General features: G+C 42.4%; 1 protein-coding gene across 1 annotated transcript; it reads left to right on the forward strand.

Annotated features, from left to right (window-relative positions):
- The first annotated feature begins 15,707 nt into the window (after window positions 1-15,707).
- LOC311140182 (myoD family inhibitor domain-containing protein-like) lies at window positions 15,708-44,748 on the forward strand. Its single transcript, XM_084175128.1, has 5 exons — window positions 15,708-15,963; window positions 16,247-16,409; window positions 18,332-18,460; window positions 37,854-38,159; window positions 42,711-44,748. Exons 2-5 carry the CDS (start codon window positions 16,316-16,318, stop codon window positions 42,959-42,961), a joined length of 780 nt encoding a protein of 259 aa, XP_084031254.1. The 5' UTR covers window positions 15,708-15,963; window positions 16,247-16,315; the 3' UTR covers window positions 42,962-44,748.
- Window positions 44,749-72,089: the final 27,341 nt, after the last annotated feature.

Genomic DNA, 72,089 nt, shown 5'->3' on the forward strand with positions numbered 1-72,089 from the left:
GACAACATTTCAAACCCCTCGCTTTGTAATGCTAATCTCACTGATTCAATAGGAAAATACGGACACATGCTAAATGGATACCTGATGGATGGTTGAAGTCTTAAACATTGATGGTTGGACTCCACGTTCGTGAAGGATAGTAATATTAACTGGTTGTGATGGAAGTGTTTTTAGGGTTTCACTGGTTCCTCTCGCCGCCCGGACCCAGGGGTCATTGTTGGGGCTGGATCACAGGCTCCATGTGCCTCCCTCCGTGTGCCCCAGACCTGCAGCTCACATCTGGCTGCAGCGCAGCTCCTGCTCCACTAAATGCGGCCAGGTGTTTGCCCACAGCGATGCTCACGTCTTCAGGCTTGCAGACGCTGATGTAATTGCTCTTTTCATTGAACTGTGAAAAATGAAAAGGGAGAAAATGCTTAAAGTCAGATAGGCACAGAAGTGTGCATGTGTGTGTGTGTGTCTGCATCTGTGTGATTCTGTGTCTGTTATTTGTGTGCGTCTGTCTCTATGTGTCATGTGAGTCCTCTCCCCAGAGAACCAAGGTGGCGTTGCACCATAGACGAGAAGCCTGCTTGCTTTTAGAGATGATGTGAGGGCAATATCAAGTAATGTATTCATGATATTTATATATTTAAATATATTTATAAGGGAGTAACCCATAGGGGGTGGTGGCCTCCCATCTTCCTAATGATATGCAAATGTAGTGTAATACTTAATGTTTTGTTCTGTCTCAAGCTCATCCCAGTGTGTTCAATGGGGTTGTGAGTGACACAGTAGACAGCAGACAGAAGATGACTAGATGACTGGTCTATCCAATAATGCCTCGAACACTTGATAAAATGGGCAGTTAGGAATCGCAAAGGAGCTTCACCAAAGCTAATAGCAAAACAACCATTTCTAATGCAAAGCCATAGTAAGGAAGATATTGAATTATAATTAGTGAGTTAAATGTGTTTTCATGTTGACTGTAATTAGATCTCTTATCGATAGGTGGTCTTATCTCCTCCTCTAATATATTACAGCGTCATAACACACACACACATACACACACAATCACACACACATAATCACGCACACACACACACACACACACAGCCTCATCAGGATGCTGAACTGAACCCTTCCAGGTTAGCCACATAGGGAGATATAATTAATCGGATCTAATCTTCATTTAACTGGAAACCACAGGGGGTCTCAGACAGGTAATGCTGCATTCATCGCCTGGTGAATTAAGTTGTTGTTTTAAGATGTAAGGTTCTCAAATCCAAATTTCATAAGGGGTTATAAACTGTAAACATTTAATAGGTATTAGTTTGTGGGACACAAATTTCCTCTGTTCTGTTTTAAAATGTGATCAATCTGCTGACGTTGATGAATGTTCTCTTGGTGAGTCTACCTGTCTATTCTGTGTGTTGAGGCTGAGCTGTTGTAGTGTTAGTGTACAGTACATTAGCTATGTGACAAGGTGAGAACAGGTCACCATGTTGGCTCCCCAGCCTGGTCCTAGATCTGTTTGTGCTGTCTTACCAACAAATGGCCATAAGAGTTGGCAAGACAGCACAAACAGATCTGGAACCAGATTATATTACTGGAGCACAGGTTAGCCACATCTACATTCCTCTGTAGCCATGACGCTGGCAGGAGATAAACCCCAAACAGAAACAGAGCTGGAACAGACTCTGTTCTCTGTGGCTATGTCCAGAATGGCACCCTATTCCCTACATAGTGCACTACTTTTGAAAAGTAGTGCACTATATAGGGCAGGGATGGGCAACTCCAGTCTTCGGGGGCCTAATTGGTGTCCCTTTTTCTCCAGCCCCAGCTAATACACCTGACTCCAATAATCAACTAATCGTGATATTCAGTTTAGAAGGCAATTAGTTTAATGAGCTGTGTTTGCTATGGATGGGGAAAAAGTGTGACACCACTCTGGCCCCCGAGGACTGGAGTTGCCCATCCCTGGATGCCATTTCAGACACAACCTAGAACAGACTCTGCTCTCTGATCTGTGTGAATGGCTGCAGCCCTGCAGATAGCATCAGCCAGCAGCAGGGTTGTCATTTGTAATGTCAATGTGGTCATTGAGGATGTTTTCCAAAGAACCCCCTCTGCCTTCTGACGTCTGATAAGATTTTTCCAAAGCGTTTTTCAGTCCTGTTCTGTTTAACGTCCTTCCATTTCTAGGAACACATGAACAAAGATACTATAACCAACAAAGACCATATTTTTGCTGAATCAGCCGAGGATAATATTTATTTTATTGAGTTGTTCCTTTAATATTAATTCATTTTTCAGTTTGCGGTCAATATGTATGTATGATTAAGTAGATTTTTAAATGATGGTTAATATCATATGTATTGATTTGGCAAGCTGATTGGTGATTTATCGTTTACCTTCTCAAATCCTAATCCTCTTTAGTAATGCTGACATTTGGAGAATTCTTGATTTACATAATTAGACATCTTTGATCTGAGATTTGTGAAATCCCCTCTTTCTCCCGTTTCACCACCTTCACATTAATACTGTGAGTCCTTGGCTTAGATTTGACATTTGAAAAGGCATGTTTGACTGTATGAAAAGAGAAAATAGTATCATCACATTCTGAATGGATACAGGCCAACTCAGGCTTGTATTTACGTGAGGTGGCACAGGCACACACTCAAGCACACACACACACACACACACACACACACACACACACACACACACACACACACATGAAACAAACACACCTACACACAAGCACACATAAACTAGACACTCACAAATACACGTATAATCACAATATTGGGCCTGACTGCTTTGAATAGTATAAAGATGCCAGTGGACTTATTTCCGCTCTAACTGAGTTATCAGTCTGTGTTGGGAGCAGGGGCCTCTATGAAGGAGACCCACAGAGAGCTCCAGTGCTTTATTGATTTTTAGCTGCACTCCTCTTATTCTTCCCAGAGGGTGCTGAGTGGTGCTCATCGGACACATACCTTGGACTGTGATCCCATGTCAGTGAGACCAATGCCTTCTCAGTGGCGACTCAGTGGCGACATTGGTCTCAGTGAGACCAATGCCTTCTCCAAGCTCCTGAGTGGCGCAGTGGTCTAAGGCACTGCATCGCAGTGCTAACTGTGCTACTAGAGATCCTGGTTCGTATCCAGGCTCTGTCGCAGCCGGCCGCGACCGGGAGACTCATGGGCGGCGCACAATTGGCCCAGCGTCGTCCAGGGTAGGGGAGGGAATGGCCGGCAGGGATGTAGCTCAGTTGATAGAGCATGGCGTTTGCAACGCCAGGGTTGTGGGTTCGTTTCCCATGGGGGGCCAGTATAAAAATAAAAAATAAATGTATTCACTAACTGTAAGTCGCTCTGGATAAGAGCGTCTGCTAAATGACTAAAATGTAAATGTAAAATGTTCTCAACAGGCCACTCCTTACTATACTAACAACACCCATTCTACCTGTTTGTCAATAACATACAGCACCGTGCATAATAATATAATAATATAATATGCCATTTAGCAGACGCTTTTATCCAAAGCGACTTACAGTCATGTGTGCATACATTTTTACATATGGGTGGTCCCGGGGATTGAACCCACTACCCTGGCGTTACAAGCGCCATGCTCTACCAATTGACCTACAGAGGACCACATCAAAGTCAATGGATATTTTTCATTGATACACTACAGCAAGGTGTAATTTATTGGCATGCATAGTAATTGCAGATAATGAGTTGAGAAGGAAGACATGGTTGGGGAATTTGGATGAACCTAGGTGCTTAAAGGTTTATTTGGGATTTTACATCTCACTTGGCCTGTGGAATTGCTTGATCTGATTCTACAAACAAGGTGAACAGCTATCCGGACACTTAGAATGTCTCGTCAGAACACATCAAACATTCTAAACAGGAAATAGCTAACTAAAATTCAACCTCAATGCTCCCACAGTATCAACTAGCTAATACTGTTGCACTGTCCACTATTGTGCCAGCTATTCGTACCAAGCCATCTGGATGTTATATCATTTCAACATTGATGTCATTGCGTCTCACCTTTAGCTTGGTTTGTCTTTAATTATTGTCAGAGCAGCACAGAGAGCCAGACCTCATCAACTGGATAAATATTTGACTGCTGTTCCATACAAATTGCGTTGGGTTTATTTTATATATGCACATCCAGCCAAACCTAGACACTGTGGATTGGCTTCTTTGCAGGTGACCACATTCCATCTCCACATGAGGTAAATTAAAACCCACATTTGTAAAAAATGTGATATTCCTTCACTTCCAGATTTGCCTTACTTAATTATAATATATGTCAAAGTCTAATCTGAGGTTTAGGCAGGGCCATTCAATTAATCAAAAATAGTTTTGTGGAATATTATGGTGGCTTCACAGCATTGTGTATGTGTGTGTGTGCGTGCACGCATGTGTGTGTGTGTGTGTGATGATATGCCTCTAGTCTTGCCCTGCTGCACCCAGGGGGGTACACTAACAGGACTCTGGGGTATGTGTTTGGCACCGTGTGAGACGGCTCAAAGCTGGACACACAGGCTATGTGGCGTCACGCCTTCACAAATAAGTAACCTACTGTGATTTTTTAGCCAGTGTCTCCACTGTATATCTTTGGCTTAGGTTTATGCTAATGATACGTCTCTGATGAATCAGAAAGACCCAAAAAGTGTGGTGGTGTTCAGCTTTGAAAACAAAGAATCAGATCCAGCCAAGAACAAGAAATGCTCAAAAAAAATGCTCAAAACTTTAAAGGGGCAATCTGTGATTAATTTTTTGACTTTTTTATATAAACCCATTGATTCTTGTTTTACTCCATTGTTTGTAAATAATATAATTGTAAACGTATAGCCTCAAAACATGGTTAAAACCATAATTATGATATCATGGATGGTCAATCCTTGCATCCATAGCTCTGTCAAATTAATTTGAAAGTGGTTACATCACCGCAGCCCCATCCCTCATCCCTTTACCAAAACAGTGGTGAGGTGTTCGCTTTGTTATTGTTTGAACTGCAGATTGCCCCTTTAAGTTAACAAATCGTATATTTTATATTATTAAAGCAGAGAAGAGTTTTACATATCTTTGGTTTGCATCGTAACACAGTCATACTGAACATAGACTACATGTACCTTCATCATGTACCACACCAGCTGTGACACATTGTCCACATCAACATGCAATCTGTAGCTTATCAAAGAATGTTAACACTAAGGAAATTAGCTTCATACAAAGGGGTCGACTATCATGTTACACCGCTATGTGTTGATGCCCACAACACAACCACTCACATGTCAAACTTTCTGTAACCTAGAATGACATGTATTTAGCATGTAGTCACACATTCTGCTCTTACTGGGGTGTCATTTGACATGTTGTTGGTCTCACGTACTATAACTCTGCTGCAGCTGTGAAAGTGGAGAAACTGACATTAGAGCTACAGGCTGGTGGTGGTAGGGGTTAGGGGGGTTGGTTGAGTGTCTGTGTGTGTGTGTGCATGTGTGTGCTTGTTAGTGTGTGTGAATGTACATGTGCGTGCGTATGTGTGTGTGTGTGTGCGTACGTGCGTTTGGGGGTGCTGATGAGTGTTGCAATGATCCCCTCCTCAAGTCAGGGCCAGGGGGTCCAGTTCCACATTTGGAACTAACTAATACTGACTCAGATTAACTCCTTTTTCACTCATACGCTCTGCTCATTAGTATCAACAGCAGAAAATTAGTGCAGGACTGCGATGGATTGGATGATTTGACACATGTATCTGTGGCTTGGGGTAGAATGTCAACAAGGTTAAATTAGCAGCACATTGACCTCAACTTTGATCTTTGGATCCCATCATCAGGAGCTGTCAGCCATATTGTTATAGCCTAACTGTCACGTTGTCCTGCTATGAGTCGTCTGGCCTTAGTTATCATCATGAAAACCTGCCGAGCGGGTTTAGTTTTCCATCAACTTCTCTTTTACTCAGACCAAGGGACATTCTTTCGTTTTTTAATGGAGAGAGGGATACATATTCATGAACTCATGACTAGTCTGCCCCAGTGTGAACATTTGCTACTGATTACGTGCATTCTTCACTCATTCCAAAGTTTGAGTCCAGATGTGTACAAGGCAAGCGGAGGAGGAATATTACTCAGCTGCTCACTTCTTCTTCTTCTTCTTCTTCTTCTTCTTCTTCTTCTTCTTCTTCTTCTTCTTCTTCTTCTTCTTCTTCTTCTTCTTCTTCTTCTTCTTCTTCTTCTTCTTCTTCTTCTTCTTCTTCTCTTCCTTCCCTTGAGGGAGCTGGTGTTTGTTTGCATTTGAATCACCAATCAGTTATAGTAATTACCCAACAGTGCTGATCGCCAGGAAACGTGTTTTTTAATGAGTCACATATCTATTCATGTCATATTAGTTTCAAGCAGACAGCTCCAGACTAGGCTTGCTCTGTGAAAACCAAGTCTGTCTCAGTATCTGACAGTGAGACCAATAAAAGTGTGCAGTGTTGATCAGAGAGTATTTCAAACGGCGTCAGAAATGACCATAATGCTGTTAATCACGCAGGGCGTCAAGGGTCACCCAATGCCACGGTTAGCTTGGTCTGTGGACGGCTGGCGTTTTTTCCTCTGTTAGCTTCAAAGCTCGACTTATTAAGTTCCTCTCATTCTAGCCATCGACTTCCTTGTGAGTTTCTTTGAAGGTTTGATCAGTTACGGGTGTGCATTGTGGCTGTGCCGTGGTGTTGTGGTTCAAAGTGACACCTTCTCATTTCACTCGGCCATTAAAGTCAAGACGAGGACCCGGCTCCGTCGGTAAGTTTCACATTTCTATTCTAACCACAGCGCAGAAGAATAAGCTCATTAGGCATAATTACAGGTTTCCAGTTCCACTGCTTTTCTTTTACGCCGTTTGGGGTGAAACTTTAATTCCATAACAAAAACCAAATGCGTCCACCACAGGCCGCTGGTGAGAGCGATGCATAAGGACCATGGTGTACCTCTTATTTAACTATAAGTACATCTGCAGGTCCTAGTTTAGGGCTATTCAATTCTGGGCCTTGAAGTTCTCCACAGCACTGCAGGGTTTCCTTTCTTTCCCTCTAATCAGGGACTGATTCATAGCTGGGAATGAGTGGACTTTCTCGCCAATCAATGACATTAATCCATTAATCAACCAATCATGAACTACCAGGAAGAGAAGAAAAAAACAGCATGAGGCCCAGATCTGAATACCACTGACCTATTTCCATCCCCTAGCGTTGAACAGTTTGTTCTTACCTAGGAGCACCCACATAGCCTACTGTAATTAAGTGACACTTTTCTCATTTGGCTTGCATAGTCATTGATTATCAGTTAGGAACACGCTGCAAAGCACGTGCCTTGACTCTGGGAGAGAGTGGGCCTCCAATTTCTGTGGCAAATACAATGTATATATCGTTCTATATCAGGACTCTATAACTTTCTCTAAACAGTGGGCCTGGGCTGCACAGTTTGTATGTTGCGATGTTTACAACAGCGAATGGCCTTTTATCACTAGAGTAGTGGTGGTGGTGACAGATAGTTTTGCTGCATTTTTTGCACTGTGAAGTAATGCGTTTTGGACAGTGGACTCAGATTACTGACTGGCTTTTGTCTGGCTCCTTTCTACTCCAGCAATCAGGCAGGCTGCCAAACAAACAGATGAAGTCAATAGAGACATTTCCTGTGTCTTCAGAGATGTGACTGCAACAGATGCACAATGCTGACACGGTGCTGACACGACACTGACACAATGTGACAACCTGCTGTGATGTAGTGTGTACACAGAGGATTCCACCTCGCCTTATTTAGGCGCAGATACTGCACATGATCACACACAAGATAGTGTTTGTCAGTGTGTGTCGCTATATAAAAAAGTAATAGATTTCGCAATGTAGTCTGAATGCATGAAAAATCACTGTTTCAAAGAGGAAGCTTGACTTGCGCAAGAAGATATACATCTGAGATACAGTATTTGAGTTATTTGCGGTGCACAGCATTCAATCTTTGACTTGTACAATATAAATTCCATCAAGGTCAGGGGCCTATTACTTTAATGCAATTTTAGCCATATCCGTTCCCAGTTACCATCCATTGAAACACCCCAAACAGACACAGGCAATAGCTTGGAAGCACAGCAACTGTGGTTTGCCAAGATTTTACCTTTAGCAGGGAGTCAGGGAGTATCTGTATCCAGGTAATTACCATCTGTGGGGCACAGAGGCCCACTGTGATTACAGATGAGCCCAGTAATAGATTCAACACTTAGAAACGGGGAATACTGCATTCCTCCAGTCCGACTGCAAGGTGTGTAGGTATCTGCAAGATGGATTATGTGGGGTTTGTGAGTTCAACATTGACACAGTTTCATCGTAAATCATTATGCCAGAGACCCGGAGTGATTTCTGCATTAGGAGCAGAAAATGGAGTTCACCCAGTCAATGAGGAGGGCATATTTCACCCCACTCTCATGTCACCCCACTCTCATGTTATTTTTCACTTCTGTTACCAAAAGGGTTCATGGTATATAATAGCAATCAGCAAGATACTGCACTAACAATAGGCCCTATACGGATCCTGCACAGGGGCCACTGCATGGGGTGCGATCTTTCTTTTAAAGCAAAGACAAAGTTCAAAACTAATGTTTAACTAAATAAATGCATGTCTAATGTAAAATCTTTAATAGATGGTTTAGAAAATAGCATTTTTGCATTTGGCACAGAGCTGTGAGGACAGTTCCCACTAAGCACGGACCGAGGCCAGCGTCTTTTGGACGTCTTTTTTGGGGGGTCTTTTTTTGGTGCGGTCCGGACAGTCCTTGATTTCAATGTCCACGGACGTTACTTTTTGGTCTGGTCCGGACCAAATCCTAACCAATCTTAGACGTCTATGTTTGGTTCAGATGTGGTCCGGACGGGCCTTGATTTCAACATACATAGACCGGACCAGCCTACATTTGGCCCAAACATAGACGTCTATAATTGATTTAGATTTAGACATCTATGCTTCACAAGTTTGGACAGCACAGTACAGTACAGTAGAGCACAGCAGAGTACAGTTCATTACAGTACACTATAGTACAGTACAGTTACGAAAAGTAGAGTATAGTACAGTACAGTACAGTACAATACAGTACAGTATATTACTAAACTGTACTGTAATCTACTCTACTGAATTAAACTAGTCTGTACTGTACCAGGCTTTCCTCTAGGATTTTGCCTGTGCTTAGCTCTATTCCATTTATTTTTATCCTATACAACTCCCTAGTCCTTGCCGACGACAAGCATACCCATAACATGATGCAGCTACCACCACGCTTGAAAATATCAATAGTTTACTCAGTGATGTGTTGTGTTGGATTTGGCCCAAACATAACGCTTTGTATTCAGGACAAAAAGTTAATCTATTTGCCAAATTTTTTGCAGTGCCTTGTTGCAAACAGGAGCATGTTTTTGATTCTTTTTTATTCTGTACAAGCTTCCTTTTTTTCACTCAGTCATTTAGGTTAGTATTGTGAATTAAGTACAATGCTGTTGATACATCCTCAGTTTTCTCCTATCACAGCCATGAAACTCAGTAACTGTTTTAACGTCACCATTGGCCTCATGGTGAAATCCCTGAGCGTTTTATTTTTTTTATTTTTTTTATTTTACCCTTATTTTAGCAGGTAAGTTGACTGAGAACACATTCTCATTTACAGGAACGACCAAGGGAATAGTTTCAGGGAAGGGGAGGGGGGATGAATGAGCAAATTGAAGCTGGGGATGATTAGGTGGCCATGATGGTATGAGGGCCAGATTGGGAATTTAGCCAGGGCACCGGGATTAACATCCTTACTCAAATCAAATCAAATCAAATTTTATTGGTCACATGCGCCGAATACAACAGGTGCAGACATTACAGTGAAATGCTTACTTACAGCCCTTAACCAACAGTGCATTTATTTTAAACAAAAAAAGTAAGAATAAAACAACAACAAAAAAGTGTTGAGAAAAAAAGAGCAGAAGTAAAATAAAGTGACAGTAGGGAGGCTATATATACAGTAAAATAAAGTGACAGTAGGGAGGCTATATATACAGGGGGGTACCGTTGCATAGTCAATGTGCGGGGGCACCGGCTAGTTGAGGTAGTTGAGGTAATATGTACATGTGGGTAGAGTTAAAGTGACTATGCATAAATACTTAACAGAGTAGCAGCAGCGTAAAAAGGATGGGGTGGGGGGGCAGTGCAAATATTCCGGGTAGCCATGATTAGCTGTTCAGGAGTCTTATGGCTTGGGGGTAGAAGCTGTTGAGAAGTCTTTTGGACCTAGACTTGGCACTCCGGTACCGCTTGCCGTGCGGTAGCAGAGAGAACAGTCTATGACTAGGGTGGCTGGAGTCTTTGACAATTTTGAGGGCCTTCCTCTGACACCGCCTGGTATAGAGGTCCTGGATGGCAGGGAGCTTTGCCCCAGTGATGTACTGGGCCGTACGCACTACCCTCTGTAGTGCCTTGCGGTCAGAGGCCAAGCAGTTGCCATACCAGGCGGTGATGCAACCAGTCAGGATGCTCTCGATGGTGCAGCTGTAGAATTTTTTGAGGATCTGAGGACCCATGCCAAATCTTTTTAGTCTCCTGAGGGGGAATAGGCTTTGTCGTGCCCTCTTCACGACTGTCTTGGTGTGTTTGGACCATGATAGTTCGTTGGTGATGTGGACACCAAGGAACTTGAAGCTCTCAACCTGTTCCACTACAGCCCCGTCGATGAGAATGGGGGCGTGCTCAGTCCTCTTTTTTTTCCTGTAGTCCACAATCATCTCCTTTGTCTTGGTCACGTTGAGGGAGAGGTTGTTGTCCTGGCACCACACGGCCAGATCTCTGACCTCCTCCCTATAGGCTGTCTCATCGTTGTCGGTGATCAGGCCTACCACTGTTGTGTCGTCGGCAAACTTAATGATGGTGTTGGAGTCGTGCCTGGCCATGCAGTCATGGGTGAACAGAGAGTACAGGAGGGGACTGAGCACGCACCCCTGAGGGGCCCCCGTGTTGAGGATCAGTGTGGCAGATGTGTTGTTACCTACCCTTACCACCTGGGGGCGGCCCGTCAGGAAGTCCAGGATCCAGTTGCAGAGGGAGGTGTTTAGTCCCAGGATCCTTAGCTTAGTGATGAGCTTAGAGGGCACTATGGTGTTGAATGCTGAGCTGTAGTCAATGAATAGCATTCTCACGTAGGTGTTCCTCTTGTCCAGGTGGGAAAGGGCAGTGTGGAGTGCGATAGAGATTGCATCATCTGTGGATCTGTTGGGGCGGTATGCAAATTGGAGTGGGTCTAGGGTTTCTGGGATTATGCTGTTGATGTGAGCCATGACCAGTCTTTCAAAGCACTTCATGGCTACAGACGTCAGTGCTACGGGTCGGTAGTCATTTAGGCAGGTTATCTTAGAGTTCTTGGGCACGGGGACTATGGTGGTCTGCTTGAAACATGTTGGTATTACAGACTCAGTCAGGGACATGTTGAAAATGTCAGTGAAGACACTTGCCAGTTGGTCAGCACATGCTCGGAGTACACGTCCTGGTAATCCGTCTGGCCCTGCGGCCTTGTGAATGTTGACCTGCTTAAAAGTCTTACTCACATCGGCTACGGAGAGCGTGATCACATAGTCGTCCGGAGCAGCTGGTGCTCTCATGCATGCTTCAGTGTTGCTTGCCTCGAAGCGAGCATAGAAGTGGTTTAGCTCGTCTGGTAGGCTTGTGTCACTGGGCAGCTCGCGGCTGTGCTTCCCTTTGTAGTCTGTAATAGTTTTCAAGCCCTGCCACATCCGCCGAGCGTCAGAGCCAGTGTAGTATGATTCAATCTTAGACCTGTATTGACTCTTTGCCTGTTTGATGGTTCGTCGGAGGTCATAGCGGGATTTCTTATAAGCGTCCGGGTTAGAGTCCCGTTCCTTGAAAGCGGCAGCTCTACCCTTTAGCTCAGTGCGGATGTTTCCTGTAATCCATGGCTTCTGGTTGGGGTATGTACGTACGGTCACTGTGGGGACGACATCATCGATGCACTTATTGATGAAGCCAGTGACTGATGTGGTGTACTCCTCAATGCTGTCTGAAGAATCCCGGAACATGTTCCAGTCTGTGCTAGCAAAACAGTCCTGTAGCTTAGCATCTGCGTCATCTGACCACTTTTTTATTAACCGAATCACTGGTGCTTCCTGCTTCAGTTTTTGCTTATAAGCAGGAATCAGGAGGATAGAGTTATGGTCAGATTTGCCAAATGGAGGGCGAGGGAGAGCTTTGTATGCGTCTCTGTGTGTGGAGTAAAGGTGGTCTAGAGTTTTTTCCCCTCTGGTTGCACATTTAACATGCTGGTAGAAATTAGGTAGAACGGATTTAAGTTTCCCTGCATTAAAGTCCCCGGCTACTAGGAGCGCTGCATCTGGATGAGCGTTTTCCTGTTGATTAATGGCCTTGTACAACTCATTCAGTGCAATCTTAATGCCAGCATTGGTTTGTGGTGGTAAATAGACAGCTATGAAAAATATAGATGAAAACTCTCTTGGTAAATAGTGTGGTCTACAGCTTATCATAAGATACTCTACCTCAGGCGAGCAAAACCTCGAGACTTCCTTAGTATTTGATTTTGTGCACCAGCTGTTGTTTACAAATATACACAGACCGCCGCCCCTTGTCTTACCAGAGTCAGACGTTCTGTCCTGCCGATGTAGCGTATAGCCTGCTAGCTGAATGTTGTCATTGTTGTCGTTCAGCCACGACTCCGTGAAACATAAGATATTACAGTTTTTAATGTCCCGTTGGTAGGATAACCGTAATCTTAAATCGTCAATTTTATTCTCAAAAGATTGAACGTTGGCTAATAGGATTGATGGGGGAGGCAGTTTACTCGCACGCCGTCGGATCCTTACAAGGCACCCGGATCTGCGTCCACGATATCTCCGTCTCTTCCTCACGCGAATGACGGGGATCTGGGCCTTGTTGGGTGTCTGTAGAATATCCTTCGCGAACGCCTCGTTGAAGAAAAAGTATTCGTCCAATGCGAGGTGAGTAATCGCTGTCCTGATATCCAGAAGCTCTCTTTGGTTATAAGAGACGATGGCAGAAACATTATGTACAAAATAAATTACAAATAACGCGGAAAAACACACATAATAGTACAATTGGTAAGAGGGCTGTAAAACGGCAGCCATCTTCTTCCGGCGCTGTATCAGGCTCCACAGGAGGTTGGTGGCACCTTAATTGAGGAGAACGGGCTTGTGGTAATGACTTTGATGCAATTCCATTTTCTCAGTTCCGGTCATTATTATCCCCTCAGCAGCCTCCTATGCCCTACTATGTCCTACTCTTACGATAAGTGCCATGGGATCTTTAGTGACCACAGAGAGTCAGGACACTCGTTTAACGTCCCATCCGAAAGACGGTTTCCTTCCTCTCCGGCAACTGAGTTAGGAAGGACGCCTTTTCCATAGTAGTGACTGGGTGTATTGATACACCATCCTAAGTGTAATTAATAACTTCATCATGCTCAAAGGGTTATTCAATGTCTGCTTTTTTTTACCCATCTACCAATAGGTGCCCTTCTTTACGAGGCACTGGAAAACCTCCCTGGTCTTTCTGGTTGAATCTGCATTGGAAATTCACTGCTTGACTGAGGGACCTTACATATAATTGTATGTGTGGGTTACAGAGATGAGGTAGTAATTCAAAAATCATCTTAAACACTATTATTGCACACAGTGCAATAATGCAACTTATTTTGTGACTTGTTGAGCAAGTTTTTACTCCTGAACTTATTTAGGCTTGCCATAACAAAGGGGTTGAATACTTTTTGACTCAAGACATTTCAGCGTTTCATTTTTAATAACTAAAAACATAATTCCACTTTGACATTATGGGGTATTGTGTGTAGGCCAGTGACACACAATCTCAATTTAATCCATTTAAAATGCAGGCTGTAACACAACAAAATGTGTGAATACTTTCTGAAGGCAAATAAAAGATAACTGGTCATTGGTCAGAATAACCAGATCAGATTGTGATGTCATGCTGTGGGACAAAATCTCCAACCCGCTTGAACAGGCTGAAATTCCAGCCATTTATTTTTTAAACACTAAAAGGGCATTATAATTTTCACAATATCAGAGTGTTATTTCGACCTCAGTGTGGAAATATCATAAATAAATTGGGAAATCATATTTTTGACTGCACTGCCCCTTTAACGCTTTTGAAAAAGCTAACATAAGTGCATGTGACAGATGGGAGCAAGGATAAATATTATATGTTGTGATCTTCAGTTGGCTTCTCTTTCCTATATGAAATGGATGGGAGTGGTCTGAGAGAGGATGAGCCTAATGGGAGGAGCCTAATGGTAGGGATGTGTAAACTGAAAATTAGCTGAGGGCAAATTCTCTTTGTTATTGGTCTATGAACTTATATGGTCCAAAAAACCCACTGAAATTTCAGGTGGCATTTTCAAACAGCACAAATCACAAATTTCACAATTTCACAGTATTATCCCAACCTCATAGTGTGGAAATATATACTGAACAAAAATATAAACATAACATGTAAAGTGTTGGTCCCATGTTTCATGAGCTGAAATAAAAGATCCCAGACATTTTCCATACGCACAAAAAGCTTATTTCTCTCAAATTGTGTGCACAAATTTGATTACATCCCTGTTAGTGAGTGTTTATCCTTTGCCAAGATAATCCATCTACCTGACAGGTGTGGCATATCAAGAAGCTGATTAAACAGCATGATCATTACACAGGTGCACCTTGTGCTGGGGACAATAAAAGGCTACTCTAAAATGTACAGTTTTGTCACACAACACAATGCCACAGATTTCTCAAAATTTGTGGGAGAGCGTTCAATTGGTATGCTGACTGCAGGAATGTCCACCAGAGCTGTTGCCAGAGAAATTAATTTAAATGTCTCTACCATAAGCCGAGGCTTTAGAGAATTTGGCAGTACGTCCAACCAGCCTCAAAACCGCAGACCACGTGTAACCACGCCAGCCCAGGACCTCCACATCCGGCTTCTTCACTTGTGGGATCTTCTGAGGAGAAGGGGTGCTACTGAGAAGTATTTATGTCTGTAATAAAGCCCTTTTGTGGGGAAAACCTCCCCAGTGGGTGGGCCTATGCCCTCCCAGGCCCTTGCCCAGTCATTTGAAATCCATAGATTAGGTCTTAATAAATGTATTTCAATTGACTGATTTCCTTCTAATGAACTGTAACTCAGTAACATCTTTGAAATTGTTGCATGTTGCATTTATATTTTTGTCCAGTATATACAAAACACAGGAAAATGACGTTTTTGTCTGCACTACCCCTTTAATAAGATGCATTACTAAATTGTATTATGCAAGTTTTAAAAGTACTTTAGTACTCAGTAGTGATAAGCCTAATAGTTAGATAAAAAACAATTTGAGTCATGTCATGACTTGGGAGGATGATCTGCTACAATATTGGACAAGGTGCATCGATGCATATCAAGATAATGATAGGTGACAAGCAGATAATAATCTTCAGAGCAAATAAGCAGCAGCTATACTTTGAGGACACTTTGTTTAGGATACAGTCAAGTGGCAATAGTTTACACTTCAAAGTTTACTTCTCCAAGATTTTCCCATGGTCCTCTAGACACACTGCACACGAGCGTTCTAATTTCTGGAGCTGGCGGAGCGTGCGCGAGTGGCTTTCGGAATCCGGATATGATGAAAATGTTTTAGATCAAACTTTCTTCAAGCGAACCAGCAGAACGTCGAGGACATTAGGAGTAATATTACAACCTTTCCCGCACGAATAGCGTGATAAACGGAATAAAGCGAATCATTGTAAACGTATTGATAACTTTGGATAAATTGTATTTTACAACTAGCGCGGAATTTTCCAACGAGAAGGCGTTTCATTATGGAGGAGGGATGAAAATAAGTCAAACTTGAGGGAGGGAGTTGTCATGTTTGTAAGGTACTTATCAACAAACTTATTATGCATGTTCACATAGTGTAGGCCTATGTGATTTATTCGATAATAAATAGCCATATGTATAAATGTAAACGACTTAGTTGCAGGTATCATTGCAGTTTCTATAGTTACTGTAAAGGCGGAAAATTCCACTAACTTTTAACGACATATTGTGGGTTGACGTCACTCATACTCTCCTCTCTATGATGAGCGAGAACCAGCAACTTGCTCATTGTCGTTAATTTGAGTGGTAGTGTGTTACTCAAGTCTACATTCAATTTCCCAGGGTTGAGGGCTAAGGAGGAAAAGGAGGGTCTTCTTTATCTGTCGTGTATCTATTCAAGAGGACTGTCTCATGTCCACGAAGACAGTCTTACCTCCGGAAGGGCCTGCTGGGCCAGGGAAGAACCTTCAACAGGAGACAAGTCCTCTTCTCCCAAACTCTCATGGTATGACAATCTACTGCTTATAAGGGCTGACAACATGACTGTTATGCAATTGTTGTTTATTTGTTTGGTGAAGGTGTTGTACTTGTGCTCTATGTCTCTTCCACTTTCAATGAACACTGGTGTCAATTTACCATTTGAAGGAATATTCTATCAATAATAACTTGGTCAAGATTAAAAATTAGTCATAATTGAAATCATGATCTTGTTTTTCTTGCATGTCAAAATCCATCAGTACACTCAGAACAATAATAACAACCAACATGCACCCATTCCCTCAAATTATATTCCTGTCATTTTGCCAGACATCAGTATCTATACACCAGCATTAGGCATGATAATGTTTTCATTATTTCCCAATAAAGATTGAAGGAACGCCTTGGTGACTATTAGCAGGAACCACAGCCAATTATAGTTTTTAATTAACTTTGTACTTGCCCGTAAGATTATCACATGTAAAATAAGCTTGGCCCCATTTTTTTTTCTTCTTCTTTCAAACAGCCACTGAACCGTTACCCATCGTATTTATACCAAGCATCATTACAGCACTGTCAAAAATAGCAAAGTAGGACAGAGTAAGCAATCACAGGGACGGGTGGCAAATGGATTTTCGCTGGACCTTCAAAGCCTTTCTCAGTTAAGACTGGATTTCCCCTCTCTCAGGAGGCTGTAGATGTTCTGAGAATAGGCTAATTTATTTCTAACTGTAATCACTAAATACAGCGATGAATCACACTGCTACTGTAAGTGTGCATCGATCTGAGAGGGAGGGAGTCACACCAAGACTAAAGACTTGCCATCTATCAGCCCATGCCTCTGGCTAAGATTGGGCCATATCTATCTAGAGCCACTGTGGCTCATTCATCCCTCTCCTTCATCTATCTGCCATTGCTTACTAAACAGAGCGGCAGCATTACAGGTCTGCAACAAATGCATAATCCGGCTAAGGAAAATAACATTTGCCATGTTGTGCTGAGCCATTCGTCACCTTCTTTTCCAGAACCAAACAACATGAAAAGGGCTATGGTTACAACCAATATCACAAAACAAAACAACCCAAAACAGGAACTGTCTGAAGCAAACGGGAAGTCATTTTTTCAACTATGTCATAAAGACATTGTAGATGTTTTTGATGATTGGCTAAACATAGCAGGAATGGAGATGGCATTTTTGCAAGGATCCTTGTAATGTATGGTATTTGACGGGGGAATCACATAGTACTAATAGTCACTCAGAGAGATGGGCTGTCCTTTTTCATAGTTATCGGAGCAGGTTTTTGCCTACATATGTTTTTCAATGTAGATTAATACATTTACATTTTAGTCATTTAGCAGACGCTCTTATCCAGAGCGACTTACATGAGCAATTAGGGTTAAGTGCCTTGCTTAAGGGCACATCGACAGATTTTTCACCTAGTCGGCTCAGGGATTAGAACCAGCGACCTTTCGGTTACTGGCACAACGCTCTTACCCACTAAGCTACCTGCTACCTGCTCTTACCCACTAAGCTACCTGCCGCCCGTCTTTATGGTTGTAAAAACCTTGGCAGGTAGTGCACACCCGGGAGCAGAGTAGAGAAAATGAGATCCAGAAATCTGGCATTGAGTTTTACTTGAACCGCCCTGCTCCCGACTCTGTTGTGTAACCTTTCGCCAAAGGACAATGTTTTCTCCTGGCAAAAATAAGGCAGCCCTGGCTTGGCTTGTTCTTTTGTCCCTGATATTAGTATTACGTCCACCGAAGTTGACCTTATCACTGTTTTACATATTTTTCTGAGTAGAAGTACATAATGCACCTTTATTTTGACCTGTTGAGCTGTTTAATGGGAGGACATGCAAACAATCTCTCTCTGTCAGTCTCTCTCTCACCCCTTCTTTTTAAGCTAAACAGTTGTTCATTTTCTTATGTTGTGTGCTTTGATCCTAGATGCTTGTGACAGTAACAAATCATCTGAAACTACAAACCCATCCAGAACATCGTGTCCCAGAGGCACGTCCGCTGAAGGACAAAGTCACGTGATGGGGGAAAACCCTACCTATTGTGACCCTGTTCGAAGTAAGTGTTACAATGAGGGGCACCTCAGGAAATCCTGTTATTACGTGTTTGCCCAGATTCCCATCTGTTACTTTACTGGGATCCACACAAAAAACAATACCTAACAATTGTACTGTACACATTGACAGAAACAATGACATAGTGACAGAAACACTCTAAACATGTATAGCCTTGTGCAGTAGCCAAGCCCACCTATCTTACCTGAGTAATGTTTTTGTCATGACTTGTCATAAGCTGTTAGGCCCTGTGGCAGAGTGATGTATGCCCATTGACAGATGGTCCCTCTGAAAACTTACCCTCCCAGTTTCAGAGAGAAATGGCAAGATGGTATTGAAGTTTAATACAATGATCTTGTGGGATTAAATAACAATAACATGGGATGAAGTAACATGCGTGTTCTCTCATTCTGCTATTATGACCAATAGTTGGCATGTTTCCTTCTGGTTGCTCTTCCAACCCTTCAGCTTTCTGTAGTGTGAGTGAGGAAATCCTGTTGTGGTTTGGCCTTGATTGTCTAGGCCCACTTGTTTCAGCTTTCAGTGCACTTTAATCTTTTTAGAAGGCATGTATAGTGTTTTAGTGTGTCTGCACTGTAGCCATGTTTAGAGTGAAGCAGATAACATGCTTAGTTGTCCTTATTTGTGAGAAAAAAAATCTCCCTTACTAGCGCTGATTTTGCTGATAGCTACTTTATTGAGGGAAAATGTACTATGACTGTGATATGTGGTTGTCCCACCTAGCTATCTTATGATTAATGCACTAACTGTAAGTCGCTCTGGATAAGAGCGTCTGCTAAATCAGGGTTTCCCAAACTCTGTCGTGGGGCCCCCTAGGTGCACTTTTTGGGTTTTGCCGTAGCACTACACATCTAATTCAAATAATCCAAGCTTGATGATTAGTTGGTTATTTGAATCAGCTGTGTAGTGCTAGGGGAAAACCAAAACGGGGGGGCGCAGGACCAAGTTTGGGAAACCTTGTGTTAAGTGACTAAAATGTAAATATGCTACCCGGCTGAAATATTCAGTTACTAATGAAAAGAGAGCAGGGACCATAGCAACAGCAAAGCAATCTGTGGTTAGCAATCTGTGGTTGTTTCTTAACCCTTTACACTCATACCAGTATACGGGTTGAACATTTGGGCACTAATAAGTGTCTTAATTGGAACGTAGTGGCTGTACAGTAACATGCTATACGCTTCACAGCTCTGTATGGGTTTTGACTGACAGCCGTTCTGAACTTGAGCACCGCACGCAACAAGAAGTTGCCCCCATCCCTCCTGCTAATTGGGCAACTTTTTGAGAAAAAAATTGTCTGAGTGAGGGAAATGCTATAATCAAACATGACTGTGGTTAAATTCAAATATACTAATTCATCCAAAAAACAATGTTTTGATAAGAAAAATATATATATAATCTTCGTGAATGATATCATAGGTAGGACTGGTGGAGTTATGTCACACACGTAGCTAACAAAAACATATGGAAATGTCTGCTCTAGTCAAAATTACAACCAAATAATTGCAGCATTACCGCAAAAATGGAAGAGGAAAGCGGAAGGGGGAAAAGTAAGGAACTTGTCTATCGGCCCTGAATTAAAGACCATAATTGGTTAAAGAAAATTGTGATAAATAAAAAAGTATACCAGTTTCATTTAACGACCAAAGTATTGACAGCCATCCCATATGCAGTTGAAGTCGGAAGTTTACATACACTTAGGTTGGAGTCATTAAAACTCGTTTTTCAACCACTCCACACATTTCTTGTTAACAAACTATAGTTTTGGCAAGTCGTTTAGGACATCTACTTTGTGCTTGACACAAGTAATTTTTCCAACAATTGTTTACAGACAGATTATTTCACTTATAATTCACTGTATCACAATTCCAGCGGGTCAGAAGTTTACATACACTAAGTTGACTGTGCCTTTAAACAGCTTGGAAAATTCCAGAAAATGATGTCATGGCTTTAGAAGCTTCTGATAGGCTAATTGACATCATTTGAGTCAATTGGAGGTGTACCTGTGGATGTAGACCTCCACAAGTCTGGTTCATCCGTGGGAGCAATTTCCAAACGCCTGAAGGTACCACGTTCATCTGTACAAACAATAGTACGCAAGTATAAACACCATGGGACCACGCAGCCGTCATACCGCTCAGGAAGGAGATGCGTTCTGTCTCCTAGAGATGAACATACTTTGGTGCGAAAAGTGCAAATCAATCCCAGAACAACAGCAAAGGACCTTGTGAAGATGCTGGAGGAAACAGGTACAAAAGTATCTACAGTAAAACAAGTCCTATATTGACATAACCTGAAAGGCCGCTCAGCAAGGAAGAAGCCACTGCTCCAAAACCGCCATAAAAAAGCGAGACTACGGTTTGCAACTGCACATGGGGACAAAGATCGTACTTTTTGGAGAAATTTCCTCTGGTCTGATGAAACAAAAATATAACTGTTTGGCCATAATGACCATCGTTATGTTTGGAGGAAAAAGGGGGGAGGGGCTTGCAAGCCGAAGAACACCATCCCAACTGTGAAGCACGGGGGTGGCAGCATCATGCTGTGGGGTGCTTTGCTGCAGGAGGGACTGGTGCACTTCACAAAATAGATGGCATCATGAGGAAGGAAAATGATGTGGATATATTGAAGCAACATCTCAAGACATCAGTCAGGAAGTTGATGCTTGGTCGTAAATGAGTCTTCCAAATGGACAATGACCCCAAGCATACTTCCAATGTTGTGGCAAAATGGCTTAAGGACAACAAAGTCAAGGTATTGGAGTGGCCATCACAAAGCCCTGACCTCAATCCTATAGAAAATGTGTGGGCAGAACTGAAAAGGCGTGTGCATGCAAACCTGACTCAGTTACACCAGCTCTGTCAGGAGGAATGGGCCAAAATTCACCCAACCTATTGTGGGAAGCTTGTGGAAGGCTACCCGAAACGTTTGACCCAAGTTAAACAATTGAAAGGCAATGCTACCAAATACCAATTGAGTGTATGTAAAGTTCTGACCCACTGGGAATGTGATGCAAGAAATAAAATCTGAAATCAATCAATCTATTATTCTGACATTTTACATTCTTATAATAAAGTGATCCTAACTGACCTAAGACAGGGAATTGTTACTAGATTTAAATGTCAGGAATTGAGAAACTGAGTTTAAATGTATTTGGCTAAGGTGTATGTAAACTTCCGACTTCAACTGTATATACACATACACACTACCGTTCAAAAGTTTGGGGTCACTTAGAAATGTCCTTGTTTTTGAAAGAAAAGCAATTTTTTTGTCTATTAAAATAACATAAAATTGATCAGAAATACAGTGTAGACATATTGTTAATGTTGTAAATGGCTATTGTAGCTCGAAACGGCTGATTTGTAATGGAATATCTACGTAGGCGTACAGAGGCCCATTGTCAGCAACCATCAGTCCTGTGTTCCAATGACACGTTGTGTTTGCTAATCCAAGTTTATCATTTTAAAAGGCTAATTGATCATTAGAAAACCCTTTTGCAATTATGTTAGCACAGCTGAAAACTGTTGTGCTAATTTTAAAGAAGCAATAAAACTGGCCTTCTTGAGACTAGTTGAGTATCTGGAGCATCAGCAATTGTGGGTTCGATTACAGGCTCAAAATGGCCAGAAAAAATAACTTTCTTCTGAAACTCGTCAGTCTATTCTTGTTCTGAGAAATGAAGGCTATTCCATGCGAGAAATTGCCAAGAAACTGAAGATCTTGTACAACGCTGTGTACTACTCCCTTCACAGAACAGCGCAAACTGGCTCTAACCAGAATAGAAAGAGGAGTGTGAGGCCCCGGTGCACAACTGAGCAAGAGGACAAATACATTAGTGTCTAGTTTGAGAAATAGACGCCTCACAGGTCCTCAACTGGCAGCTTCATTAAATAGTACCCGCAAAACCCCAGTCTCAACGTCAACAGTGAAGAGGTGACTCCGGGATGCTGACCTTTTTACATTACATTTTCGTCAGTTAGCAGACGCTCTTATCCAGAGCGACTTAGTTAGTGCATTTTTTATTTATTTTTTCATACTTTCCCCCTGTGGGAATCGAACCCACAACCCTGGCGTTGCAAGCACCATGCTCTACCAACTGAGCTACACGGGGCCCCCTGCCTTCTAGGCAGAGTTGCAAAGAAAAAGCCATATCTCAGACTGGCCAATAAAAAGAAAAGATTAAGATGGGCAAAAGAACACAGACACTGGACAGAGGAAAAGTGGTGTGGACAGATTCATGTAAGTTTGAGGTGTTCGGATCACAAAGAAGAACATTTGTGAGACGCAGACCAAATGAAAAGATGCTGGAGGAGTGCTTGATGCCATCTGTCAAGCATGGTGGAGGCAATGTGATTGTCTGGGTGTGCATTGGTGGTGGTAAAGTGGGAGATTTGTACAGGGTAAAAGGGATCTTGAAGAAGGAAGGCTATCACTCCATTTTGCAACGCCATGCCATTCCCTGTGGATGGCGCTTGATTGGAGCCAATTTCCTCCTACAACAGGACAATGACCCAAAGCACAGCTCCAAACTATGCAATAACTATTTATGAACTATCTAAAAAATATATATGGGGGATTGGAAGTGACGCAGACAATTACATAGATGGAAGTTACAATTATCTGCAGTATTGAAGCTGATCTACCCCCTGAAAAAAAAGAAAGTAGAAAAAAAAGAAAGATGACTCAATGTATTTTGAAAGATGAGAAGTTGAGGAGTATAATAAATACAGCTTTGGATGACATCCAAGCAAGCCAAACAGCCATGAGTCCAAATGTGCACTTTACATCTCCAAACTCATGTAATGTACAGTGTCAATGTTTTGATCACTATGTTTTACTGTACAGTTACAAGATGACATGTCGTCATACCCTGGTTTGTTCTGAACAGAATGAGTCTATGTTTGTTTTACCTGAATGTACTCATGACTCCTTTCTGTGCGCATCAAAATTACGATTGGTTTCACTGAATTGCCTTGTAAAAGCCTAACACTGTAAGATTGTATTGAATAACTTAGCTAGTCATGTTAGCAATAGAACAAGCTTTCAAAAATCATGCCCACCAGACCCAGATTGCGATTTATAATGGATAGTTTTTGGATTGCGTAAACAACAGTAATTGTGTAATGGCGGTGATGCAGGGTTGTGTTCCAAACAAAACAACTATAAGTGTCCTTGATCTAGTTCCTCAACGGCACAGCTAGGAGAGCTAAAGAAAGTACCTTTATAGTTGAAGACTGTTCTTTTGATTTATAAAAGTGCATTGAACTTGCTTAGGAACTGTGCATACTTTGGAGAGGTGTGTGGCTGCTTGGAGACACCAGTTAGTCCTCAACCAAACCCCTGTCATTTTTTTGTCTTATGATGCCCCCACCCCACATTTTCCAGGAATAGTGTTATCATGTTACTGAATGTCTCCAGAGTGTTTTCAGACTTCGTTATCAACAAATGCGGCAAAATGTACAGTAAATGTAAAATGCACATAAAATCAACAGTGTAATGGTTGGATTCAGTCTTGTCAGGTGAACTGTTGTGTCCTCACCTTTTTAGTGTAATAATTGTCCCATTATCTCCAAACTGTTCCCTTTCAACTGCTACCATGGTTATGCAGATGATTTTCATATTTCTTCTGTAAAACATTTAAATTCCCACAAGTGTAAAGGGTTAAGCAATGTACAGGGATGTAGCTCAGTTGGTAGAGCATCGTGTTTGCAATGCCAGGGTTGTGGGTTCGATTCCCACGGGGGGTATGGAAGAATACAAAAAGAATGTATGCACTCAGTAACTGAAAGTCGCTCTGGATAAGAGCGTCTGCTAAATGACTAAAATGTAAATGTAAACACTTCCTCATGCATCATTTTGCCCTTTTGTTCAGCAGAAATAATAGGGGAAATGAAAATAAATTTATTGGAAAGTTCTCACCATTTGTTTTTGAATGGAAAGTACATGTCACTCCCTATTTCCAACTCGGCGTACCACTGAGTTAGAACTGTGATAATAGAAACATCCTGTTCTGTTCTATCCAGAATGTTCTGCCAATTCACTACCAACCCATCTTTTGTCTTCAAGTGTCACTATTAACCCACTCACAATGCCTCTTGCTGCTCGTCATTTAACCTGCGAAGTTTGCCAAAGCAATATTTTACACCTAAATCACACTGCTTTAGCCTCTTGGCAAAAGAAAATCTCATTACCTCAAGATGTACTGTTGTTTGAAACAGACATGAGTATCCACATTCCAGGTCAGAATAGTACAGCAGTACAAACAGAAAAAGCAGCAACTCGAACTCCTCTAAACCCCTCTTGTGTTTCCCACTCCATAGGGAGAGAGTGGTGTCAGGCAACGCTAATAGCAACAACAACCTGATTGCTTCCATCCATGTAGTTGTTGCAAGAGGATTGTTTACATTCTGACACAGCAACTCTTTGTTTCTAGGCTGTTAAACTTTTCCAGGGTGCCTTTTCGGTCTTACGCTAATTACTTGCCATTGGTTTGTTTACCGGAGCAACTTCGAACAGGGATTTTGAAGCAAGAACTTGTCAAACCAAGGTCTCTACTGTAGCTAGCAGGTGTAGGTAGAGTTGTGATGGTCATGGAATTTTGGATGATGGTAATTGGCCAGCCAAATGACCGCTCCTGACAAAAACATACATTCCATTGCATGAGCCACATCCGTTAACATAATTTGAATTAACATTTTACATTACCATGACAATTCTTGCAGCCATTGCGAGTGTACCCATGAGTTTACCAGTCAAATTGCCACACAAATTCCTGGCCGTCCTGTCTTCAGTCAGCTGTTCGTTCCACACCCAAATCAAAAAATATATATACATATTTTTTTTAATTGTTATGACGGTTATTTTATTTTTATCAAGGTCTTCATCCATAACCTTCAGTTCCATGGTTATACGGTTATTGTGCCAGCACTAGGTGTAGACTATGCAGTGTACTGTATGGTGTGCTGCACTACTGGCAAGTGAAATGCATCACTTTCATCTAAAAATATAGAAGTCTGTGACAACAGTTTGAATGTAGTAATTGTAGTCACCCCCACAGACTGTGTGTTTGGGGAATATGAAAGTGAGGAATGACAAATCTCCTTTTGAGCTAAAGGTGCAGGAACATGTTTTAGTCACTTCAAATAATAATAAAAAACAAATCTGTGTATAGAGGGCCTGTTTAGCAAATTGAATGTGAATAGAAATCTTTTGAATATACAGTAAGCTTACAGAATGCATTGCTAGATATCCAGGCTGAGGAACAGACTTGAGCACTGAACTGGTCTGGTTGATTCTAATGAAGCCCTGGTTTACTGAAACAGGAAATCAATAGGAAATCATCTGACTGACCACATAGTGGCAGTTTATTCCGTTTTCTTTCCTCCCTCTGTCCGATTTCCAACTTGTTGGGTGCCCTATGCTGCATGTGATCTGTCTGGGTCTGTTGTTTTTATTAGCCTGAATCAAAACAGAAAAGCTGCCGCTTGTTATTTGAACGTGTTGTCTATTTCTGTCTTAAAGGGTATCTTCCAACCCCAATTTCAGCCTTTGCCCAACCCCTTAAAATGCATTCAGGTGAGAAGTTGTGGGTGGGTGGGTGGGGGGGGGGGGGGGGGGGGGATGGATGCTCATAAATATTCATTTTGCGGGTGGGAAAACTTAGTTGTACCTGATCCCAACACTTTCTCACTAAAGCATAGTTACAGAAGTCCACTGGCACACTCTGATAATAATTCTGTGCATTGCGAATATATTAGGCTCTGGACAGTTGGCTCACAGTGGTAAGGCGCTGAGTTCTTTATCTATTGCCACCTGCGGTGTAAGTTCAAATCCCCCATGGGGTACAAAAAATATATAATGAAATGTGGACTCACATTTATTGCGTTATTGCTTTGGGAAGAAAAGTTCAATCATCACCTTCAAAATGAAAATTAGGGGCTCAATTCAATCCAACCCGCATTGCAGTATTAATGCAGTAGCTCTTTTTCCAATGGTCAAATTAACTCTCAGATTGGTCTTGGGTACTGTATAAAAACCTACAACTACTACCAGGGCGACCCCTCTCACAGGTATGGTTTCAGTTTTCAGAATTAAGTGTATGGGCGCAGGAAAAATATCTGCCCCTTGTGGGATTAGAACTCACAACCAGTGAACTATGAGCCAACTGTTTTAGCAGACTGTGCCAGTCATAGCTATTGGGAAAAATAGTTGGCATGACCACCATTGTCATCTGTCTTTTGACGATGGATGTAGCTACGAATATAAATCTATAATCCTCATAGCCTACATGTTTTCTTTTCTTTGTAAAAGCACATAGATGTGTATGAAACGGTAAGCAAAAATGTTGAATTTGGTCATATGTGGAAATGTGCCATACTGCCTTTTGAATTTTGTGTAACGTCAGTAGTCAAGGAAGCATCATGCAAAATATATTGGCACACTCCACTTACCAAGACCATTGCCAAATAAGGTGCGCTGTCATCTGCTTTTATAGTAAGCCTTGAGGTGGTACCACCAAGCAAATCTAGAAAATAGTGTAATTCATACCGAACCCCTCCCTTCAGATGACATAGAGGCACCTTCTCAAGGGGCAAAAAGAGAGAGATTTACTACTAAAAGACCAAAATATATAACTTTTGCAATGAACTGTTAAAATGAAGACCATAATTGACGTGTTTCACTACAACTTAGCCTAAAACATCTGGTTTTCGATGAAAAAAAAGTTTTCATTAAAGTTACTCTTTAACAGTTAAACTTGTGTTATTTAGCTCAAGTTATTTCTGACCTTTTAATATGCAAAACGTGAAGGTCATTTTATGTTCAGGTCACTGTTTCTTGTCAGAGCCCTTCAACTATAAGGCCCCAGTATGTGGCAGCTAGCAGGGTCTTGTGTGGCTCGGCCCCTAGGGGAATACACTCAGCTGATATCTCCTCCAAACAAGGCTTTGGCTCTGCAGGCCCGGGCCTTAAATAAATTGCCATGACCTAACGCCAGTTTTAGGTGTTTAATCGCCACATTATTCACTGTGATTGTCAAATAGTTGAAGTGCTCTCGCCGAAGAATGAAGGATGAAGAAGAACTCTGGGTGCTGAACAGATTTTTTTTTTTATCTTGAGGGAAATTCTGAAGTGAAGTCGTGAGGTCAAATAACATGGCTGTCGCCTTGAAAAGAAAGACATTAGTGTGGCCTTTGTGTGAATCCCTGATTGTGCTTTTACTCTGGAAGCTTCAAGGTTATTACCCGGGTGCAGAAATGACCTTTAGGAAGTTAATCTTTGACACTTCCAATGGTAGATGTATGCCAATGAATTGTTGCTTCGCTGGTGGATGTCGCAGAAGAGCTTTCTTCTTGCTTATTGATGCATCAATATAGCGTCAATGAAATTAATGCAGAATAGTGGGATATCCAGGAATCGTCATTGTTTTGTTTTGTGTAGTGTAAAGATGAGTTAGACCCACATACAAAATGTAACACCCTAGTATACAGGGTAAGATCCTGTAAACTTCAGAAACGTTCATATATCATCAATATTCAAAAAATGTGTCTCCGTTTTTTTGTGTGCTAGTATTTCTGCCGAAAAGAACAGCATGGTTGTTGTTACCCAAGAGCTAAATCTTTATTGTAATCCAGTAGACCCCCGTCTCTACTGAAAAAAATTGTCTAAAACAAGAGCCCATTAAAACCAGAGCTGTAATTTTCAAGTGATTACTTACGAGTGGGTCATGGAATCAAAAACAGTATAAATAGGGTGAAATGGTAGCACAGGGGTTGATTAAAATGGCCATTGTAATTCTACCTCTGGTAATTATTTCCTCATTGTCTTGCTGTAGATGGATTTCATATGGGATATTTCAAGCATTTGAATTAGCATTTCCAGAAGTGTTGAAGCCTATTCATTGTGGATGTTTTAAACAAAAAAAGAGAGATTGAAAATACTTAAGTGAAATGATTAGATGCAGTGCCTTCGGAAAGTATTCAGACCCCTTGGCTTTTCCCACACTTTGTTATGTTACAGCCTTATTCTAAAATTGATTAGTTTCCCCCCCCCTCATCAATCTACACACAATACCCCATAATGACAAAGCAAAAACAGGTTTTTATAAATGTTTGTTAATTTACTAAAAATAGAAAACTGATACACATTTACATAAGTATTCAGACCCTTTACTCAGTACTTTTGTTGAAGCACCTTTGGCAGCGATTACAACCTTGAGTCTTCTTGGGTATGACGCTACAAGCTTGGCACACCTGTATTTGGGGAGTTTCTCCCATTCTTCTCTGCAGATCTTCTCAAGTTCTGTCAGGTTGGATGGGGAGTGTCACTGCACAGCTATTTTCAGGTCTCTCCAGAGATGTTCGATCAGGTTCAAGTCCGGGCTCTGGCTGGGCCACTCAAGGACATTCAGAAACTTGTCCCGAAGCCACTCCTGCGTTGTCTTGGCTGTGTGCTTAGGGTCATTGTCCTGTTGAAAGGTGAACCTTCGCCCCAGTCTGAGGTCCTGAGCGATCTGGAGCAGGTTTTCATCAAGGATCTCTCTGTACTTTGCTCCGATCATCTTTGCCTCGATCCTGACTAGTCTCCCAGTCCCTGCCGCTGAAAAACATCCCCACAGCATGATGCTGCCTCCACCACGCTTCACCATAAGGATGGTGCCAGGTTTCCTCTATACGTGATGCTTGGCATTCAGTTCAATCTTGGTTTCATCAGAACAGAGAATCTTGTTTCTCATGGTCTGAGAGTCTTTAGGTGCCTTTTGGCAAACTCCAAGTGGGCTGTCGTACCTTTTACGGAGGAGTGGCTTCCATCTGGCCATTCTACCATAAAGGCCTGATTGGTGGAGTACTGCAGAGATGGTTGTCCTTCTGGAAGGTTCTCCCATCTCCACAGAGGAGCTCTGTCAGAGTGACCATCGGGTTCTTGGTCACCTCCCCCAATTGCTCAGTTTGGCCAGGCGGCCAGCTCTAGGACGAGTCTTGGTGGTTCCAAACTTCTTCCATTTAAGAATGGAGGCCACTATGTTCTTGGGGACCTTCAATGCTGCAGAAATGTTTTGTTACCCTTTTTGCTCTGACATGCACTGTCAACTGTGGGACCTTATATAGACAGGTGTGTGACTTTCCAAATCATGTCCAGTCAATTTACTTTACCACAGGTGGACTCCAATCAAGTTGTAGAAACATCTCAAGTATGATCAATGTAAACAGGATGCACCTGAGCTCAATTTCGAGTCTCATAGCAAAGAGTCTGAATACATATGTAAATAAGGTATTTCTGATTTTCTTCTTTGTCATTATGTGGTATTGTGTGTGTGTAGATTGCTGAGGATTTTTATTTAATCCATTTTAGAATAAGGCTGTAATGTAAAAAGTGGAAAAAGTCAAGGGGTCTGTATGCCACCTTTCCAACAAGTCAGTTTGTGTACCATCCATTTATGTACTGAAATCTCATACACAAGTATTTCTAATGTGTGGATATCAGAAATTACCGTCATAATTCAAACACAAGGTTATTGGCTATGGAGAACGAAAGAAACAAAGACTATGGAGAACGAAATATTGATTGTTTTGCAGTGTTGGAGGAAGGATTTGAATACTGAAACACATTCAAATTATTGTCAGTTTTCTAATAATAAGAAAACACACAGGCCTAGATCTCATTCCCAAGTTTAACTGTCTTCTTGGAGCAGGTGTGCACAGAGCTCCACTATATCAACTCTACTACAAAGGCTCTGCTGCATTCCCTGAACAGCAATGCCCTAGTGCAGCTCCACTCTGTTGGCTCCCTTACCAACCCCACAACACAGCACAGGGGTAGTGCCTTGGAGAAGAGCGAAGGAAAGCTCTCTCACACACACACACACACACACACACACACGGGGGCCCACTTCAAATGAGAGTGGTGCAGGGGGGATTACTTGGCCTCTAACAGGGTTTTGGCTCCAACATTAAGGTTAAAACCCTTTTCTATTACAGAGATCTCTAGTGATGTTGCCCCTTCTGTGCCCCCATCGTGTTTGCAGGTTCACCACCTCTCTGGTAGGTCATTCTGTCAGGGCTCTGATCACTGGACTGTGACTGGGGACCCGGCTGGGCTGGCTCCATTCAGACACAGTGCAGACGGCGCTCCCCGGCTAGAGCTGAAATCAATACGGCCGTCTCCGTTAAAAACCCACTCAGAGGCAGACTAGCACCTCTGTCTCCTAGTCTGATCACACAGCTTAAGGCCCTGATTGGCACCTCTGAAGACAAAGACCATTGACCCACAGCTGTCCCATTAGCTTTGGTTAATGCTCAGATTGATACTGATCAAATAAAGGTACCATGTCAATAGATATTTTTTATAGACTGACTGCCCCATACAGACCCTATACTGGCTGGCTGTTATGGACTGCTCAGTTTTGCCTAGTTTCTTTTGTCGTTTTTTGTTGTTGCTGTGTGTTGATTTGAAATGCATCTGTCCTCCCTCCAGATGCATTGTGCCCCGTTTGAATTTCAAACAAGTCAGTTTCCTGTGGAACTTGTAGCTAACTTCATCATAGAGATTTAGAAATTGGTGGAATCTGTGAGTCATCGATTGAACTGAAACTAAAAATACTCCCTGTTCTCCTCATCCCTGCCCCCCCTCCCTCTCTTCACTCCACTTCTCTGTTGCTTAGTTTTGGTTTTGAGTCGTCAGAGAGAGGGTGGAGCACTCGGCGAGTATGGAGTCTAACCCCTAGGCCTGCTGAGTCATGTCATAATTGATCTTTCTAGAAAATGTGGTAGCTGCCTGTGTAAAGCCTAAATCTGTGCAAGATGTGCACTTTTTCAAACTTGTGAAGAGATTTTTACATTAGATTTGACTACATTCCTCTTGCTCTCAGATGTAAACAGATTGGGGAAAAATTGGGATTTGATGAAGCTTAAGACAGAAAAAAAGACCTGTGCTGTGTTTTATATCTTAGTTAAAATGGAGGGAGAAAAGACTGCATTTAGTGTCATTCAGCAGCGCTCAGGCTTTAAGGCTGTGATGGATGTCCTTGATCTGTTCTGTTATGCTACATTAGCACTACTCAAATTAGCAGCACACCAAATTCCACACAACACAAGAGGGGAAAAGAGAAGAACTTCAATGCCTGTGCGCTTTTGCCGTTTGTGCAATGTGAATGAATTTCCTCTCTGTGATTAATTTAAGAGAAAATGGCATCTCATTGGGTGTTTTAATGATTTAGATTGCAGTCAGACATTCATCTCGCCAAATGTTCCGTTTTGAAATCGAAGGATAATTGATGATAGCCTCCACCTTCCCCAAGAGCGCCTGAAAGGTTCAGGTCGTCGAATCAAGCTCTTGTCTTTCAAGTTGCCTTCTCCACTGTAAAATGTAATTAAGCAGAACAAGGTCCGAAGGGGTTATTTTTTCCCTCAATCAGCGGCGAAATTACCAAATTTGAAATGAGGAAATCCCAGACGCCCTGCTTTCCTTGTCATTGTTATCAAGAGAGCGCGAGAGGGGCAGTCTAAAAGAGGGAAGGAAAGAGACTGGGAAAAAAGGAAGCGAGGATGGCTCAGAATATTAAAACACTCAAGTGTCAGATCACTACAGCAGGTTACATTTGAATAACCAAATTTGAATGATTATTTGTCACAAAGAATTAAGTGTGCCACGGTGAAAAACAGCTGAGTAATAGTGACTTTCCTCATTCAAAACGGCAGGAAAATAAGACATGAGCGTAGATATGGTTTTTTCTCCAGGAATGAGATGCTATATTATACAATACCGTCAGAATAGAGGATAGGTGGTCTAATAGAGTTACAACAGTTCTGTCACATAACATGTCACATCCTGCTGAAAGAGTATCCTATCAGAGAAGGTAATTTAGTTCCCTCAACAGGCACAGATGGCCAATCATCACTAGGCTAAGATAAATAGAGCTCTGTGTGATCAGTTGGAAGGTTACTTTTTTAGTATAGGAGTGATCTGACTTTACCACGACAACCACCACCGAGTCATCCTGAGATTGTCACATGTTTTATTCTATTGAAGCAAGATTCATTTTCCTGTTACGCTGCATGTGTTGAATGTCTTCCTTCTATACTAAATGTTATGGTGAATGCTAGTCTGTCTCCATTAATTACAGTTAGACTAGGCTAGTTGGACTAGCTTATTCAGGCTATTCTAAGTTACAGCACCCTAACACTCATCAACATTTTCACGCTAGATTTTCTATTTAATCAATTTGAATGCAATTAAAATGCAATTTTTACGCCTGATACTCGCATATACTATGATCACAGCCTGGGTTGTGTTGAGTTGGAATAGTTGAAAGGACAATTCATGATGATTCTGACATTGCGTGTCCATTCCAACAACCTGTCCTCCGACACAATAAAGAAAGTCCTTGTCACGGAGTTAGAAGGTCAAACTGTAAATGAGCATTGATATGCCGAAGGAAAATTTAAATCAGAGCCTTTGTAATAACATTCATGGTGCTATTTTTTCCCCCTTCTCTACATATAATTCCCCTGGTTTTGCGTCTATAAATATGGGAATGGGAGATGTATAATTTCTAATGAGAAAATATATCCCTTTGGATTGAGCAGCCCAGCCAGACAGACATTACAGGGGTGTTTGTTAGGAGGGGAAACGCCACCCCAGGCTGTTTAGGGGATGATGAGACCACTGCTAGGTCATTGGCACATTCACAAATTAGCATTTTGATCAACCAGGTATACGGCCAGAACATGTACATTGAGGGAAAAAAGTATTTGATCCCCTGCTGATTTTGTACGTTTGCCCACTGACAAAGAAATGATCAGTCTATAATTTTAATGGTAGGTTTATTTGAACAGTGAGAGACAGAATAACAACAAAAAAATCCAGAAAAATGCATGTCAAAAATGTTAAATTGATTTGCATTTTAATGAGGGAAATAGGTATTTGACTCCTCTGCAAAACATGACTTAGGAACTTGGTGGCAAAACCCTTGTTGGCAATCACAGAGGTCAGACGTTTCTTGTAGTTGGCCACCAGGTTTGCACACATCTCAGGAGGGATTTTGTCCCACTCCTCTTTGCAGATCTTCTCCAAGTCATTAAGGTTTCGAGGCTGACGTTTGGCAACTCGAACCTTCAGCTCCCTCCACAGATTTTCTATGGGATTAAGGTCTGGAGACTGGCTAGATCACTCCAGGACCTTAATGTGCTTCTTCTTGAGCCACTCCTTTGTTGCCTTAGCCGTGTGTTTTGGGTCATTGTCATGCTGGAATACCCATCCACGACCCATTTTAAATACCCTGGCTGAGGGAAGGAGGTTCTCACCCAAGATTTGACGGTACATGGCCCCGTCCATCGTCCCTTTGATGCGGTGAAGTTGTCCTGTCCCCTTAGCAGAAAATCAAATATGTTTTTCCCTCACCGTACATATGTAATGGATACGAAGATAAACAAACAAGTTACTAGAATAATTACAATTTTAAGTGTCTTTCAGTGATTTTGAAAGAAATGCTGCTGTTAGATTAGTTTACATGTTGTTTATCATATTTGTCAGTTTTTTTCCTGTGAGTATTCCACTTTCTACAGTGCATTTTGACTCACAAACCACAAGCATGGTGTATCTGGCTAGCTATTAGGAGATGGGGCTGGATGGATCTGTTTAGCCTGCTGACATGTGACATTTGAATAACTAACTGTATGCTCCTTGTGATAGGCATCCTAATAGGTCTCTGCAAACAGAACTCTCTCTCTCTCTCTCTCTCTCTCTCTCTCTCTCTCCATTAATATTAAAAAGGCTTGAGCCATAGAAACACAGCACTCTAGTTTTCACTCCAGTCCAGCTCCTGCCTTACGTATGACTTACAGTGTAGTAATGTGCAAATTAGAATTTCCAAGCTGCCCTGTTTTGACCTCTTAGTTATATTTCCGGTACCTGTACTATTTTAGAATTCTTGTTTATACAGCACATTTGAGTTGATGTTCATACATATTCCTGTGTCTTCCTGGTGGGTCCGTGTGATATACTCCTTGTGTCTTTTGGGTGCAATTTTGAATTCTTCCTATAGGACCTATTTTCTGCCCCACAAAAAAAACATAGGTGTTTATACACAGTTTTACATACAGAGCGATCCCGCACACAGACAGTAGTGCTCTCTAGGCGCATTGGCGCTGCGGTCCCCATGGCGTGGGGTACTACTAGCTGAAGACTTGGTGACAAATGGCAATTATATTTGTGTGTTCTTCATGAATCCATCAAACACTGGCCTTTTAAAAATGCTCCCAAGATATTTGAGCCTGTCGGATACAAGGGACCAAATTGGGATGCTGCTTAGACAGTCAAGAACCACTCACCCCCAGGTCCCTCTGATATGTTTGACAGCCTGTGTAGAGGAATACGCCATGTATTATTCAACTACAAATGTACACTCAACAGTTGTTGATGTGTTACATATAGGGTGGTTAGAAGTCCAATTTGAAGTGTTTTTTCCTCTCCTAAACATGGTGTTTTAATGCGATCTGTCAGGTTGTGTACTTCCACCAGCTCCAAACAAGTTTTTGTGGTAAACCACACAACTGTTTAATTTTAATCGCTTATGATTATTTAAACTTGTGGGAGTTGTTAATTTTTTATGGGGGATATGTTTTCTTGTCCGGATAGGAACACTGACTTTGCAGTGCATTTATATGACATAGGCATTGATATTGTATACCCGATCTATAGAGTATACAGTTGTTATCCAAGTTAATATTGTCTGTTGCTGCTTGTTCTATGTCTCTATTATTACCAGAAGGAGTTATACCGTATATTCTACTTGGTACAGTGTGGTTACATGGTTCATCATGTCATCTTTGGCAGGATCATCATTACCGTGATCAATGATTATGAATATTACCCTGTTCCTGTTCATTCATCTTAGTCTCCCATTGCCTTCTCTGGATAAAAATAAAACTCTGTTTGCCAGAGAGACTGGGAACCTGTACCTCGAAATGTGTCTTCACAGGCTCGCACTTGAACCACTTTCTAGGCTTTCTAGTGTGTCGGAAACCCGAACCACTGCTTTTTTTATGCGGTGGTTTCCTAATAACTATTTATACTTTGTAAATTGAAAGCTTGACTTTCTCCAAAGGGAAAGGTAATTATGCTGGCTGAGGCAGAGAATAGACAGACTGTGGTGTGGGTTGGTAGTTTGTGGATGCCTCCATGACCTCTGTATGAGAAAAGAGACTGCTTTATTACATCAGCTGCTATGGGTGATTTATTTCATAGACAAGTGTCGTCTTTTAGGCCAGAATGTGGCGTCACATAGGCCTGCCTACATACTTCAGTAAAGGCTATTGAGTTTAAGATAACTTAAGAAAAACGTTTACCCCTTTTTCTCCCCAATTTCGTGGTATCCAATTGGTCGTTAGTCTTGTCTCATCGCTGCAACTCCCCTACGGACTCGGGAAAGGCGAAGGTCGAGAGCCATGCGTCCTCCGAAACACAACCCTGCCAAGCCGCACTGCTTCTTGACACACTACCCGCTTAACCCGGAAGCCAGCCGCACCAATGTGTCGGAGGAAACACCGTCCAACTGACGACCGGAGTCAGCTTGCAGGCGCCCGGCCCGCCACAAGGAGTTGTTAGAGCACGATGAGACAAGGAAATCCTGGCCAGCCAAACCCTCACCTAACCCGGACGACGCTTGGCCAATTGTGCGCCGCCTCATGGGTCTCCCGGTCATGGCCGACTGTGACACAGCCTGGGATCGAACGCCTCAGCGATGCAGTGCCTTAGACCGCTGCGCCACTCGGGAGGCCAGTTTAAGATAACTTTTGTACTGGTTATAGTATGGTGTGTTCGCTGCCGATTCTGAATTCCACCGTTACAAAATGTGCCTTATTACAGAATAGATTGTTGATGTTCACTATGTAAGAACAAAGTTGATATTTCACAAGTTACATGTGGATATGGAGAAAGAAAACAACAAGCAATTGTTGAATCTCCTTGTTAGCCATTCGTAGTTTATTAACAATGTCACACAAAAAGCTGTCAAATCCATCATCCTGGGTTTAAATCGGAGCATAATAAATTCTCCTTTGTGCCAGCCAGTTGTCTAATTCAAATTGCGTAGAAACCTGATCCCAAAAGTCTATATTTGTTTATAGAGGCAGCATGCGGACCACTGTACGAGGAGACAAAGCAGTGTCTGTTTTTAATTGCATTGTTTTACATCTACATTCTCGTCAGATAGGTCTCCCTGGGTGCTGAGAGTGTGTTGTAAAAAAGAGGTGGGCTAGAACTCGATTTTCCTTTCTCTTGTTAACAATAATTGCACTAGTTGGTGAGCACACAGGAAAGAAAGAACGGAAGAACTTGCATATTCAGATCGCTGTTTGGTGCATCCACTTTGACTTGGAGAAGTTCAGGTACAGTAGTAGCACTCTACAAATCAACACTAGATCGTGTGGCTGTCGCCAACAAAAAGTTCCCATGTGATTGTTGTATTGCCGTACGGGCCGCCACTTGTACAATACAGCACTCGCACCCTAAAATGCAGAGTTTGTAAGAAAAACGAAAAAAAGAACGGGGTAGAAACCCTAAAAAAGAGATGAATAATTCAACGGAGATCAATAAGTCACCATGCTGCTACTTTTCTCTGCTTTCCTTTCTGGTGCAGATGGAAGGCAATGCAGGAGCTAGCTCCCTGTAGAGCTGAATGTGCAGGAGTCGCTTCCCCTTCTTCCACTGGAAATGTCACCGCTCCCTTTATTTTATCAGATGGCCCGACGTTCATTCTTCGGTGGTTGACTCTTCATGGCTGGCTGCTGCCTGTCACACGTGGCGCGACTGTAAGAGTGTAAAGAGCCAGAGCTATGAGAAAGGGGAAGCTAAATCACTACTCTACTGTAGCAGAGGCAGGAATGCAGGATCAGTCTCTCTCTCTCTCCATCTTTCTCTTAACTCACCTGGGTGCTGCTCCAAGAAAACGCTTGTTCCCTCACTGTTCACCTACAGGGATACTGTACTGTGTGATCATGTGGCTGTGTGAGGGTTGTATCCTCTTCTGTGCTTCTTTATTTGTAAAGGCTCCATAATGGCTGTACAAAAAAGGAGAGTTATTTAAGGTTTAGCCTCGGGATTCCCGTATCTGTTCTGATGGTATGAAAAGATCAAAATGAGAAATCTTGAGGGTTACAAAAAAGTTACCTTAAGTGACTTATTTGATACTTGTCACCCAACATAACAAAGACAGTCAGTACCTTGAACGTTCTAAACATCCTCCTCATACCCAGAATCTAGCTATAAAACCTTAGTAGAGAATAAATGCGATGCTCTCAGTCAAACATGCTGCATGCTGAAAGCACAGTAAGTGCTCTCTAACTGAAAAGTGTGACATTTAAAAAATAACTTCTCCCATCCAGCTCAACCTCAGCCGCTGCCCCAGCCAACCACGTCTGCGCAGGGAGAGCCCGACGAGGGAGGAGAAGATGCTGCTTCTGCCAAGAGTCAAAATGGCCACCAATCCTCCACCGGCCTGAGTAACGGCGATGGAATCCGCCGGAAATGTTCCTGTGGGGCGGAGCAGCACAGGAAGCAACACCCGTCGCCCGGCATCTCCCAGAAGATGCAGAGCCAGCTTCGTTCCAGCCTGTCGGTCAACAGCGACAGCAGCAGACGGAGTAAGGGAAGCTCCACCGGATCCCAGAAGCCTGGGATGCTACCAGAGGGTGAGTTATTAGTACTGGACGCCGACTGTACACGCAAATACTCTGTCTTATATAGAACACACACACACTCTCACCAGGAGGTAAGTACTGTGCTCCAACTTCAGGTCATTAGAGTCACTCACACACTAATAATCACACAATGAACACACACTTCCCTCATCTGCTTGGCTTGACTGTCCCCTAACACTTCATCAACACCTTTAGTGCAGGTCTTCCCCTATTAACATGCCATTTGTCAAGGGGACAGAATAGACGGTCAAAAGTTGACAGATTATCTCGGTTCTCTTATTTTAATGATGAAATTGGTCAAGGCCTGCCTAATATGGCTTTATTTTCCTCAACAACAACCGAAAGGATGTATTTTAGAATTCAGGGGGAACCATCATTTTCTCAGGTGTTGTGCGGAGGTGAGTGCAGTAATGAAGGTGATTGGTGTTCTGAATGACTAATGGTCAGCAAGGTGTGACCTTCTAATGAGGCTGAGCCGCCCAGGGTGCCTGCGAAGTGCCATCCCTCCTTCCACACCTCCTTCCCTCTGCATGGGTCTGTCCTCCAGTCTCCAGCCCGACTGTGGCTCCTCATTAACAGTGGCTCTGTCCATCTGGGAATCACACACACATCCTCTTTTTACCTTGTAACGGCTGTCTGCTATCTGTTATCTGCTATCCATTATCTAACCTGCCTGCTGCTCCCTGCTTATCATCGCCTCGTCTCTCAGTCCGCTCGCTTTGTCTTTTACTTTGTCTTATAGAGGAAGAAGGAGAAAAAATAAGATGGATGATAAGTGTGAAATATGTGATACAGTGAGCTCTAAAGTATTGGGAAAGTGACACATTTTTTGTTATGTTGGCTCTGTAGTCTAGCACTTTGGATTTGAAATGATACAATGAGGTTAAAGTACTGACTGCCAGCTTTAATTTGAGGGTATTTTTGTCCATATCGGGTGAACCGTTTAGAAATTACAGCACTTTTTGTACATAGTCCCCCCATTTTTAGGGGACCAAAACTATTGGGACAAAATTCACTTATGTGTATTAAAGAAGTCAAAAGTTTAGTATTTGGTCCCATATTCATAGCACGCAATGATTACATCAAGCTTGTGACTCCTACAAACTTGTTGGAGGCATTTGCTGTTTGTTTTGGTTGTGTTTCAGATTATTTTGTGCCCAATAGAAATGAATGGTAAATAATGTATTGTGTCACTTTGGAGTCACTTTTATTGTAAATAAGAACAGAATGTTTCTAAACACTTCTTTATTCATGTGGATGCTAGTCCTGAATGATACCCTCAAATTAAAACTGACAGTCTGCACTTTAACCTCATAGTCATTGTATAATTTCAAATCCAATGTTCTGGAGGACAGAGCCAAAACAACAAAATACTTTTGGAGCTCACTGTAAATGCGTTTTTATATGGATTGGGGAATTTGAGATTGTTTGTCTTCACCAAGGTTAAGCTATTTGATATATGCAGCATATTGATGGTAGGGCTAAGGCTGACAAGTGATATAGAGTTCCCTATAAATAAAAGGTATGATACAAGTTAAATATTCACCAATGATGTATTCCACAGAGGTCATGTTTTTCTTCCACATCTTAATTGGCAAAGAAAAATAGCAACAGTTCAATAAGTCTGTCTCATTACAGCTTTTGTGTTGGTTATTTTTCGACTTGTGTTTTCTAAATCAATATGTTCACACTCAAGTATTTATTTCCCAGCGGAAAACAGCAAGCTGTTGTGTTTTAATGTTTACATGGATTACCATAATCTGTTTGCCTGTGAAATTAGCTACTAAACAGCCCCTATGAACACTATAATAATAAAGCTCCACTAGAAGGGAACCTAGCTCAGGGGATTCTAGAGCAGAGCATTCTTGGCACATTTTCTCTGGCACAGAAGTAAAGCTGTGATAACAGCTCTGTAGACGCTACTGACTTAAGAGTCGTTTACCGCTTGTCATTTATTCAGGCTGGGGGTCGGTTGGGGCCTTTTGTGGTTTTTATTTGTTGTATAATCAATTATGATTTTTGAGCTCCTTTTAAGTCGCATTCAATACCTTTTAAGGCCTTTGTGGTGACTGATTTGGAATACTTTCTTTGCGCCAACTTCACCCCTTGGTTTGTGTGTATTTTCCTCGTAGCCACAAGGTTGACCCTCATTCATGCATTATGGACTTGCACTCTAAAGACTACTGCATGGGGTGGGTCTCTCCTCTCAATTGTTATCTCTCACCCTCCCTCTCTCCCTCCCTGTGCCGGGCAGGCAGCTAGGCAGTATCCTGGCCCTCCACCCAACAGTCTCTCTTCATTTGAATGTTTTCGCTTGGCTCGATGGTGTGCACCCATTCCAGCTTGTTTTATGTCATGCTGTTCCTCTTTTTGATGTGAGCCTTTGGAGTTTTTTTCCAGATGTCTCAAACCATTTCCTCTGAGGCGCTCGCTGCTGTTTTTGGCCCTCCAGAATCTGGGCATCTTCGCCGCGGCCTGACATTAAACATGAACTCTCTCTCACTGAGGCGGTGTCAATTTGCGCCTTATTTTTCTTTGTGGTAGGAGAGATGTCTGGCGTTCTTGTGTACATGACCCAGCCCCCCTCGCCACCTTCCTCGCTCCCTTCTGTACGGCTCTCACTAATCGCTGCTGTTGAATTATACATCCAAGTGAATAGCTAACTAAGATGCCCCAACTGCTTGATGCTACGGACTGTATTTAGATCATTTTGTATCAGAACATAGTGTACTGTGCTGGTACTAGTTTAATTATTGTAAGAGGTCTTTCAAGGTTTTAGATGCTTTGAGATTTCATCATTTGACATTGGCAAAGTTCTACTCATTTCACTTTCTCTAGTAGTACACAATCACTTTAAGCGCTAGAATACGGTGCACAATATGTATAGGCACAGTATCATGAATGAATGTTTTTTTAAATAACTTAATGTCATCGTTTCAAATACTGAAATATGAAGCATTTCTTCTAAAGAGTCTCCGTTGTAGTTGCCTTTTGATAATCAGCGTTCACCTTGGGGAACACAATTGTATCGTTTCATGTTGGCATTCTCTGGTTTGTATCCGATACAGCGCTACTGGTCAAGCTCTGCGGCCTGCCTGTGTGAGGGAACAGGAAAAAAAAACGACTTTGATTAAACAAACATGAGCATTCAGCGTTCCTCAGCCCGTCCCATCCTCTTCTTTTCCTTCTCCTTCGCTCTCTTCCTCAAACCCTGTCTTTCTGACAGGCTGAGATGGTCTGATAAAAGTTATGCAAATGCACTCTGTTTGTACTGGCATTTTTCTGCATCCATATCATGTCTTGCAGCTCCAAAGCTCTGCTGGGCCTTGTGTAGAGGTGCATGTTCTGGCCGGAGGGTGTGGTGGGGAGAGCCTTCTCAGCTCCTTGCATGGTACAGAAAAAAGCATGGCAGAGGAGATCCGTGACTTAGTACCCAGGACTTAGTACAAAGATGATCTATTCATTTCAACTAACATTGTTTAAAATGCTTGCATGTGCTTTGATTATTTTAATGCTACCTGTTCTTTACTTATTGTTTTGCTTAAATCTGTTGTCCGTCCGACAATGTTTTGTTTTTACTGTGTACCACCTGACTTTCATGTAAAGGATGTTAGTGCACGACATCACTTACTTTCTGTAAAATATTTAACACCACTGAACAAAAAACGGAATAATAAATTCCATTAAATAAAACAACAGAGAGGAGTGTTCTCCATCCGTTCATTGGAAAACAACAGTGATTTGGTGTCATGCTCCCCAGCCACGTAAAAGGTCTAAAAAGAGGTTCAATGTTAATCAGTGATGAGGAAGACGGCAGCATTAGCACAACAATTTGCCAGGGAGAAGAATTCGGACTTTGCTAATCAGCTTTACGTAATCAAGTCTGTGCATTTGCATGATAATGCCCCAATTATTCAGAAAGCTGCTAATCAAAACCCCAAAGTGGAATTGAGTCCCTTTGGAATTCTTCCTGATTCCCTTTGGCTCTCCTTCCTCCTCCCTGCTTAGTCTGCTCCTTCTACGCAACTTACACTCTCTCTTATGCACCTGAATGCACACACACAGGTGCATGCCCACACAATACACACACATACACAGTCATGGACACAGTTTCATCCATAGAGATACAATATTCTACTATTGAATATAATACTGTTGTTCCATTTTCATTCTGTGGTGTCATCTGTTTTGTTTTGTCAATTATTTTGTCATTTAATAGTGATAGTCTGTTATATTGACCTATTTAATGTAAGGACATTATCATACTGTACGTGTCGGTGTAATTGGTCAGTCTGATTTGTGACTGTATAACTGCCTGAGCCCTGCTCAAGGCTTCTGATTTACAAAGGACCAGGGATTAACACGCTCTGTTCCAGGCAGGGGTTTCAATCAGATTTTTTCCCACTGGCTTTTTAATAGGCTTTTGTTCTTGTTTTCTGTTTGTTTTCTTTGTATTTGATCATGCTTTGTGTGGTTTTCTGTGTTTTTATTCATCCTTCATCCTCCATCCATCTCTATGGACATGGTGTGTGTTGGACCCAGACTGCTGTGTCCACTGCATCCTGGCCTGTCTGTTCTGTGAGTTCCTGACCCTGTGCAACATGGTGGTGGCCCAGGCTAGCTGTGGCACTTGTACCTCGGAGGCCTGCTGCTGCTGCTGTGCTGAGGACATGGGAGACGACTGCAACTGCCCCTGCGACGACATGGACTGTGGCATCATGGACGCCTGCTGCGAGTCCTCCGACTGCCTGGAGATCTGCATGGAGTGCTGCGGCATCTGCTTCCCCACATAGGAAGGACCATGATGGGGGATGGGATTGAGAATTATGGCCGTAGTGCTACTGCTACCTGTACTTTACACTCCAGCAGAGAGGGAGGGAGAGAGGAAGTGTGTGTGGGCTAATGGGGTGTGTGTGTTCGCATGTGTGTGTGTGTGTGTGTGTGTGTGTACAAGTGCTTGTGTGTGCCTTCGATATAAGCCCACACAGAGAGATGTATTCATCTACACTGGGCCTCTCTGCCAAGCAGGGGCCAAAAATAGTTTATAAATGCTTTTGTTACGTACCACAAGTATAAACATGTAACATGAACATTTAATTTACCTAAGTGTGTGTTTAATGTTGACAAATATGTTAATCAGCGCTTTAAAAAGTATTACCTTAGATGCCTTATTGAATAGGAAGATCATCTCTATCACTTCAGGAATACTGTCCGACTGACATCTTTGCCTTGAAAGTTTTCTTCTTTTTCACTACCAAAATGTCAATTCCTGACACTAAACCAAAGGAATACATGTTTTACCTTCATATTTAGCAGCCTTTTAGTGGTTTTAGTCAGTACTGACACTGTAATAACTTTATGTGATGTTTCTGGGATGTGTTTTTCCTATTCATATTAATACACTTTAAATTAGAGGCCTACAAGACACACATTCATGAACAATGTGCAACAACAGATCAGAACAGCCGTAGTTATAGTCCATATCTACTGTAGTTTGCAAAATGATACGTATTGAAAAGCTTAATGTAAAGAAAGATTGAAGATCAGCACTAAATCAGGTAGATTAGTGAATACCTTTTCTGTTAACAATGTATTTAATCCAGATATCAGTTTTTGTTCTGTACCATTTTAAATTGTGTAAATAATGTACGTGCTTTGTAGGACACATTTTAGTTGTCTTTTGGATTCAAGTGTGCTTGAGTTACTTACAAAACTGCACAAATGGAGCTCCATTACATATAACCAATGCTAATCTCGTACACCCAGAACTAAAGTCTCTGTTGCTTGTTAGTTGTCGCATCCCAGAGTTTTTTGACAGATGTTACGATACCATTTATGCTACGTAGTCTGTCCACGAGAGATTAAACTTCTGCTAATACCAAAATATCTACCTGTATCAACAAATCTCTTTGAGAAGGGTTGATGGATGACAGGCATGGTTAACTATAGGGTTAACATGGAGTTAAAGAACATGTGAGTTGTCAGGCTTTGGAGTATGCTGCCATTGCTGTTATTAGATCAGAGGAGATTTTGAGTTAGGCCTTCCGTCAGCAGTTCACTCCAGATATGAGTAGTATTATTCTTGTCAGATTGTTCCTGATTTTTGGCCTGATATAACTAATGATTAATGAACATTTGAGTTATACTGTAGCGTGCGCCCTCACGCAATGTTAAAGCCATGTTGTTGGAAATAATGGTTTTAGTCTATCCTAAAGACTCACCATGGTTTTCACCTGTCAGTCTTTCAAGCCCTGAATTTACTGGATATACATTGGAAATACTGGCTTCCTGGAATATACAAGGGATAAGAAATGTGTCCGACTGGTGAATTGCACAACATTTTCTCATTGTAGAAAACAAAATGTTATGACAATCATGTTTTTATATTGTTGACAATCAATTATTTTCTCAGTCTTACACTCACTTTGATTACATACTGTACGGTACGACTGTTACTTCTGTGATGTTATTTAGCATGTATTTGGGATACTGCCTCAGTATTACTTGTTGAAATGCACTCTTTAGAAACAGAAAGTGATAAGGAATTAAAACATGGCTGACCCTGTTTGCCATAAGCGGCTTTTGGATTACAAGTGAATGACTCGCAACACAATAAGGAAATATTCTGGGCTGTCAGATTCAGAGGAGAAGAGAATCGTAAACTAAGGCACAACATTTTTTTCAGCAGATTATTTTTTTCTCTTCTTAATTCTGTGTATCAAGTTGAGTTTGTGGTGAATCATTTTCTCAGTCTCGAAGAAGAGATTTGCTTTGATGTTGTTTTAGTGATACTTAACACAGGGACTCATTAGTGTGTTGCTTTTCTAAATGGGAATGTTCCTTCACTTCACACCATCAAAGATAATGCGCTGTCAAATCTTAGGCCTACTTCTCTAATGGTCTATTGTTATTATGTTTAAAGGAGTTGGAAGGACTCCTCCGCAGACCTAAGCTGCAGACCTCTTTTAACATTTGTATGATTAACTAACACGCTCTTTCTCTGGATATTTTATTCTGGATATACAGTCCTATTAACAGGAACAACACTAGATAATGTGAAGACTTCTTCTCCAAGCATAGTATTTACATGTTTATCTTTTTTCTCAAACTGTAGTATGTTTTTATATTCTGTCCACTACTTGATCTGTATATGATATACTGTACCGTCTTCACCTTTTCCATCTTCTATAACATTTTACATTTTATATTTTAGTCAGTTAGCAGACGCTCTTATCTAGAGCAACTTTCACTGCTATAAGACCTCTTTTCACTGCATTTAGCATACAACACACTTTGTAGGTTGTTATACATTAATTCAGAATCATGTTTGAAATAATAAAAAAAGATTACAATAAGTATGAATGTTGTTAATGTACTTATCTCTTGTCTTCAGATTTGCTATGAGCCATTGTGTAACAATTCCTGGCATGGAAGCAGATCTGTTGGCGCTTTAGCCAACTGTTTTGTCACTCCTTGTCATGCCATACATAGTATTGGCATGAGATGAACATATGGCTAAAGCACAAACCGATCTGCTTGTAGGCTACCAGTATGTTATAGATATGTCATATGTACTGTACATCCTTATTTGGTGGGCAGCAGTCAATGTGTGGTGGTCTCCAAGTCAAGTCTGTGTGCTCTCTTCTTTGACCAACTCTATTAGCTGGTATACTGTAATTGTACTGTCTGCTTTCCAAAATACATATGAATTGGCAGTTAGTTACTATAATCCCTCAAATTGCGTAATATTACATTTTTTATCAATCTATAGTGTAACATTAAATGACACCGGTGTGTCATGTGGGGGTCAGTAGTATGACTACAACACCGACCAGAGAACCTATGATACTCTACCTGTTACGCTACCGTCCTTTTTCATCTTCCCCACCATTCATCACTCAGAGACAATAGGTAGTCTGTAGTAAGGCTCAGTGTGGCTCCCCTCCACTCTGCTCTTTATTAGAGAGCCTCTCACGTAGACGCAGCGGAGGAACACGGAAACACGGCCACCAACACTCGGCGAGGTCAGCAGGGACCATGGAGACCACGGGCCCCCTGCTGGGTAGAGCACAGCCCTGACCTTTGACTGACATAACCTCCTGTTAACCTCTCAATTAACCCCCGTGCCCAGCCCACCTGGCGATGGGGTGATGATGGCAGGCGAACCACCTGCAAGCTAACAGAGACAGGGAGGATCCTTCCCTTTTGTCATTTTCTGCCCGGATACACACTGCCCAGGAAATTACCATCTTATTTCACTAATGCATTGTAAAATATCGGCCCCGGCCCCCGAAAAGCCTTTCCTTTCTGTATAATCACATAGGAGTACTTTCTTTCACTCTTTTTTTCGTTCTCTTTTTATGAGCGGAAAATACGTGAAAACCCCAGGTGTGTAAGTGTGCAATGACCTTTTCACAAAGTCACCCACCTTTCCCGTCCTTTTAATCATTCCCCCTCTGTTCCTGGCTGTGCGAGTGCCTGTAATGTCACAATTAAGACGCATCCATTGCTTCTGTTTTCGGTCTTGAAATTTGGCGCTTCTTGGACCTGGGGTCATCTCTCTTACAATATTAAATAAGTCAGAGTGCCTTGCCACCCTCATTCTCTTTCTCGCTCTTTCTCCTTTCTCTCTTCTTTCTGGGTGGGATGGAATTGTCACTCAGAAAATGAATGTCTGCTGCCCTTAGCCATGAGAACAAATTTATACCGTCACTTTTTATTACATAAAGGGACGGGGCTTTAATGGTGTTTTTAGTTGCATCATTTTCATTTTAGAGGTAGACTTCAGTCACATATTGATAAGATTAACCATACTGGTAATTTAATCTAATACAAGTAATTTGATAGGAACAAGAGGGTGGGTGCATTACATGGTCCTCTGTAGCTCAGCTGGTAGAGCACGGCGCTTGTAACGCCAAGGTAGTGGGTTCGATCCCCGGGACCACCCATACACAAAAAATAAATAAATGTATGCACGCATGACTGTAAGTCGCTTTGGATAAAAGCGTCTGCTAAATGGCATATTATATTATATGGCAATTTGCTGCATAGGACCGTGTCTCCCAAATGGCTCCAGCTATAGTACTCTTCATTTTGTTTAGCATAACAATGTATTTGTCTGTGCTTTTGTACTTCTGTCCTTTCAGCCCATGCAAATTAAACCTCATTACCTTGTAATTAGAACAGAGATGCAGTATGTTTGGTAATAAGAGACATCTCATGTTCCATTTCACTGATGAAGCTGGGGTATTATTTTATTCTCTGCCAAGGCTAGGAACACCATGCAGCCCGGTGATGCACCTGCTCCGAACATAACATGTGATGATGTATAATGCAAGCAACGTCCTTTCTTCTCACAGCCCGTGTCAAAGTTTGAAGGACTCCCGCTATTTAGGCTTGTAGCGCGTTATAAAAATAATATGAGGCAAATCTTTAAGAGGGGGTAAGCAAGAAAGAGGAAAAAAAGAAATGGAGTTCAAGCCATGTCACTCTCAATTAATCTCCTCAGGTAGTGGCCCCATTAGGGTTCACACACTCGGGCCTGGTTTACTATGCAAATGGTTCATTACCTGGAGAAGTTAATTGACTGACACAGGGCCAGAATGGTGAAACCACGTGATGTTTATTTGCTTGTTATGAAAATGCTTGAGAATATAGCACACATGAAAATCATATTGATGGAAAAAGATGAAAAGATAGTGGGGAAGTCACGTCAAAGGGATGTTTTGAGATAAGAAAGTTTGCCAGTTTTTATCATTTTGATGGATGATTATTTATAGAAATGGCTAGATATCTGAGCCTTTGTAGATGTATTTTTAACGTAGTAGTGATTTGATGAATGTGCATTTAATGATGGATGAACGCTTTTATATTTAACATGAAATATTCCACCATCACCTCACACAGGGTATCACTGTCATACAAACAAATGTATTATCTTGTAAAAAAATTATGACATTTTTCTAAAGCACAGTTACCTACAAATCAGACATACAGGATTTATATGTGAATGATTTCCAGGTTAGAAGATTTGTATTCTCTTTTTCTTTTGCGCAGCAACGTGTCATTCTACTCATACCTTAAATATTTAAAGACCCCCTTCACTAAAGCTTTGCTGCTGTACGAGGGCATCTCACTGTGCTTAATCTCTCTGTTACCTGGAGGCGCTGCCAACAACATGTAAAGACAGCAAGCGCCAGGCGCTTACAAAGATCACGAGCTGAGCCCAAAACCTGCCAGATGAATGGGGTGCAGAGGTTCAACGTTTCTGCCTCTTGACTCTGTGAAGTGGGGACTGACAACACCTGCCTGATAGAATGAAACAAAGAAAGAAAGGGAAGAAATTAAGGAAAGAAAGAAAAAGGAAGGAGGGATGGATGGAAGGAAGGAAATAGGGTAGACACATTGAGATGTTTTCAAATCATTTCCCCTCGATAGCACAAAGTGCCCCCCACCCGTTACAGCCTTCTACCCCCCCACCCCACCCTCTGTGTGTTGTATCTGTAAGTAAGCGTGCATGTAAATGGACCATTTGTGTCAAGGCCTGTCAGCTTATTTCCTTTGTTTGGAGGGGAGGGGGGGGGGGTGTTGTTTAAGACTGGTGGGCTGCGGGCTCAGGCCTCTGCACTGCAAGTGAGACATCAGACTAAAGTTGTGCACTTTCAACTTTTTTTCCCTTCCAAAGGCAATGGACCGTGGGAGAGGCAAATTGAGAAGGACGTGTGGAACAGAAATGCCTGTTTGTTTGCTTGTACACGGTCCTTGAACTATAAATTAGATGTCACTATTGTTACCCGTCATTTGCTGATGTGTTGTATTTTCTCCCCGGGTCGCTGGTTTGATTGTTTGCTCTTAACATCACTTAAAAGAATGGCTTGGAGGCCAAGTCATCTCGTTGGGATTGACAGTTTGTTTGGAACGCTGAGTGCTTCCTTCATTATACTCAGGGTATTTACAACCATGTAATGCTGCCATTCTTGTCAAAGGTACGTAACTAACTAATGCAGAAACTAATATCAGATATGTACAGTGCGGTATCCCTCAGGGCATATGCCTTGGGCCTTTACTCTTCTCTATTTTTACAAATGACTACTGTAAAACATAAATTAAACGCAGTCTCAAATAGCCGCCTGTCCCTTTCTAATAGCCAGGTATTGGCCCACATTTGCGCTAATAAATGCCTGTTTTAAATAAACGCCGGGTTTAAGTGAATTGTTTACGATGTTACCATGAATTGGTTACGAGGTTTGTTTGATTTGTTACATTAAATAATTCAGTAATGAAGTCAATAATCTGTTTTTATCACCAGTGAGAAACTGCTAGCCATTGGCAGCTAACAGCTGAGAACTGCTAGTTAACTAGCAAGCACAAAAACAGTCAACAACTTCAAGAGTTCAGACCGAAAGTAAGAACTGTTGAAAATGCACAGTCAAAGACGTCAGGTCAGTATCATACCACCCTGCATCCCACTGCTGGCTTTCCAACGAAGCTAAGCAGGGTTGGTCCTGGTCGGTACTATTTCAGCCACACCCATTGCTGACAGGTGTATAAAATCGAGCACACAGCCATGCAATCTCCATAGACAAACATTGGCAGTAGAATAGCCTTACTGAAGAGCTCCGTGACTTTCAGCGTGGCACCGTCATAGTACAGTGCATTCGGAAAGTATTCAGACCCCTTTACTTTTTCCACATTTTGTTATCTTATTCTAAAATTGATTACCGTAATTTTCGGACTATAAGCCGCGCCTTTTTTCCCATTTTTCGACCCTGCGGCTTATATAACGGTGTGGCTAATCTATGGATTTTTACAGCTAACGGCCACTAGAAGACCTCCTAAATCTATGGATTTTACAGGTTACAGTCCACCAACTTTAACTCTATGGGCTCTATGACCGGTCCGCGCCCCCCACCTTTAAGCGGCGGGCTCCAGCAGGAAAAGGTGGAGGCCGGAAAAGAGTGAGACAGGTAGCGCGCAAAAGTAAAAGTGGAACCGAGAGTGGTACGAGAGACAGAACGAGAGACAGAACGAGAGCAAGACAGACAGACATTACGAGAGCGAGACAGTTTGTCTCTTTCCCGACAATCCCCTCTGTGCACGAACCCTTACATATGGTAATTAAACATTAAACCTGCGGCTTATATATGTACACATCATTCAATATCATTCAATTTAGCTGCTGCGGCTTATACTCCGGTGCGCCTTATAGTGCGGAAAATACGGTAAATTGTTTTTTTGCCTCATCTACACACAATACCCCATAGTGAAAAAGCAAAAACAGGTTTTTTGAATAAAGAATAAAACAAAAACAGAAATATCACATTTACGTAAGTATTCAGAATACTCAGTACTTTGTTGAAGCACCTTTGGCAGTGATTACAGCCTCGAGTCTTCTTTGGTATGACGCTACAAACTTGGCACACCTGTATTTGGGGAGTTTCTCTCATTCCTCTCTGCAGATCCTCTCAAGCTCTGTCAGGTTGGATGGGGAGCGTTGCTGCACAGCTATTTTCAGGTCTTTCCAGAGATGTTCGACCTGGTTCAAGTCCGGCCTCTGGCTGGGCCACTCAAGGACATTCAGAGACTTGTCCCGAAGCCACTCCTGCGTTGTCCTGGCTGTGTGCTTAGGGTTGTTGTCCTGTTGGAAGGTGAACCATTGACCCCAGTCTGAGGTCCTGAGTGCTCTGGAGCAGGTTTTCATCAAGGATACTCTCTGTACTTTGCGGCATTCATCTTTCCTCGATCCTGACTTGTCTCCCAGTCCCTGCCGCTGAAAAACATCCCCACAGCATGATGCTGCCACCACCATGCTTCACCGTAAGGATGGTGCCAGGTTTCCTCCAGACGTGATGCTTGGCATTTGGGCCAAAGAGTTCAATCTTGGCAGAGAATCAGACCAGAGAATCTTGTTTCTCATGGTCTGAGAGTCTTTAGGTGCCTTTTGGCAAACTCCAAGCGGGCTGTCATGTGCCTTTTGCTGAGGAGTGGCTTCCATCTGGCCACTCTACCATAAAGGCCTGATTGGTGGAGTGCTGCAGAGATGGTTGTCCTTCTGGAAGTTTCTCCCATCTCCACAGAGGAACTCTGGCAGAGTGACCATCGGGTTCTTGGTCACCTCCCTGACCAAGATCCTTATCCCCTGATTGCTCAGTTTGGCCTTGCGGCCAGCTCTAGGAAGAGTCTTGGTGGTTCCAAACTTCTTCAATTTAAGAATGATGGAGGCCATTGTGTTCTTGGGGACCTTCAATGCTGCATTTTTTGGTACCCTTCCCCAAATCTGTGCCTCGACACAATCCTGTCTCGGAGCTCTACGGACAATTCCTTTGTCCTCATGGCTTGGTTTTTGCTCTGACAGGCACTGTCAACTGTGGGACCTTATATAGACAGGTGTGTGCCTTTCCAAATCATGTCCAATCAATTGAATTTACCACCAATCATGTTGTAGGAACATCTCAAGGATGATCAATGGAAACAGGATCCACCTGAGCTCAATTTCGAATGTCATAGCAAAGGGTCTGAATACTTATGTAAATGAGGTATTTCTGGTTTCACTTTGTCATTATGGGGTATGCTGAGGATTTTTAGTTAGTTTCTTAGTTCCAGTGAAGGGAAATCTAAACGCTAATGCATACAATGACATTCTAGACGATTCTGTGCTTCCAACTTTGTGGCAACAGTTTGGGGAAGGCCCTTTCCTGTTTCAGCATGACTTGCACAAAGCGAGGTCCATCCAAGTATGGTATGTCAAGAGAGGTGTGGAAGAACTTGACTGGCCTGCACAGAGCCCTGACTTCAACCCCATCAAACACCTTTGGGATGAATTGGAACACCGACTGCAAGCCAGGCCTAATCGCCCAACATCAGTGCCCGACCTCACTAATGCTCTTGTGGCTGAATGGAAGCAAGTCCCCGCAGCAATGTTCCAACATCTAATGGAAGGAAAGCCTTCCCAGAAGAGTGGAGGCTGTTATAGCAGCAAAGCGGGGACCAACTCCATATTAATGATTTTGGCATGAGATGTTCAACAAGCAGGTGTCCACATACTTTTGGTCTTGTAGTGTATGCATAGTGTGTAAAAAGTGTGTGTTTCTCTTGGTGTCTTTCCAATGTATAACTCATATTTTTTTTCAATTTAATGTAATATCTTATGATGTTCTTATCTATAACTGTTCTGTACTTTGTCATGTATTTGTACATTTTATGTGGACCCCAGGAAGAGTAGCTGCTCCATGTGCAGTAGCTAATGGGGATCCTAATAATCTAAACTAAACACAGACAATGGCTTCTTCGTAAGATTTTATTTTTAAGAACAATCTTTGCTTTTATTAAGTAGCCTATTTTCAGATCAATCATTACTTTGCTCCCATTTTTATTCAATAGTAAATAGGCAGAATGTAGAAATAATTAGCATAATTATTATTCATTTTACTATGTAGATTCTTCATTGTAGAATGTCTTCTCCCATATAAAACTATCACTATGCAACAATGCAATCAGGCTTGTTGCTCACAGTTTTTTCATTTTGAGGCTCTTAGAATCCTGACAGGAGATGGAACATGTAATAACAAACACTTTTGTGTGTTCGTGCGTAGATACACACCAGGCTGGCGTTACCCCCCCCCATCCCGAATAAGCCCAGTGGAGCGACTATACACAGGCTGGTCGTTAAGAGAGCGTAGTTTACGTCCTTCCATGCAGAAAAAAACATGGGCGGATGGATAGAAGGTCTTAATACTACCAGCCCTGTGCCGCTATAGGACTCAAATTTCCGCTTGGAGCAGCCCTCTTCACATTGAGTTAACATGACTGACAAGTGAAGTCTCCTACACAGAGGCACAAACACACACACACAGCAATGTGGCTGCACATTCAGAAAGGCAGTACAGAAATTAATAAATGCCTACTATGGTTTTAGTTGAGATCAATTGTAATAATTGATCAATCGCCGTATACTTATTGAGTCGTTTCATATAGCACTTTTAACAATGCATTTTTAGTCTTTCAATCTCACTGTAACAGAGACACCACCTACTGTAGGCACACAGGTAGCATCTACACCTGAGACTCTTCTCAACTCACAGATGCATCGCCTTGATGTGTTTGTTTCCTTGTCAACCTCTTAATTGTCTCATCCAAAGTCAACAAACACATCTCTGTTTACATCTTTGTTTAACAACCATTCAGTAACAACCTGTCACTGTTACACACAATGGCTTTGTTTGTGATGGTGAAGTCAGCACCATAACCTAAAGAAGGAATCTGCAAGTTTTGTGCATGTGTAACCTAGGGGAATAATAGTATGTGATAAACTTTGCAGGTGTATGTGCATCGAAACACCTGCTGTCTTCACACTTGGGACAGACCTCTTTGTCACAACATACTTGATGAATATATACAGTGTTATATGGCCCCATTAGTAGTACTGTGTTACAATTATGTGTTAATGTGTACGCTGTGACCCAGCCTCTTGCTTGATTGTTTGTCAGGGCTCTGTAAGCGTTAAAACTAGTTTCTATGGTAAGATACTTCATTTATTGATTGTCTTTCACGCCGTCATCTTTCTTTTTCAATTGTATATTTTATCATCTGTTAGTCAGTACCTCATCATTAGGGTGTGTTCTTTATTTCTTTACTTCATGGATAAGTATTCTATGTGTTTGCTGTAAAGTCCTTGGCCCTTCAAAACAAACCAGTTAGTTTAAAACCTGTTTCTGTAGGTGCATGCTTCTTTTAGACAAGCAGCTGCAGAGACAGGATTGTGGAGCGGAGGAGCTTTCAGATCATCTTGCCATAGCTCATATGTTCTAGGTGATGAAGTGTTGATATCTGCCCTTAAAGAAGATGTGCCCTGCGGACATTCACACAGATTTGTGTCCTTCTCTTTTTTCCTTCACGCCATCCTTCAAAATTCAAACGCACATAACAAAGAGAAATATTCCTAATGCCTGCCTGGCAAGAATATTCATGATTTGGCTTCCAGGTTAAAAATGTATATGCAAATGTGCCTACATTAGAGCATGCATAGGTTGTTAATAAATTAACACGTGGCAGAAATAATTCAGTTTTAGCGTGATGCTCCTTGGCGCGAGCTGTCAGCTGTCGCATTGTTCCGGATTGAACGTGACGCTGAGGCGGCAACACAGTGCAGTGAACTGTGATGTTTTAGTGTACCTAACTCTTAACTCTCAGGGCTCAGTCTTTCTGACAGACACACACACACCCACCCACCCACTGAACTGTGATGTTTTAGTGTACCTTACTGTTAACTCTCTGGGCACTCTCTGCCTCAAACTCCCTGAGCAAAAGGCAGGAGTTATCTCTGTTTCTTGTTTCATTCTGCATCATGAGTCATTAAGAATTGCTTAAGAAGCTATAAGAGGGTATAATATTCCCCTTTCTCTGAATGTTCTTATGAATGATTGTGTCTGGTTACAAACATAGCATCCAACAGTTTATGCACAAGCTATGCCTTCATGCAAAACAAAATACTTTTGGGGGTAAGCATCTGCGGTTGAGATTTGTTGCCAGTCCAGAGATATATTTGTGTTCACTAACGTTACAAACATTAATTTCAGCAATTAGCAGTAAGAGCTGGGTGTTTTTCTTCATCGGATGGTGTGGCAGCCACACTAAGCCCCTGATTGTAGGAAGCTTTAACATCTTGACGTGCCAGCATGGTGTGACGCATGGCACTTCTTTTCTCCATCTCCTCGCTCTCTCCCATCCCAAAGATTTACATAGTGGAGTCCAGGGACTGGCACCGTGTGACAATCTGTTTGTGTAGCTCTAGGTGCAAGATGTGTTAGATGTCAAGTGATTCACTGGAAGTTTTTAATAAGCACCATTTGTTCAATCTCCTGTTTAAACACTCCTCTTGCCTTAGCGCCATAGTCTTTAAGGATACGTCGCTATCTTTTAATTAACTCCCTGGCTAATGTGCCACTTAATTGACTAATCAGGAGATTTTGTTTCCTGTAATTTACTTGAAAACCATCTCCGGTTAAGCTTTTTAATATCTGCATGACGGGAATGGATACTTACCGGTGCCTCTCCGAAGGGGGAAGGCCTACTGTAGCAGGGGGAAAACAAAGTACAGTTAATTCCTTCTCAAACTCTCTTGGTTCTGACACAGACCGCTAACAAGGCCTAGGTGTGATTCTTGGGCATCTTTTCTTAAATGCCTGTGCAGTTTTTAATAACGAAAGCTTAATGTTCTATGCAGTGCTTGAGAGTCATGATATTGCACTGTTGTAGTGGTTTTGTCAAAACCTGATATACAGTAGTAAGCCATACAGTTCCTTGTTGGATTGCATTTTTCTGAGGTAGATGTGTATTCTCTGCGGCCGGCAGTGAAACAAAAGGCTAATTCAACAGTATATTTTTCCAGGGGTGTTTCCAACATGCTCTGGGAACATTACCCGGCAGCCAGCGATTCCATTTAACATTCCAGTGAGGTGTATGTTTGTATTTACTTGATGCATTCTGAAGTGGTAAAACTGTTTTGTCCTGAAAGACCTGTAACATTTAGCCCTAATATGTTTTGATTTCTGAATGTTGTTTTGTCTGTTTGAAATATTATGTTTACACTTCGTTGATATTCTTCTTCACCTTCTAAAGTGCTTGACATGTTCCCCTTTTATTGGCATATTTATACTGTATTGTACAGCAGCTGGTAAAAATACCGATTGCAGCGGACAACAGGATTGTCGAGAGGCCGTGAGAGAGTAAAATGTAGGCCCGGCTTAGTGACATGCAAAGGTTGTGATTCAATGGAAAAGTGACATCACCGTCGTTTGATAGGATGGCAGAATGGAAGGGCCTGTAAACAATGACTCATCATCCTGCTGCTAGCTGGGGAAGGAAGGCAGATAGCCTGTCTGTGCTGCTGCAGCCTCCAGTCCTCACACAGAGTACAGGAAAGCAAAGCCAGTTAACACAAAGACAATCAGGGCTCTGTTTACAAGGCTCCATCACCCAGGGGATTGAGCTGTCTCTTTCACACACATACACATAGACGCACATACACACACATTCACATGAACACACCTTAATGCACGGACAGTGGCGTCGTTAGGCCTGGGCTTCCGGGGCTGAATCCCCGGATGTTTTTGGTCCAGACCCAAATGTTTTGACGGTCCAATAATTATTATAGTTATATATTTTTTTATTTCAGACTGTACGTCCGATACGAGTTTCCATACCAGCACATAACTTGCGCAATGCAGTATTTACACTGGACAAAAATATAAACGCAACATGTAAATACATTTTCCATATGCACAAAATTATAATTTCTCTTAATTTTTTGCACAATTTTGTTTACATCCCTGTTAGATTATCTTGGCAAAGGAGAAAAGCTCACTATCTGCCTGACAGGTGTGGCATATCAAGAAGTTGATTTAAACAGCATGATCATTAAACAGGTGCACCTTGTGCTGGGGACAATAAAAGGCCACTCTAAAATGTGCAGTTTTGTCACACAACACAATGCCAAAGATGTCTCATGTTTTGAGGGAGCGTGGAATTCGCATGCTGACTGCAGGAATGTCCATCAGAGCTGTTGCCAAATAATTGAATGATCATTTGTCTACCATAAGCCGCCTCCAACGTTGTTTTAGAGAATTTGGCAGTACGTCCAACTGGCCTCACAACCACTTTTTGTGCTTATGGAACATTTCTGGTATCTTTTATTTCAGTTCATGAAACATGGGACCAACACTTTACATGTTGCGTTTTATATTTTTGTTCAGTGCAAGTACATATAAGTACATACACTGCATTCGGAAAGTATACAAAGCGAGGTCCATACAGAAAAGGTTTGTCGAGATCAGTGTGGAAGAACTTGCCTGGCCTGCATAGAGCCCTGACCTCAACCCCATCGAACAACTTTGGGATGAATTGGAATGCCGACTGCGAGCCAGGACTGATTGCCCAAAATCAGTACCCGACCTCACTAATGCTCTTGTGGCTGAATGGAGAGTGGAAAGCCTTCTAGTGGAAAGCCTTCCCAGAAGAGTGGAGGCTATTATAGCAGCAAAGGGGGGACCAACTCCATATTAATGCCCATGATTTTGGAATGAGATGTTCGACGAACAGGTGTCCACATACTTTTGGTCATGTAGTGTATGTATAATATTTATATGCTCATGTGTGACACATGTTTATTACATATATGTCCCTGATATGTCATATGTTACCTTATATACTCATGTGTGACTCATAGTATTGAAATGTGTATTACACTGAGTATACCAAACATTAGGAACACCTGGGTGGTGGACCATTCTTGAAATTGTTGAGTGTGAAAGACCCAACAGCATTGTAGCTCTTTTAACAGACGATGTATCGCCTGTTACCTGTTATCCTTATATGTGCAGTCTGAGAAGAGGACCCCCAAAAAATGACCCAATGTGATTTGAATCTTCTTTGTACAACCATTCAGACTAACATTTTCTATTGGAAATATGCTTGTGTACACCACATATATAGCAGTTGAACAGAACAAAGAAGGAGACAGGAGAAACGGTTAGTTGTCACAGATGTCTTCGAGTGTTGTTGAGGGGAGACGAGACGATCCTGCCCAAAATAATAGTGGATTGCAACCATACAGTCATTGTTTACAACAATAATATCTAAACCATGTTTTATAAATACAATGTGCAGCCACAACTATAGTGTACGAAAATCAACATTTATACTTAGATAGCTTTCTGTGCATTTTCAAAATGAATTATAAACCTACAATAGTTGTCTACGCCATCTCAATCTAATCTCAAAATGAGATGGCAAGTATCATCTGCAGTAGCTACAAGAAACAATAAAGTAGACATAATGTTGCCTAACACCAACTGCAATTAGAAAATAATTAATCTCTACGTGTGAGATTTATGTATGGTTTTTAAATATATGCCATGTAAAACTAAAACTAAAAACACTCCTGGACTACATTTCAAAGCAATAAATGCATTGAACAAAAAAAATACTAATGTTCTGAGTACATTTAGCATGATAATATTTTGTATGGGGGGGTGTGAGATTTACAGTACACGACCAAAAGTATGTGGACACCTGCTCGTCGAACATCTCATTCCAAAATCATGGGCATTAATATGGAGTTGGTCCCCCCTTTGCTGCTATAACAGCCTCCACTCTTCTAGGAAGGCTTTCCACTAGATATTGGAACATCGCTGCGGGGACTTGCTTTCCATTCAGCCACAAGCATTAGTGAGGTCGGGCACTGATGTTGGGTGATTAGGCCTAGCTCGCAGTCGGTGTTCCAATTCATCCCAAAGGTGTTCGATAGGGTTGAGGTCAGGGCTCTGTGCAGAACAGTCAAGTTCTTCCACACCGATCTTGACAAACCATTTATGTATGGACCTCGCTTTGCGCACAGGGGCATTGTCATGCTGAAACAGGAAAGGGCCTTCCCCAGACTGTTGCCACAAAGTTGGAAGCGCAGAATTGTCTTGAATGTCATTATATGCTGTAGCCTTAAGATTTCCCTTAACTGGAACTAAGGGACCTAGCCCGAACCATGAAAAACAGCCCCAGACCACCTCCTCCACCAAACTTTAGTTGGCACAATGCATTGGGGCAGGTAGCGTTCTCCTGGCATCCACCAAACCCAGATTTGTCCGTCGGACTGCCAGATGGTGAAGCGTGATTCATCACTCCAGAGAACGCGTTTCCACTGCTCCAGAGTCCAATGGCGGCAAGCTTTACACCACTCCAGCCGATGCTTGGCATTGATGATGGTGATTTTAGGCTTGTGTGTGGCTGCTCAGCCATGGAAACCCATTTCTTGAATCTTCCGACGAACAGTTATTGTGCTGATGTTGCTTCCAGAGGCAGTTTGGAACTCTGTAGTAGGTGTTGCAACCGAGGACAGACAATTTTTACGCGCTACGCAGTTCAGAACTCAGCGGTCCCGTTCTGTGAGCTTTTGTGGCCTACCACTTCGCGGCTGAGCCGTTATTGCTCCTAGACATTTCCACTTCACAATAACAGCACTTACAGTTGACCGGGGCAGCTCTAGCAGGGCAGAAATTTGACGAACTGACAATTTGGAAAGGTTGCATCCTATGACGGTGCCACGTTAAAAGTCACTGAGCTTTTCAGTAAGGCTATTCTACTGTCAATGTTTGTCTATGGAGATTGCATGGCTGTTTTTCTCGATTTTATACACCTGTCCGCAATGGATGTTGCTGAAATAGCCGAATACACTAATTTGAAGAGGTGTCCAGATACTTTTGTGTATATATAGTGTATATATGTTATTAAAATATATGATTATATGTTTTAAAATGTGTGTCACATTTATATATGGGTTTTAAATATATGATTATATATTTTTAAATATGTCACATTCTTTTATATATATGGCCATATAAACTCAGCAAAAAAAGAAACGTCCCTTTTTCAGGACCCTGTCTTTCAAAGATAATTAGTAAAAATCCAAATAACTTCACAGATCTTAATTGTAAAGGGTTTAAACACGGTTTCCCATGCTTGTTCAATGAACCATAAACAATTAATGAACATGCACCTGTGGAATGGTTGTTAAGACACTAACGGCTTACAGACGGTAGGCAATTAAGGTCACAGTTATGAAAACTTAGGACACTAAAGAGGCCTTTCTACTGACTCTGAAAAACACCAAAAGAAAGATGCCCAGGGTCCCTGCTCATCTGCGTGAACGTGCCTTAGGCATGCTGCAAGGAGGCATGAGGACTGCAGATGTGGCCTTGGCAATAAATTGGAATGTCCGTACTGTGAGATGCCTAAGACAGCGCTACAGGGAGACAGGACGGACAGCTGATCGTCCTCGCAGTGGCAGACCACGTGTAACAACACCTACACAGGATCGGTACATCCGAACATCACACCTGCGAGACAGGTACAGGATGGCAACAACAACTGCCCGAGTTACACCAGGAACGCACAACCCCTCCATCAGTGCTCAGACTGTCCGCAATAGGCTGAGAGAGGCTGGACTGAGGGCTTGTAGGCCTGTTGTAAGGCATGTCCTCACCAGACATCACCGGCAACAACGTCGCCTATGGGCACAAACCCACCGTCGCTGGACCAGACAGGACTGGCAAAAAGTGCTCTTCACTGACGAGTCACGGTTTTGTCTCACCAGAGGTGATGGTTGGATTCGTGTTTATCGTCGAAGGAATGAGCGTTACACCGAGGCCTGTACTCTGGAGCGGGATCGATTTGGAGGTGGAGGGTCCGTCATGGTCTGGGGCGGTGTGTCACGGCATCATCGGCCTGAGCTTGTCATTGCAGACAATCTCAACGCTGTGCATACAGGGAAGACATCCTCCTCCCTCATGTGGTACCTTTCCTGCAGGCTCATCCTGACGTGACCCTCCAGCATGACAATGCCACCAGCCATACTGCTCGTTCTGTGCGTGATTTCCTGGAAAAACAGGAATGTCAGTGTTCTGCCATGGCCAGCGAAGAGCCCGGATCTCAATCCCATTGAGCACGTCTGGGACCTGTTGGATCGGAGGGTGAGGGCTAGGGCCATTCCCCCCAGAAATGTCCGGGAACTTGCAGGTGCCTTGGTGGAAGAGTGGGGTAACATCTCACAACAAGAACTGGCAAATCTGGTGCAGTCAATGAGGAGGAGATGCACTGCAGTACTTAATGCAGCTGGTGGCCACACCAGATACTGACTGTTACTTTTGATTTTGATCCCCCCTTTGTTCGGGGACACATTATTCAATTTCTGTTAGTCACATGTTTGTGACGTTCAGTTTATGTCTCAGTTGTTGAATCTTATGTTCATACAAATATGTTACGTTTGCTGAAAATAAACGCTGTTGACAGTGAGAGGACGTTTCTTGTTTTGCTGAGTTTATTGCTTTTCTGTATGGGTAGTGCAGAGCAAATATGGATATTCTGAAAAAAGCGAGCAGGTTGAGCATGAGCAGGCAGCAGGGAATGAGGTGGAGAGTGCAGAACAGCCAGAAAGTCATTGCAGCAGCAGCAGAGTTAACCACATGTTTTTGCAATGTTGGTGGTAGCTAACTAGCTAGCTAGTCTCCCTCAGCGTAAGGGTAATATTTATAAGATAGCGTTAGCGCTCAGCATTCATAAGCTATTGGGTCAGTCAGAGGTATTTAACAGTATATTTAGTGAAAGGACAAGCTAAGGATGTTCTTATAAGTCATGCTGTTTTCCGTTCGACAGCCAGAAAGAGGGGCCAGCTTTGTGGTTAGATTGTAGGTGAACAATACATTGAAAATACATAGGCCCTTAGGTTATGGTTTTCAAATGTAATCTAAAAGTCTGACATTAGCTGGTAGAACTGACGAAATGAAATGAATCATATAATTTGCAGGTGAGGTGAAATAACTATTAAAACAACTGTTAAGTTTTACACTTTGCACAACAAGGACAGGAAAAGAGAGGAGGGTAAACAAAGACTGCAACAGAAGAAGGCAGACGAGAGACCGCAACAGACGACACAAGTGATGGAGAGAGGCAGAGGAGTGGTATGGAGGGTTTTGGCAATACGTTGTTGATGTATGTGTTCTAGAAGTAAGTAGTGTTTTAGAGTAGAGACCTCTACATTAGCTACTGTAATTACATACTGACAGTGTCTGCTGTGGAAGGTGTAAGTTACCTGAATGTATTGTATTATACATTATTTTAAGCTAAATATTTGTGGAAATATGATAACTGAATAAATGAATTGATATTAGTCTGAATATTATACCTGTATAACCCCCCACTGTAAAACTGACCAACTAAATAAGTTCACACAAAAAAACTTGGTAGATCTGATCTCTCAATGTTCATCTAAAAGTTCACCAAATTCATGCATTTTGCTGTTGAAATTCTGTTTTTTTGCAGTGGGAGAATGCCCCCAGACCCCCCTACTGGCTTTGGGCTAAATCCCCAATGTCTTCTAATCCTAGAAACGCCCCTGTGCATGGATAAAACTCACTTCTACTTATATACATTCATAATAGCACACAGACAGTCATGCATAAACTCAGTGAAAGAAGCCTGCCATACACACACAGATATGCAAACAGGAAAAAACACACATGAACATAGAGAAATCGGATAAATAATTAAACCTCCAGTGGCGGCCCTCTCTCAGAACCACTGTGATACATTAATTGGGTGAAATTAGCATGAATTAAAGCATATAAGTGTAACGTAATTTATTACTGATCAAGCATAGTTTAGCAGTGGAAGGCTTCCGATTTCCCTCCAGATTGCTTTAACAGCTATAATGCATTTCTTAATTTACTCTGTAAAAAAAAAAAAAAAAAAAAAAAGCTGAGTTCATTAAGCACCAATATGTTACAATGCTGCTCCCCTGAGCACCCGGCTACAAAAAACATTATGCAAATCTCCGCCAGTGCGTTCTCAGTATGTAAATAGCTACTAACACCAGTGTCAGTTCTCGGTGGAAAGATTTGTTTGTGGAAAACCCTTTGTTTCTATGCCCATGCGTTGTTTATGAAACTCTGGTCTGGATGGAAGAACACAAGGGTTGTTATGTGGACTCAAGGAGATGGCCATATTATGACTGTCTAGTAGTCTACCCCACTGTACCTGATCCAATATTGATTATTTTATAGTTTAATTTCATACAAATTATATTTGACAATAGCACCCCGTGGTCCGGCCCTGTCTCCGTGTTTACCCCGCTGTATTGTGTTTGTGGTGTAACCTTAGACGTTTTCCAGTTTACATGCACTCTAGTCTAATTAAAATACTCTGAGAGGGTGAATGGGCTGCTTTATTCATCCTAGCTGGGAGGAGAAGGATATGTGCGAGAGCAGTCCACCGCTTTGCTTCGCTTCCCCGGCCAAACCCTGAAACTGAAAAAAGTCCTCTTTTAAAAAGGGAAGTTCATATAATTAAGCAGTGATACAAGGCACAAAATAATCCCTCAGAGCGTTCAGTTGATCATCTGTTTACACTCAAATATGCACTCTTCCGTCCCAAAGCCCTAATGTTTACGACCCTCATGGAACTACTCATGCACAAAATCCAATTGAATTTCTCCGAAATAATCCATACACCACCCCTGAGCCATTGTTGACAACAAACAAACTTTTTGGTTTTTCCCATGTGTGTACATGGGGAATTGTTTCCTATTTTGGAAAAAGCAGTACAGAGTTGTCAATGATTTTACGTAACACTTGAACAACAGCTGGAACAATAAGATCCTCAATACAGTATGATACAGCCAAGATACAAACACCAACTATACTACCCACTACTGCACATGTTGTCATTCCTTTAGTGGAGAATAGACCAATAGATGCTACAACAGAAGCTCCTGTGCCCTGTCACTGACTGACATCTCTGTGATAATGAGTCTATCATCAATGTAATATTTCCTGTGGGTAAGACTTAAGCCCATGCTGCAAATTACTGGAATGGACCGCTATTGTTTTCCTGGCGTGGTGTCACCAGGCTAGTTGGATGTCACATGTTTGCCTTGGCTACAAATCAGGCTTAATGATATTGCCTTACCCTATGAGAATCTGAAGTCAAATGTCTACTGTTTGCTGATGATCTGGTGCTTCTGTCCCCAACCAAGGAGGACCTACATCAGCACCTAGATATTCTGCACAGATTATATAAGACCTGGACAGTAAATCTCAGTAAGACAAAACTAATGGTGTTCCAAAAAAAGGTCCAGTTGCCAGGACCACAAATACAAATTCTATCTAGACACCGTTTCCCTAGAGCACACAAAAAACTATACATACAGTGCCTGAATACTTATGTACAGTGCATTCGGAAAGTATTCAGACCTCTTCACTTTTTCCACATTTTGTTACATTACAGCCTTATTCTAAAATTGATTAAATAATTGTTTTTCCTCATCAATCTACACACAATACCCCATAATGACAAAGCAAAAGCAGGTTTTTACAAATTTTAGCAAATCGAGGCACAGATCTGGGGAAGGGTACCAAAAAATGTCTGCAGCATTGAATCTTCCCAAGAACATAGTGGCCTCCATCATTTTTAAGTGGAAGAAATTTGGAACCATTTCCTAGAGTTGGCCGCCCTGTCAAACTGAGCAATCGGGGGAGAAGGGTCTTGGTCAGGGAGGTGACCAAGAACCCGATGGTCACTCTGACAGAGCTCCAGAGTTCCTCTGTGGAGATGGGAGAACCTTCCAGAAGGACAACCATCTCTGCAGCACTCCACCAATCAGGCCTTTATGGAGTGGCCAGACGGAAGCCACTCCTCAGTAAAAGGCACATGACAGCCCGCTTGGAGTTTGCCAAAAGGCACCTAAAGGACTCTCAGACCATGAGAAAGAAGATTCTCTGGTCTGATGAAACCAAGATTGAACTCTTTGGCCTGAATGCCAAGCGTCACGTCTGGAGGAAACCTGGCACCATCCCTACGGTGAAGCATGGTGGTGGTAGCATCATGTTGTGGGGATGTTTTTCTGCGGCAGGGACTGGGAGACTATTCAGAATCGAGGCAAAGATGATCAGAGCAAAGTACAGAGAGATCCTTGATGAAAACCTGCTCCAGAGTGCTCAGGACCTCAGACTGGGGCAAAGGTTCACCTTCCAACAGGACCACGACCCTAAGCACACAGCCAAGACAACGTAGGAGTGGCTTCGGGACAAGTCTCTGAATGTGGTTCACCTTCTATCAGGACAATGACCCTATGCATACTGCTAAAGCAACACTCGAGTGGTTTAAGGGGAAACATTTAAATGTCTTGGAATGGCCTAGTCAAAGCCCAGACCTCAATCCAATTGAGAATCTGTGGAATGACTTAAAGATTGCTGTACACCAGTGAAACCCATCCAACTTGAGGGAGCTGGAGCAGTTTTGCCTTGAAGAATGGGCAAAAATCCCAGTGGCTAGATGTGCCAAGCTTACAGAGACATACCCCAAGAGACTTGCAGCTGTAATTGCTGCAAAAGGTGGCTCTACAAAGTATTGACTTTTGGGGGGTGAATTGTTATGCACGCTCCAGTTTTCTGTTTTTCTGTCTTATTTCCTGTTTGTTTCACTATAAAAAATATTTTGCATCTTCAAAGTGGTAGGCATGTTGTGTAAATCAAATGATACAAACCCCTCAAATATCAATTTTAATTCCAGGTTGTAAGCCAACAAAATAGGAAAAATGCCAAGGGGGGTAAATACTTTCGCAAGCCACTGTATTTTGTCCTGTAGTTCATTCAATGTAATTGGAGGATCCAGTGGGTTCTGGTAATCTTTAATAGTTGATTCTAAGATTTGTATTGATCATGTATATGTTTTTGCTGTTTGTTCTTTGTTATAGAGCCAAAAAGATTGGAGAAGTGGTTTATCCATACATCTCCGTTTTGGATAGATAACGCTTCGTGTTGTTGTTAGTTTAGAGTTTTCAAATTTTCCCAGAAGTGGTTAGATTCTATGGATTCTTCAATTACATTGAGCTGATTTCTGACATGCTGTTCCTTCTTTTTCCGTAGAGTATTTCTGTATTGTTTTAGTGATTCACCATAGTGAAGGCGTATGCTCTGGTTTTCTGGGTCTATGTTTTTGGTTGGATAGGTTTTTGCATTCTTCATCAAACCATTTGTCATTGTTGTTCATTTTCTTAGGTTGTCTGTTTGAAATGTTTAGATTTGATAGGGAAGCTGAGAGGTAAAATATACTGTTTAGGTTTTCTACTGCCAAGTTTACACCTTCACTATGTAAAACATTTTGTCCAGGAAATTGCCTGTTTTTTTGTTTTTTGGTAGATCTCCACACTACTTTCCTTTCATCTATAGCATTTCTTAATATTATTAAGTTCCTTTGGCTTTGATGCCTCATGATTTGAGCATAGCTCTGTTCAAGTAGAGTGTGATTTTGCTGTGATCTGATAGGGGTGTCAGTGGACTGACTGTGAACGCTCTAAGAGACTGGGTTGAGGTCAGTGATAAAGTAGTCTACAGTACTACTGCCAAGAGATGAGCTATAGGTGTACCTACCGTAGGATTCCCCTCGAAGCCTACCATTGACTATGTACATACCCATTGTCCGACAGAGCTACAGAAGTTGTGACCCGTTTTTGTTGGTTATGTTGTCGTAGTTGTGTCTATGGGGGCATATGGGGGTGGGAATGCTGTCACCTCCAGGTAGGTGTTTGTCCCCCTGTGTGCTGAGGGTGTCAGGTTCTTGTCCAGTTCTGGCATTTAGGTTGCCACAGACTAGTACGTGTCCCTGGGCCTGGAAATTGTTGATCTCCCGCTCTAGGATGGAGAAGCTGTCATTGTTAAAGTATGGGGATTCTATTGGGGAGATATAGGTAGCACACATGAGGAAATTTTTCTCTGTTGAGATGATTTCCTTATTAATTTCTAGCAAGATATAAAATGTTCCTGTTTTGACTAATTTAATGAAGTGGGTTAGGTCTGCTCTATACCAAATTAGCATACCCCCTGAGTATCTTCCCTGTTTCACACCTGGTAGATTTGGTGGATGGGCATACCAGCTCTCTGTAACCTAGAGGGCAACCAGTGGGTCCGTCTCCTTTATACAATGTTTCTTGTAGGATGACAACGTCTGTATTTCCAATTTCTTTGATGAAGTCTGGGTTCCTGCTCTTTAGGCCAAAGGTAGATGACCTCAGACCTTGTATATTCCAGGATGAGATAGTAAAAGCTTTGTGTTCCATAGTGTCTAGTGTTGTTTTTGTGTGGTTTAGGCCCAGTAGGTGTGAGCAGAGCATGTTGAGCATCTGATACATACCTCTTAGGTCGCAGAATGGGGCTTGGGCGGGTGTAATAGAGTGGGTTGGGCCTTTTGCTCTGCTCTTGGCCTGGGCATATGTCCTGCTGTCATGTTGAGGTCCTTGCCGCAGGGGCGGGGAGCATGGGGTCGGCAGAAGGGGCATATGTCTGATTTGGGGGGGCCTATATAGGGTGTGGCCAGTGTTTGCTTGGGGTGGTCTTAGCTGGTTGGGGTGTGGCTGGTGATGCTGTGGTCTGGGTGTAGGTTTTATTGGCGTGGGTTCTCTCAGTGCAGGTCCTTCGGGAGGGGGTCTTGCAGGTCTGGGAGGGTGTCTCGCTGGTCTGGGCAGGGTGTCCGTTGCTCTGTTGCTCCTGTGTGAGGTGCTGGGGCTACGGTTGATGGTGACGTCCTTCAGGGTCCTGGAAAAAGTTTGGATTGCTGCCTAGTAGAGGTGGACCTGGTTGTAAAGGCTGTTCAAGTCCAGGGTGGTGTGGTGGGCCAGGTTGACATTAGGCTTTGAGGCACAGTCTCGCGAAATGCTTGCATTCACCCGCTGTATGGTGGCAGGGTGAAAGTATTTTCATGGTAGCTGGTAGCAGGGTGAAGATAACCACTTGAGCATTGGAGAAAGTGGAAGAAGCTTTTTCAATCACTCCCTTGACTGCTGTGGCCACCCTTTCCTACTGGGTCCTCAGGTCATTTGCCATTTGAGTCAATGAGGAGCGCAATCTTTGGCTTTTGTGTGTGCTCAGTGTGGGGGTTGTCAGGAGGGCTATCGGGGGAGCTGACGGGGGCTGTTAGGAGGGTTGGTGGGTCCTGTGTTGTCTGGCCCATTGTGGTGTTGAGGTTGTGGTCCGGGTCTGAGGTGGGCTGTTCTGCTGGCTTCTCTGGGGGAGTGACCTGCTCCCTGTCACACCTCAGCTTTCTCAGTGCCATGTGTGCCTCCTTAAGTTCTCTCACCTCATTCCGTAGAGCAGCCAGCTCTCTCAGACAGCCGTCCATCTCCACCTTCTGCCCTCCGGGTCTTGTTGAGAGGGTGTTGTTGTGCTGATCTGTTTTGTGGGTTTGTTCTGTCTGGATTGTGTCAATTAGCTCTCTGAGCTCCTCCATGTCTCTCTCTAGCTCTGTGAATTTATCCCTCTCAATGATGGAGGAGCAGTGCAGTTGTGGGACCTGGGTGTGTTCATTACTTGGGGGGTGACTATACTCGTCTGCAGGACAGTTTGAAGAGGTGTGATCAGACTCACTCAGGATGGGGGAGTTGTCACAGAGAGAGAGCTTTTCCTGCTGTGCTCTCTCTTTGATCCTGTAAAAGTCCTGCAGGAACTGCATGAGGATGCCCTTCACCATTACTGTACCAGACTTGTACATGTTGACAGAGGTTGTTTCAATTTCCTCAATGTCTAGTATTCTGAGTTTCCACCCTGGGCCAATACCCTCTCTCTTGACAGAGGGGTAGTGTGCTCTTATAGCACTGTGCCATGCCAGGGGATGGTCTGTGTGGAAAATTAAGTTGCTTACGTTCCCCTCTTTGTAGCAGTCAGCCAATAGTGTCTCTGGATTGTCCTTGAGGAGCTTTTTTTTTGTACTTATTCCGTGCAGTGTTATTTTTAAGGTCCATGGGGTACTGTATTGTAATGACCTGCACAGGGATAAGCCATGGGGGCTTCAAAGGCCTCTGCATTTGGGTGGGGGGAGGGGGCTGTGAAACTCTCCTGCCATTGTTGGTCTCGAGTTGTCACACATCTGACTTCACACTTCAGTGCTAATTGAAGTTGCAGCCAGGCCTGTTTTGTTCTAGCAGCTTAGTAGCTTAGTATACTTATTTACTTAGCTTTATATAACAAAATTACCTAGAGATTGTCTTTTACTTTTTAGCTTCAGAAGTAGCTTCAGACTGAATATTACTCACTCAGTTTTGTGTTGGATGGTATTATCAGTTTCCACTGTGTTTCTTCTGCAGGTGTTGGTTTGTTAAAGTTTTTTCTTGATAGTCCTTGGTAGTAATAGTCCATTCAGGTAATTTTGTCCAAAATCAATGTTTTAGGTATGCAATTTTTGATTTGGATTGAAGGTTTTGATGTTGAGGTTAGTATCCTGTATAAGTCCTTGTGAAAAAATTCAAGTTGATCTACATTTATCCAACTCCAATTCTATCTTTTTGCAGAAGAACTCAGGAGCCCATGAGCTCTCTATCAAGCTCTCTCATTACCTCTATCTGAAGCTCTCTCTCTCTCGCTTCAATTCAAAGGGATTTATTGGCATGGGAAACATGTTTACATAGATAATAACATATGTTTACATTGTTTATTTAACTTTTGTTTATTATCTCTCTCTCTTTGTGGCCCAAATTAAGACCCCCTCTCCCAATCGTTGCCCCTGGCATTAGCACATGGCTGTTTGTAGATACCTTGCCTTACTGGAGCTACTGGAGCGAGCGTGCGCACACACACACACACACACACACACACACCATACCACAACTATACTCCTGATTAGGCCTAGTTTCCTCTGCTTTACAATATGTGTAGATGCGAGAGAAAGCTGACATTTCCTTGCTTGACTTGCTTGGACTCTTTCCAGGAAGCCTATAGGCTCTAATGTCCATATGGTGCCGTATGTACCATTACATGCCAGTACATGCATTTGATATGGTGATTTGAATTTGAACCCAGTAATTCAGTGATTTCAGTTGTCAGAATATTGATAAGTGAGCAAATTCACAAGGTGTTACTCAAACCAGAAATTCATGTAAAAGGATATAATTAGCAAATCTGATGCGGATATGCAAATCAATTAATATGAGAATAAATTGCTTTCAAAACAGTAATGTATTGCAGTCCAGATAGTATTTATTTGTGCACTGTACATGAGTGTACATTTATGATGCATCTGGATCAATTATTTACACTTCTCTAAATCTCCCAGTCTCTTCCACATGACACCATTGCTCATCCACCCTAACAGGGAAGCATATGTCTGGGTTTGTTCTCCACACAGAGAGCCTGCTGTTTTGTTGTGAACGGAGACAACAGGAGAGGTTCAGGCGAGGTGACACACCTTAAGCTGTCCCAGTGTATATGTCTGTGCGCGTGCGTGCGTTCGTGCTTGTCTGCATGCTCACGTGGATGTGTGTGGCTGATGGGAGATCTTCAAAGAGCCACAGAGTCACAGTCACATCCTTCTCCTCTTTGATCCTGTGACAAAATGCCAAGGTGTCACTCCTGCTTTACCCCCTCTCTTTGTGGCCCTGCCAGGGTATCTATGAGCACTGTTTATAACAATGATCTAGTCTTGTCGTGTTTGTGTTTGTCTGATGGGAGCTTTTCAAAGCAGACAGAACCACTGACTCAGTCACATCTCTCTCCTCTATTTGATCCTGTGACAAAATGTCAAGGTGTCACTCCTGCTTTGCTCTCTCTGTTGCTCTGCCATCTATGAGTACTTTTTATAACAATGAGCTAGTCTTGTCGTGTGTGTGTGTGTGTGTGTGAGAGAGCTGACGAATGAGTGGCTCCCTATAGTAGGAGTGACAATAAGGTTAGATGTTAGATGCATAGGGCCCTTTCTCTGTAACAGAGTATGCCTTTAAAACCAATGTGTGTGAGTGTACAAGACCTCTACCTACCAGCTGCTGCTGGATGCTGAAACACACACAACGTGTGAAGCCCTAGGGCTAAACCCACTCAACCAGATGGGGGATCTGACAAAGGCACAAGTAACAGGCAAACGGGGGGTGTAGGCTTTAGACATGCTGCCTGTCCACCTTAATGTGCTGGACACAATGATTATGTACAGTGCAGGGCTGTAGGCTGTTGTGTACTACTGGGGAAGACTATCAGCTGTACAAGTGGAGAGACTCATACTGGACAAGTGGATTATGCTTTATAGAGCTACTGTAGTGTAATGTCAAAATACCTGTTTTGAATGAGAGGAGGACCTGCCGCTTCTTTGAGCAGTGTGGCATGCAGCCAGTTGACAGTCGAGGCTGTTTTCTCTGCTGTATCCCAATAGGCCTCTCTTCTTGTCGTGGTGTGTACTGCTGATGTGTTTGTGTTGTGCTGTGTTGGTATTGCCTCCCTCCCTGTTTTGAATTAGAGGCGTTCACATTTAAACCCCCTGGGAAACATCAAGAGACTAAATGCCAGTCCCTGGCATGCTTGTTTGGGTAATTTACTCTGAAATGAGTGTCATTTCTCGTCTCCAGGTGGTCCTTCTGCCATGTCTAACATACATACAGTCAGGGAGGCTTTGATGGCTTGGCTACACCTGAGAGATTTGCCCAAATGTGTGTCTCTTATTTTCCCAGAAGTGTTTCCGCTCTGGGGTTGTTTACCCGTTAATGTTTTGTGATTCCCCTAAGCAACTCAAGTGTTTTTATGAGGAACAATGCATTTTTCTATTTATTTTCTTCTCAATGGTGTGGCTCACTGGCCTTCTAACTACGGCTCACTCTCAAAAGACAAAGTTGAGTTCCCATTAACCTTGAAGCCCACTTACAAATGAATGCAAAAAACACACCTAGACACCTCCATAACCACCACCTAGTATAGACACACACACACCTACACACACTGTGTGTCCCCTGGAATAATATGGAAATAGTGGTCCTTTCCTTCTTCCTTCCTGTCCCTGGCCCTTGTGATCCAACCGTCTGTTTTCCATAATTGCACTAACACTAGCCTGCATGCTAATTGCTGTGGGCCCCCTGTCACCACATCATTTACTTGGCCTGCTTGATTGTAGAATTGAATCTCCTTGAAGGGTTTGTATTTCATGCTTGCTTTAAATTCTAATGCTCTGTGGGATTGCATGGAGTTTACAGTATGGCTATGAAATGAATCCTCCAGTGTTATATTTCCATGGTTTATGATATGGAAGCTAGCGGGAGTCTTTTTTCTTCGTCTCTTGACAGCATCACAAACTAGATATGTTTTATTGTTTTGTTTTACTATCAGAGTGCGGTTGGAGTTTTATGATATTGACAATGCTTGACTGAACTTCAATCAATTGTAAGGCCTCTTGTTTTGTCTGTAGTCAACTCAATGCTGTAGCCACCCCGGTTTTACCCCATGATGAAATATCAAAGAGTAAAATTGATGAGATGGTGTTGAAGGTCTGGGTTAGGTTTTAGGGACATTTGGAGTTAGAAGGCATCACATGGTATGTTGCCCGCCTGGCTTGGTGTTTCTTGATGGCCTTTTTGAT

The sequence above is a fragment of the Coregonus lavaretus genome (genome assembly GCF_964263955.1).
Source record: "Coregonus lavaretus genome assembly, chromosome: 13".
Classification (NCBI taxonomy): Eukaryota; Metazoa; Chordata; class Actinopteri; order Salmoniformes; family Salmonidae; genus Coregonus; species Coregonus lavaretus.

Coding starts and splice junctions, on each gene's coding strand:
- LOC311140182 (XM_084175128.1), top strand. CDS start 16,316: ATGTCCACGAAGACAGTCTTACCTCCGGAAGGGCCTGCTGGGCCAGGG. Junction 18,461..37,853: donor CTATTGTGACCCTGTTCGAA/GTAAGTGTTACA, acceptor TCTCCCATCCAG/CTCAACCTCAGCCGCTGCCC. Junction 38,160..42,710: donor GCCTGGGATGCTACCAGAGG/GTGAGTTATTAG, acceptor TGTTGGACCCAG/ACTGCTGTGTCCACTGCATC.